Genomic DNA, 72,089 nt, shown 5'->3' on the forward strand with positions numbered 1-72,089 from the left:
AACTCCAATCAAATATGACTCAAGTGTAAAGAGAAACAGCATTCTCTGTATTTAAAAGGTTTTTACAAAACCCGTGCTGACTAGTAACTTTTAATATTTGAGAGAACTTTCTTAGGAAAAAAGCCAAGAAATTTACCCGGAATTGTAAACATTATCAGTATTCTCGTCAATTCTCAGCTTCCTACCTCTAATCTCAGTGATTGAACACGGCCATAACCATAGGATTGCTATTTTTACTAGTACTTCAAGTGACTCTTAAACACTTCTAATCATTTCGCAAGACTATTACTGTGTATTTTAAAGTTTTACCAAAGATAGACAGTTTTCCTACAGGTATATACATGAATCTTCAGGATTTGAACTGTTTCATTCCTAAAACTCCAGTCAAATCTGACTCACCTGTTAAAAATAACAGTATTCTTTTTATTTAAAAGCTTTTTACACAAAAACTGAGCTGACTAAATAGTAAGCTTTAATGTTTGAGAGAACTTTCTTAGGAAAAAAGCCAAGAAAATTAGCCGGAATTGTAAACATTATCACTATTCTCGTCAATTCACAGCTTTCTACCTCTAATCTCAGTAATTGAACATGGCCACAAAGATGGCATGCGTCTATTTACTTGTAATTCAAGTGTTTCCTACAGGTTCCTAATCATTTCCATTTACAAAATTTGTGTATTTTAAGAGTTTTTACAAAATGACACTGTTTTCTTACAAATACATACATGAAACATCACGGTTTAAACTGTTTCATTCAAAATCTCCTGCCAATTCAGCCTCAATTGTAAATAGGAACAGTATTCTCTTCATTTGAAAGCTTTATTTATAAATACTGAACTCTATAAACTGCAATTCTTAATGTTTCAAAGATCTTTCTTCAGAAAAACGCCAAGGTAATTAGCCAGAATTGGAAACATTATTACTGTTCTCATCATTTCACAGCTTATCACCTCTAACCTCAGTGATTGAACACGGCCATAACGATAGTATGGCTATATTTACTAGTACTTCACGTGACTCTTACACACTTCTAATCATTTCGCAAGACTATTACTGTGTATTTTAAAGTTTTACCAAAGATAGACAGTTTTCCTACAGGTATATACATGAATCTTCAGGATTTGAACTGTTTCATTCCTGAAACTCCAGTCAAATATAACTCAAGTGTAAAGAGAAAGGGTATTCTCTGGATTTAAAAGCTTTTTACAAAAACCGTGCTGACTAAATAGTAACTTTTAATATTTGAGAGAACTTTCTAAGGAAAAAAGCCAAGAAAATTAGCCGGAATTGTAAACATTATCACTATTCTCGTCAATTCACAGCTTTCTACCTCTAATCTCAGTAATTGAACACGGCCACAAAGATGGCATGGGTCTATTTACTTGTAGTTTAAATGTTTCCTACAGGTTCCTAATCATTTACATGTACAAAATTGTGTATTTTTAGTGTTTTTACAAAATGAGAGTTTTCTTAGAAATACATACATAAATCATCACGGTTTAAACTGTTTCATTCAAAAAACTCCTGCCAATTCAGCCTCAATTGTAAATAGGAACAGTATTCTCTTCATTTGAAAGCTTTATTTACAAATACTGAACTCTATAAACTGCAATTCTTAATGTTTCAAAGAACTTTCTTCAGAAAAACGCCAAGGTAATTAGCCAGAATTGTAAACATTATTACTGTTCTCGTCATTTCACAGCTTATCACCTCTAATCTCAGCGATTGAACACGGCCATAATGATAGTATGGCTATATTTACTAGTACTTCAAGTGACTCTTACACACTTCTAATCATTTCGCAGGACTATTACTGTGTATTTTAAAGTTTTACGAAAGATAGACAGTTTTCCTACAGGTATGTACATTAATCTTCAGGATTTGAACTGTTTCATTCCTAAAACTCCACCCAAATATGACTCTAGTGTAAAGAGAAACAGTATTCTCTGTATTTAAAAGCTTTTTACACAAAAACTGAGCTGACTAAATAGTAACCTTTAATGTTTGAGAGAACTTTCTTAGGAAAAAAGCCAAGAAAATTAGCCGGAATTGTAAACATTATCACTATTCTCGTCAATTCACAGCTTTCTACCTCTAATCTCAGTAATTGAACATGGCCACAAAGATGGCATGGGTCTATTTACTTGTAGTTCAAGTGTTTCCTACAGGTTCCTAATCATTACCATGTACAAAATTTGTGTATTTTAAGAGTTTTTACAAAATGACAGTTTTCTTACCAATACATACATGAATCATCACGGTTTAAACTGTTTCATTCAAAAAACTCCCGCCAATTCAGCCTCAATAGTAAATAGGAACAGTATTCTCTTCATTTGAAAGCTTTATTTACAAATACTGAACTCTATAAACTGCAATTCTTAATGTTTCAAAGATCTTTCTTCAGAAAAACGCCAAGGTAATTAGCCAGAATTGTAAACATTATTACTCTTCTCGTCATTTCACAGCTTATCAACTCTAATCTCAGTGATTGAACACGGCCATAACGATAGTATGGCTATATTTACTAGTACTTCAAATGACTCTTACACACTGCTAATCATTTCTCAGGACTATTACTGTGTATTTTAAAGTTTTACCAAAGATAGACACTTTTCCTACAGGTATATACATGAATATTCAGGATTTGAACTGTTTCATTCCTGAAACTCCAGTCAAATATGACTCAAGTGTAAAGAGAAAAAGTATACTCTGTATTTAAAAGCTTTTTACACAAAAACAGTGCTGACTAAATAGTAACTTTTAATATTTGAGAGAACTTTCTTAGGAAAAAAGCCAAGAAAATTAGCCGGAATTGTAAACATTATCAGTATTCTCGTCAATAACAGCTTTCTACCTCTAATCTCGGTGACTGAACACGGCCATAATGATAGGATGGCTATGTTTACCTGTACTTCAAGTGACTCTTACACACTTCTAATCATTTCGCAGGACTATTATTGTGTATAAGAAAGTTTTACCAAAGATAGACAGTTTTCCTACTGGTATATACATGAATCTTCAGGATTTGAACTATTTCATTCCTAAAACTCCAGTCAAATATGACTCAACTGTAAAGAGAAACAGTATTCTCTGTATTTAAAAGCTTTTTACACAAAAACTGAGCTGACTAAATAGTAAGCTTTAATGTTTGAGAGAACTTTCTTAGGAAAAAAGCCAAGAAAATTAGCCGGAATTGTAAACATTATCACTATTCTCCTCAATTCACAGCTTTCTACCTCTAATCTCAGTAATTGAACACGGCCACAAAGATGGCATGTGTCTATTTACTTGTAATTCAAGTGTTTCCCACAGGTTCCTAATCATTTCCATGTACAAAATTTGTGTATTTTGAGTTTTTACAATATGAGACTGTTTTCTTAGAAATACATACGTGAATCATCACGGTTTAAACTGTTTCATTCAAAAAACTCCTGCCAATTCAGCCTCAATTGTAAATAGGAACAGTATTCTCTACATTTGGAAGCTTTATTTACAAATACTGAACTCTATAAACTGCAATTCTTAATGTTTCAAAGAACTTTATTCAGAAAAACGCCAAGGTAATTAGCCAGAATTGTAAACATTATTACTGTTCTCGTCATTTCACAGCTTATCACCTCTAACCTCAGTGATTGAACACGGCCATAACGATAGTATGGCTATATTTACTAGTACTTCAAGTGACTCTTACACACTTCTAATCATTTCGCAAGACTATTACTGTGTATTTTAAGTTTTACCAAAGATAGACAGTTTTCCTACAGGTATATACATGAATCTTCAGGATTTGAACTGTTTCATTCCTAAAACACCAGTCAAATCTGACTCAACTGTAAAGAGAAACAGTATTCTCTGTATTTAAAAGCTTTTTACACAGAAACTGAGCTGACTAAATAGTAAGCTTTAATGTTTGAGAGAACTTTCTTAGGAAAAAAGCCAAGAAAATTAGCCGGAATTGTAAACATTATCACTATTCTCGTCAATTCACAGCTTTCTACCTCTAATCTCAGTAATTGAACACGGCCACAAAGATGGCATGGGTCTATTTACTTGTAATTCAAGTGTTTCCTACAGGTTCCTAATCATTTTCATGTACAAAATTTGTGTATTTTAAGAGTTTTTACAAAATGAGACAGTTTTCTTAGAAATACATACATGAATCATCACGGTTTAAACTGTTTCATTCCAAAAACTCCCGCCAATGCAGCCTCAATTGTAAATAGGAACAGTATTCTCTTCATTTGAAAGCTTTATTTACAAATACTGAACTCTATAAACTGCAATTCTTAATGTTTCAAAGAACTTTCCTCAGAAAAAACTCCAAGGAAATTATCCGGAATTGTAAACATTATTACTGTTCTCGTCATTTCACATCTTATCACCTCTAATCTCGGTGATTGAACACAGCCATAACGATGGTATGGCTATATTTACTAGTACTTCAAGTGTCTCTTACAGACTTCTAATCATTTCGCAGGACTATTACTGTGTATTTTAAAGTTTTACCAAAGATAGACAGTTTTCCTACAGGTATATACATGAATCTTCAGGATTTGAACTGTTTCATTCCTGAAACTCCGGTCAAATCTGACTCAACTGTAAAGAGAAACAGTATTCTCTGTATTTAAAAGCTTTTTACACAAAAACTGAGCTGACTAAATAGTAACTGTTAATGTTTGAGAGAACTTTCTTAGGAAAAAAGCCAAGAAATTTAGCCAGAATTGTAAACATTATCAGTATTCTCGTCAATTCACAGCTTTCTACCTCTAATCTCGGTGATTGAACACGGCCATAACGATAGTATGGCTATATTTACTAGTACTTCAAGTGACTCTTACACACTTCTAATCATTTCTCAGGACTATTACCGAGTATTTTAAAGTTTTACCAAAGATAGACTGTTTTCCTACAGGTATATTCATGAATCTTCAGGATTTGAACTGTTTCATTCCTAAAACTCCACCCAAATATGACTCTAGTGTAAAGAGAAACAGTATTCTCTGTATTTAAAAGCTTTTTACACAAAAACTGAGCTGACTAAATAGTAAGCTTTAATGTTTGAGAGAACTTTCTTAGGAAAAAAGCCAAGAAAATTAGCCGGAATTGTAAACATTATCACTATTCTCGTCAATTCACAGCTTTCTACCTCTAATCCCAGTAATTGAACACGGCCACAAAGATGGCATGGGTCTATTTACTTGTAATTCAAGTGTTTCCTACAGGTTCCTAATCATTTCCATGTACAAAATTTGTGTATTTTAAGAGTTTTTAAAAAATGAGACAGTTTTCTTAGAAATACATACATGAATCATCACGGTTTAAACTGTTTCATTCCAAAAACTCCCGCTAATGCAGCCTCAAATGTAAATAGGAACAGTATTCTCTTCATTTGAAAGCTTTATTTACAAAACTGAACTCTACAAACTGCAAATCTTAATGTTTCAAAGAACTTTCTTCAGAAAAACGCCAAGGAAATTATCTGGAATTGTAAACATTATTACTGTTCTCGTCATTTCACAGCTTATCACCTCTAATCTCAGTGATTGAACACGGCCATAACGATAGTATGGCTATATTTACTAGTACTTCACGTGACTCTTACACACTTCTAATCATTTCGCAGGACTATTACTGTGTATTTTAAAGTTTTACCAAAGATAGACAGTTTTCCTACAGGTATATACGTGAATCTTCAGGATTTGAACTGTTTCATTCCTAAAACTCCACCCAAATATGACTCAACTGTAAAGAGAAACAGTATTCTCTGTATTTAAACGCTTTTTACACAAATACTGAGCTGACTAAATAGTAACTGTTAATGTTTGAGAGAACTTTCTTAGGAAAAAAGCCAAGAAATTTAGCCAGAATTGTAAACATTATCAGTATTTTCGTCAATTCACAGCTTTCTACCTCTAATCTCGGTAATTGAATACGGCAATAAGATGGTATGGGCCTATTTACTTCTAAATCAAGTGTTTCCTACAGGTTCCTAATCATTTCCATGTACTGTCATTGTGTATTTTAAGAATTTTCCCAAAATGAGGCAGTTTACTTAGAAATATATACATGAATCATCACTTTAAACTGTTTCATTCAAAAAACTCGGGTCAATTCAGCCTCGATTGTAAATAGGAACAGTATTCTCTTCATTTAAAGGCTTTATATACAAATTCTGAGGTCTATATACTGCAATTCTTAATGTTTCAAAGAACTTTCTTCTGAAAAACGCCAAGGAAATTAGCCAGAATTGTAAATATTAACACTATTCTCGTCATTTCACAGCTTTATACCTCTAATCTCAGTGATTGAACACGTCCATACCGATAGTATGGCTCTATTTACTAGTACTTCAAGTGTTTCTTACACATTTCTAATCATTTCGCTCGACTATTATTGTTTATTTAAAATTTTCACCAAAATTTGACAGTTTTTCTACAGTTTTCACTGCTAGAACTCTGCTGCGTTACAGTAAGGTTGTATTTACATGGAACCCTAGCGTTTCAGATATATTCCCATTCAATTCCAGGTTCTATTTTATTGACTTCTTAGAGATTTAATCTAACTAACATCGTGTTCTGAACTCTACAGGCTTGAATTTTGAAGATTTTTATGCGGGGTTTTTTAAAAACGCCAAGTTTTTTCCCAGAAATACAAATGTTATCAGTATCCTAGTGACTAAACAGCAGTTTCTGTGACGGCTTTCAGTGTTTGAACACGGCCCCATAGAGAGTAAGGCTCTATTTACTTGTTTTCCGAGCTTTTTAGATGCCTTCCTACACAAAACAAGGTTCTATTAATTTGATTTCTTAAAGGTTCTGTCCAACACACATAGTGTTCTAAGGTCTATAGATTGAATTTTAAAGGGTTGTAACCAGGTTTCTTTTAAATATCTAACAGATTGAACAGGAATTATAAATGGCAACCATAATTCGTCATTTCAGAACTGTTTGAAAGTCAGTTTTCACTGTTAGAACACGGCCCCGTTACAGTAAGTCTGTATTTACTTGGAACGCTAGCATTTCAGATATATTCCCATACAATTCCAGGATCTATTTTTTTGAATTCGTAGAGATTAAATCTAACTAACATCGTGTTCTGAACTCTGCAGGCTTGAATTTTGAAGATTTTTATGCTGGGTTTTTTAAAAACGCCAAGATTTTTACCGGAAATACAAATATAATCAGTAACTTCATGACTAAAAAAATGTTTCTATGAGAGCTTTCAGTGTTTGAACACAGCCCCACAGAGAGTAAGGCTCTATTCACTTGTTTTCTGAGCTTTTCAGGGACCTTCCTGTACAAAACCATGTTCTATCATTTTGATTTCTTAAAGTCTCTGTCCAACTCAAATAGTGTTCTAAGGTCTATAGATTGAACTTTAAATGGTTGTAACCAGGTTTCTTTTAAATATCTAACAGATGGAACAGGAATTATAAATGGAAACCGTATATTTGTCATTTCAGAACTGTTTGAAAGTCATTTTTCACTGTTAAAACACGGCCCCTTTACAGTAAGGCTGTATTTACATGGAACCCTAGCGTTTCAGATATATTCTTATACAATTCCAGTATCTATTCTATTGACTTCTTAGAGATTTAATCTAACTAACATCGTTTTCTGAACTCTACAGGCTTTAATTTGGAAGTTTTTTATGCCAGGTTTTTTAAAAACGCCAAGTTTTTTACCGGAAATAAAAATGTAATCAGTATTCTCATGACTAAAACACTGTTTCTATGACGGCTTTCAGTGTTGGAACAGGGCCCCACAGAGAGTAAGGCTCTATTTACTTGTTTTCCGAGCTTTTCAGATACCTTCCTATATAAAAGCAGGTTCTATTATTTTGATTTCTTAAAAGTTCTGGCCGAACCGGTTTGGCTCAGTGGATAGAGCGTTGGCCTGCGGACTGAAGGGTCCAGGTTCGATTCCGGTCAAGGGCATGTACCTTGGTTGCGGGCGCATCCCCAGTGGGGGGCGTGCAGGAGGCAGCTAATTGATCTCTCTCATCGATGTTTCTAACTCTCTATCCCTCTCCCTTCTTTTCTGTAAAAAAAATCAATAAAATATTTTTTTAAAAAAAGTTCTGTCCAACTCACATAGTGTTCTATGGTATGTAGATTCCAATTTTAAAGGGTTGTAACCAGGTTTCCTTTAAATATCTAACAGATTGTACAGGAACCATAAGTGGAAACCGAATATTTGTCATTTTAGAACTGTTTGAAAGTCTCTTTTCACTGTAAGAACAGCCCCATTACAGTAAGGCTGTATTTACATGTAACCCTAGCGTTTCAGATATATTCCCATTCAATTCCACGTTCTATTTTTATGACTTCTTAGAGATTTAATCTAACTAACATCATGTTCTGAACTCTACAGGCTTGAATTTTGAAGTTTTTTTATTCGGGGTTTTATATAAACGCCCTTTTTTACCGGATATACAAATGTAATCAGTATCCTCGTGACTAAACAGCTGTTTCTATGACGGCTTTCAGTGTTTGAACACTGCCCCACAGAGAGTAAGGCTCTATTTCCTTGTTTTCTGAGCTTTTCAGATATTTTCCTATACAAAACCATGTTCTATCATTTTGCTTTCTTAAAGGTTCTGTCCAACTCACTTAGTGTTCTAAGTTCTATAGATTTGAATTTCAAAGAGTTGTAACCATGTTTCTTTTAAATATCTAACAGACTGAACAGGAATTATAAATGGAAACTGTATATTCGTCATTTCAGAACTGTTTGAAAGTCAGTTTTCACTGTTAGACCACAGCCCCGTCGACAGTAAGGCTGTATTTACATGTAACCCTAGCGTTTCAGATATATTCCCATACAATTCCAGGGTCTATTTTTTTGACTTCTTAGAGATTCTATCTAACTAACATCATTTTCTGAAATCTATAGGCTTGAATTTTGAAGATTTTTATGCCGGGTTTTTTAAAAACGCCAAGATTTTATCGGAAATACAAATGTAATCAGTATCCTCATGACTTAAACAGCTGTTTCTATGGGATCTTTCAGTTTTAGACCACGGTCCCACAGAGAGTAAGGCTCTAATTTTTTTTTCTGAGCTTTTCAGATACCTTCCTATACAAAACCAAGTTCTATTATTTTGATTTCTTAAAGGTTCTGTCCAACTTCTATAGTGTTCTGAGGTCTACAGATATGAATTTTAAAGGGTTGTAACCAGGTTTCTTTTAAATATCTAACAGACTGAACAGGAATTATAAATGGAAACCATGTATTCGTCATTTCAGAACTGTTTGAAAGTCAGTTTTCACTGTTAAAACACGGCCCCGTTACAGTAAGGCTGTATTTACATGTAACCCTAGCGTTTCAGATACATTCCCATACAATTCCACGTTCTATTTTGTCGACTTCTTAGAGATTGAATCTAACTAACATCATGTTCTGAACTCTACAGACTTGAATTTTGAACTTTTTTGTGCCGGGATTTTTAAAAACGCCAAGTTTTTGTACTGGAAATACAAATGTAATCAGTATCCTCGTGACTAAACAGCTGTTTCTATGAGAGCTTTCAGTGTTTGAACATGGCTCCACAGAGAGTAAGGCTCTATTTACATGTTTTCCTAGCATTTCAGATACCTTCCTATACAAAACCAGGTTCTATCATTTTGATTTCTTAAAGGTTCAGTCTAACTCACATAGTGTTCTGAGGACTATAGATTTGAATTTTAAAGGGTTGTAACCTGGTTTCTTTTAAATATCTAACAGATTGAACAGGAATTATAAAAGGAAACCGTATATTTGTCATTTCACAGCTGTTTGAAAGTCTTTTTTCAGTGTTAGAACATGGCCCTGTCGACAATAAGTCTATATTTACATGTAATGCTAGCGTTTCAGATACATTCCCATTCAATTCCAGGTTCTATTTTTTGACTTCTTAGAGATTTAATCTAACCAACATCATGTTCTGAACTATATAGACTTGAATTGAAGTTTTTTTGCCGGGTTTTTTAAAAACGCCAAGTTTTTGGACCGGAAATAGAAATGTAATCAGCATCCTCGTGACTATACAGCTGTTTCTATGAGAGCCTTCAGAGTTTGAACTCGGCCCCACAGAGAGTAAGGCTCTATTTAATGTATTCCTGGCGTTTCAGATACCTTCCTGTACAATTCCTCGTTCTATCATTTTGATTTCTAAGAGCTTCAGTCTAAGTTACACTGTTATGATGTCTACAGATTTGATTTTTCAAGGGTTTTAAGTAGTTTTCTTTTAAAAAGCTAACTGTTTCAACCAGAATTGTAAATGTGTACAGTATATTCCTCATTTCATAGCTGTTTAAAGTCATTTTACAGTGTTTGAACATGGCTACACAGAGAATTAGTCTCTATTTACATGTATTCCAAGTGGTGCATGAACATGCCTTCCTAATTTACTATCTATCCTTGTGAATTATAATCATCATAACGACTTTCAGACATTTCTCTGAGCTTATAATCATAAATATTACAAGATTTAACCACCTTCTGAAAACTGCCATTTAACTGATTGGGAATTATGAATGTTAACACTATTCTACTTATTTCACAGCTGTTTGTACGTGAATTTTCCGTGATTTTACACTTTCCTACAGATATTATGGCTCTATTTCTATGTATAACTAGTGTTTCATAAACATTCATACTATTTCACTGGTTTAGTATAGTGAATTTCAAGTTATTTTAACCACACTCTTCCAATAACACCAACTCATTGAGCCAGAATTAGGAATGTAAAACACAATCCTACCCATTACAAAATCGTTTAAAGGCATAATTCTACTGTTTTAACACAAACCTACAGATATCAAGACTCGATTAACATGTATGCTAGAATTTTCAATCACTTTTCTACTCATAACCCTCATCTATGCTTCTCATTTTGGTTGGAAACTTTTGTTTACAGATTTTTGGTATTAAAAACAGATATTTTTGAAATTTGTAAAACACATACTTTCCAAATGCAAACTCATGCAGATGGAATTACAAATGTAAACACTTTCCAACTCTTTCAAAGCTGTTGGAATGCTAATTCTCATTGACTTAATACTGCTCTACACATATGAAGGCTCTATTTACATGTATTCCAAGTGGTTCATACACATTTGTTACTAATTCACTAGTCTACCATGGTGAATTCTACTTCATTTGAAGACTTTAGGGCAGTTCTCTACACTTATAATCATAAATTTCAAAAGATTAAAACACCTTTTTAAAAAATTGGCAATTAAATGTGAAGGAATGATGAATGTTAACACTATTCTACTCATTTCACAGCTGTTTGAACGTGAATTCTCAGTGATTTTACACTTTCCTCCAGATAGTAAGGCTCTGCATATATGTATACCAAGTGGTTCATACACATTCATACTATTTCATTGGTTTATTATAGTGAATTTCAAGTTATTTTCACCACACTCTTGCAAAAACGTCAACTCGTTGAGCAGGGATTAGGAATTTAAAACACTATCGTACCCATTGCACAACCATTTCAAGGCAAAACCCTAATGTTTTAACACTCCCTTCCTGACATTAAGGCTCTATTTACATTTATGCTAGGTTTTTCAATCACTTTTCTAATCATTTTCCTCGTCTATCCTGGTAAAATCTGTTGGAATCACTTCTTTACAGTTTATTTAGTTTTAAGAACAGGAAATTGTAAATTTTTAAAACACCTTCTTCCCAAAACGCTAACTCATTCAGGGTCAATTCCGCATGTAAACACTCTCCAACCCATTTCAAAGCTGTTGGAACGCTAATTCTCATTGATTTAATACTGCCCTGCACATATGAAGGCTCTATTTACATGTATTACAAGTGGTTCATACACATTCGTTACTAATTCCCTGGTCTATCATGGTGAATCCTAATTGACTTAAAGATTTTCGGACAGTTCTCTGAACTTATAATCATAAATTTTAAAAGATAAACTCCCATTAAATGTGCGGGAATGATGAATATTAACACTATTCTGCTTATTTCACAGCTGTTTGAACGTGAATTCTCAGTGATTTTACACTTTCCTCCAGATAGTAAGGCTCTATTTATATGTATAACAAGTGCTTCATAAACATTCATACTATTTCACTGGTTTATTATAGTGAATTTCAAGTTATTTTCACCTCATTCTTCCAAAAACGTCAACTCAATGAGCAGGAATTAGGAATTTAAAACACAATCCTACCCATTGCACAACCGTTTATAGGCAAAATCCTAATGTTTTATCACTTCCTTCCAGACATTAAGTCTCCATTTACAGTTATGCTAGGTTTTTCAATCAATTTTCTAATCATTTCCCTGGTCTATCCTTGTGTTCTGTTGGAAAGACTTCTTTACAGTTTTCTTGGTTTTATAAACAGGAAATTTTAAACGCTAACTTACTCAGGTGGAATTACGAAAGTAAATACTCTGCAACCCATTTCATAGCTGTTGCAACGCTATTCTCATTGATTTAATACTGCCCTGCACATATGAAGGCTTTAATTACATGTATAACAAGTGGTTCATACACATTCATTATTAATTCACTGTATATCCTTCTGAATTCTAATTATTTTAATGACTTTAAGGCAATTCTTTGAGCTTATATTCAGAAATTTTAAGGAAAGAAACCACGTTTTTTAAAAAAAAAAAAAAAAAAAAAAAAAAAAGCCAAGTAACTGAGCGGGAATTAGGAATGTTAACACTATTCTACTCATTTCACAGCTGTTTGAACCTGAATTCTCAGTGATTTTACACTTTCCCACAGATATTAAGGCTCTATTTATAGGTACACCAAGTGGTTCATACACATTCATACTATTTCACTGGTTTATTATAGTGAATTTCAAGTTATTTTAACCAAACTCTTCAAAAAACGCCAAATCTTTGAGCAGGAATTAGGTATGTAAAACATTATCCTACCCATTGCACAAATTTTTGATGGCAAAATCCTAATATTTTAACATAACCTTACACATGTGAAGGCTCTATTGACATTTACGCAGCGTTTTTCAATCACTTTTCTAATCATTTCCCTTATATATCCTTGTGAATTCTGTTGGAAACACTTCTTTGATGTATTATTGCTTTTACAAACAGGATATTTTAAATTTTTAAAACACATTCTTCCCAAAACGCTAACTCATTCAGGGTCAATTCCGCATGTAAACACTCTCCAACCCATTTCAAAGCTGTTGGAACGCTAATTCTCATTGATTTAATACAGCCCTGCACATATGAAGGCTCTATTTACATGTATTACAAGTGGTTCATACACATTCGTTACTAATTCCCTGGCCTATCATGGTGAATCCTAATTGACTTAAAGACTTTCGGGCAGTTCTCTGAACTTATAATCATAAATTTTAAAAGATAAACTACCTTTTTAAAAAATTGCCCATTAAATGTGCGGGGATGATGAATATTAACACTATTCTGCTCATTTCACAGCTGTTTGAACGTGAATTCTCAGTGATTTTACACTTTCCTCCAGATAGTAAGGCTCTATTTATATGTATAACAAGTGCTTCATAAACATTCATACTATTTCACTGGTTTATTATAGTGAATTTCAAGTTATTTTCACCTCATTCTTCCAAAAACGTCAACTCATTGAGCAGGAATTAGGAATTTAAAACACAATCCTACCCATTGCACAACCGTTTATAGGCAAAATCCTAATGTTTTATCACTTCCTTCCAGACATTAAGTCACCATTTATAGTTATGCTAGGTTTTTCAATCAATTTTCTAATCATTTCCCTGGTCTATCCTTGTGTTCTGTTGGAAAGACTTCTTTACAGTTTTCTTGGTTTTATAAACAGGAAATTTTAAATTTGTAAAACACATTCTTCCCAAAACGCTAACTTACTCAGGTGGAATTACAAAAGTAAACACTCTGCAACCCATTTCATAGCTGTTGCAACGCTATTCTCATTTATTTAATACTACCCTGCACATATAAGGCTTTAATTACATGTATACCAAGTGGTCCATACACATTCATTATTAATTCACTGTATATCCTTGTGAATTCTAATCATTTTAATGACGTTAAGGCAAGTCTTTGAGCTTATATTCATAAATAGTAAAAAATGAATACACGTTGCTGTGTTATTTTTTTAAAGCCAATTAACTGAGCTGGAATTATGAATGTTAACATTATTCTACTCATTTCACAGCTGTTTGAACCTGAATTCTCAGTGATTTTACACTTTCCCACAAATATTAAGGCTCTATTTATATGTACACCAAGTGGTTCATACACATTCATACTATTTCACTGGTTTATTATAGTGAATTTCAAGTTATTTTAACCAAACTCTTCAAAAAACGCCAAATCTTTGAGCAGGAATTAGGTATGTAAAACATTATCCTACCCATTGCACAAATTTTTGATGGCAAAATCCTAATATTTTAACATAACCTTACACATGTGAAGGCTCTATTGACATTTATGCAGCGGTTTTCAATCACTTTTCTCATCATTTTCCTTATATAATCTTGTGAATTCAGTTGGAAACACTTCTTTGATGTATTATTGCTTTTACAAACAGGATATTTTAAATTTTTAAAACACATTCGTCCCAAAACGCTAACTCATTCATGTGGAATTATGAGTGTAAACACACTCCAACCCATTCCAAAGATTTTGGAACCCTAATTCTCATTTATTAATACCGCCATGCACATACGAAGGCTCTATTTACATGTATTTCAAGTGGTTTATAAACATTCCTTACTAATTCACTGGTCTATCATTATGAATTCTAATAGACTGAAGGACTTTCCCGCAGTTCTCTTAGATTATAAACATAAATTTTAAAAGATTAGCCCCAGCTAGTTTGTCTCAATGGATAGAGCATCAGTCTGTGGACTAGAGGGTCAAGGGTTCGATTCTGGCCAAGGGCACATGCCTGGGTTGTGGACTCAATCCCCAGTGGGGGACGTGCAGGAGGCAGCCAATCAATGATTCTCATCATTGTTGTTTCTATCTCTCTGTCCCTCTCCCTTCCTCTCTAAAATCAATGAAATATATTTTTTAGAAAAAGATTAAACCACTTTTTTCAAAAATGCCATTTAACTGAGTGGAAATTGTGAGTGGTAACACTATTCTACTCATTTCACAGCTGTTTAAACGTGAATTCTCAGTGATTTTACACTTTTCTACAGATATTAAGGTCTATTTATATTTATAACAAGTGTTTCATAAACATTCATACAATTTGACTGGTTTATTATAGTGAATTTCAAGTTATTTTCACCACACTCTTGCAAAAACGTCAACTCATTAAGCAGGGATTAGGAATTTAAAACACTATCCTACCCATTGCACAACCATTTCAAGGCAAAATCCTAATGTTTTAACACTCCCTTCCAGACACTAAGGCTGTATTTACATTTATGCTAGGTTTTTCAATCACTTTTCTAATCATTTTTCTCATCTATCCTTGTAAAATCTGTTGGAAACACTTCTTTACAGTTTATTTAGTTTTAAGAATAGGAAATTTTAAATATCTAAAACACCTTCTTCCCAAAACGCTAACTCATTCAGGTGCAATTCTGCAGGTAAACACTCTCCAACCCATTTCAAAGCTTTTGGAACACTAATTCTCATTGATTTAATACTGCCCTGCACATATGAAGGCTCTATTTACATGTATTACAAGTGGTTCATACACATTCGTTACTAATTCACTGGTCTATCATGGTGAATCCTAATTGACTTAAAGACTTTCGGGCAGTTCTCTGAACTTATAATCATAAATTTTAAAAGATAAACTCCCTTTTTAAAAAATTGCCCATTAAATGTGCGGGGATGATGAATATTAACACTATTCTGCTCATTTCACAGCTGTTTGAACGTGAATTCTCAGTGATTTTACACTTTCCTACAGATACTAAGGTTCTATTTATATGTATAACAAGTGCTTCATAAACATTCATACTATTTCACTGGTTTATTATAGTGAATTTCAAGTTCTTTTCACCTCATTCTTCCAAAAACGTCAACTCATTGAGCATGAATTGGGAAATTTTAAATTTGTAAAACACATTCTTCCCAAAATGTTAACTCATTCAGGTGCAATTATGCATATAAACACTCTCCAACCCATTTCAAATCTGTTGGAACGCTAATTTTCATGGATTTAATACTGCCCTGCACATATGTAGGCTCTATTTACATGTATTCCAACTGGTTAATACACATGCCTTACTAATTTACTGTATATCCTTTTGAATTCTAATCAATTTAATGACTTTCAGACAATTCTCTGAGCTTATAATCATAAATTTTAAAAGATTTAAAAACCTTTTTAAGAATGCCTATTAACTGAGTGGGAATTATGAATGTTAACACTATTCTAATCATTTCACAGCTGTTTGAACCTGAATTCTTAGTGATTTTACACTTTTCTACAGATATTAAGGCTCTATTTATATGTATAAAAAGTGGTTCATACACATTCATACTATTTCACTCTTCTATTATAGTGAACTTAAACTTATTTTTTCCACATTCTTCCATAAGCGCCAACTAATTCAGCCAGAATTAGGAATGTAAAATACTATCCTACCCATTTCACAACCGTTTGAAGGCAAAATCCTAATGTTTTAACACGACCTTACAGATATACAGGCTATATTGACATTTATGCTGGGTTTTTCCATCTCTTTTCTAAACATTTCTCTCATCTATCCTTGTGGATTTTGTTGGAAACACTTCTTCACACTTTTCTTGGTTTTAAAAACAGGATTTTTTGAAATTTATAAAACACATTCTTCCCAAAACGCTAACTCATTCTGGTGGAAATACGAATGTAAGCACTCTCCAATCCATTTCAAAGCTGTTGGAATGCTAATTCCCATTGATTGAATAATGCCCTGCACATATGAAGGCTCTATATACAAGTATTCCAAGTGGTTCATACACATTCATTACTAATTCACTGGTCTATCCTTGTTAATTCTCATCGATTTAATGGCTTTCAGGCAGTTTTCTGCACTTATAATCATAAATTTAAAAGATTAAACCAACTTTTTTAAAAAATGCCAATTAACTGAGCGGGAATTATGAATGTTAACACTATTCTACTCATTTCACAGCAGTTTGAACGTGAATTCTAAGTGACTTTACACTGTACTTCAGATATTAAGGCTCTATTTATATGTATTCCAAATGGTTCACACAATCATACCATTTTACTGGTTATTATACTGAATTTCAAGTTATTTTAACCACATTTTTCCACAAATGCCCACTCATTGAGTCTGAATTATGTATGTCAAACAATATCCTACCCATTGCACCACGGATTGAAGGCAAAATCCTAATGTTTTAACACGACCTTACTGATATTAAGGCTCTATTTGCGTTTAGGCTAGGGTTTTCAATCACGTTTTTAATCATTTCCTTCCTATCATTGTGAATTCTGTTGGAAACACTTCTGTAATGTATTATTTGTTTTAAAAAGATTATTTTAAATTATTAAAACACATTCTTACCAAAACGCTAACTCGTTCATGTGGAATTCCTAGTGTAAACACTCTCCAACCCATTCCAAAGATTTTGGAACGCTAATTCTCATTTATTAATACTGTCCTGCACATATGAAGGCTCTATTTACATGTATTTCAAGTGGTTTATAAAAATTCCTTACTAATTCACTACTCTATCCTTATGAATTTTAATAGATTTAATGAATTTCCCACAGATTTCTTAGCTTATAATCATAAATTTTAAAAGATTAGCCCTAGCTTTTTGGCTCAATGGATAGAGCTTCGGTCTGTAGACTAAAGGGTCAAGGGTTCGATTCCAGCCTAGGGCACATGCCTGGGTTGCAGAATCGATCCCCTATAAGGGGCATGCAGGAGGCATCCAATCAATGATTCTCATCATTGTTGATTCTATCTCTCTCTCCCTCTCTAAAATCAATGAAATATATTTTTTTAAAAAAGATTAAACCACCTTTATTCAAAAATGCCAATTAACTGACTGGGAATTATGAATGGTAACACTATTCTACTCATTTCACAGCTGTTTGAACGTGAATTCTCAGTGATTTTACACTTTCCTTCAGATATTAAGGCTCTATTTATATGTATAACAAGTGCTTCATGAACATTCATACAATTTGACTGGTTTATTATAGTGAATTTCAAGTTATATTCACCACACTCTTCCAAAAACGTCAACTCATTGAGCAGGGATTAGGAATTTAAAACACTATCCTACCCATTACACCACCGTTTGAAGGCAAAACCCTAATGTTTTAACACTCCCTTCCCGACATTAAGGCTCTATTTACATTTATGCTAGGTTTTTCCATAACTTTTCTAATCATTTTTCTCATCTATCCTTGTAAAATCTGTTGGAAACACTTCTTTACAGTTTTCTTGATCTTAAGAACAGGAAATTTTAAATTTGTAAAACACGGTCTTCTCCAAATGCTAACTCATTCAGGTGCAATTACACATGTAAACACTCTGCAACCCATTTCATAGCTGTTGGAACGCTAATTCTCATTGCTTTAATACTGCCCTGCACATATGAAGGCTCTATTTACATGTATTCCAAGTGGTTCATACACATGCCTTACTAATTTACTGTCTACCCTTGTGAATTCTAATCAATTTAATGACTTTCAGAGAGTATTCAATGCTTATAATCATAAATTTTAAGCAATTTAACCACCTTTTTAAAAAATGCCAATTAACTGAGAGGGAATTATGAATGTTATCACTATTCTACTCACTTCACAGCAGTTTGTACCTGAATTCTCAGTGATTTAACACTTTCCTACAGATATTAAAGCTCTATTTATATGTATAACAAGTGGTTCATACACATTCATACTATTTCACTGGTCTATTATAGTGAATTTCAAGTTATTTTAACCACACTCTTCAAAAAACGCCAACTCCTTGAGGAGGAATTAGTCATGTAAAACACTGTTCTATTTATTGCACAACCTTTTGAAGGCAAAATCCTAAAGTTTTAACATAACCTTACACATGTGAAAGCTCTATTGACATTTATGCTAGGTTTTTCAATCACTTTTCTAATCATTACAATTGTCCATTTTTGTGAATTTTGTTGGAAACACTTCTCTACAATTTTCTTATTTTTAAGAATAGGGATTTTTGAAATTTATATTACACATTCTTCCCAAACGCTAACTCATTCAGGTGGAATTACGAATGTAAACTGTCTGCAACCCATTTCCAAGCTGTTGGATAGCTAATTGTCATTGATTGAATAATGTCCTGACATATGAAGGCTCTATTTACATGTACTCCAAGTGGCTCATACACATTCCTTAGTAATTCACTGGTCTATCATTATGAATTCTAATTGATTTAATGACTTTCAGGCAGTTCTCTGAACTTATAATCATAAATTTTAAAAGATTAAACTACCTGCCAAAACCAGTTTGGCTCCGTGGATGGAATGTTGGCCTGTGGACTGATAGGTTCCTGGTTTGCTTCTGGTTAACGGCATATACCTTGGTTACAGGCACATCCCCAGCAGGAGATATGCAGGAGGCTACTGATCGATGTTTTTCTCACATCAATGTTTCTAACTCTGTATCTCTCACCCTTCTTCTCTGCAAAAGATCAATAAAATATATTTTAAAAAATAAAACATTAAACTGCCTTTTTAAAAAAAATGCCAATTAACTGAGTGGGAATTATGAATGGTAACACTATTATACTCATTTCACAGCTGTTTGAACATGAATTCTCAGTGATTGTACACTGCCCTACAGATATTAAGGCCCTATTTATATGTATTCCAAGTGTTTTATACACATTCATACTATTTCCTGGTCTATAATAGTGAATTTCAAGTTATATTAACCACACTATTCCAAAATCGCCAACTAATTGAGCCAGAATTAAGAAGGTAAAACACTATCTTACCAATTGCACAACCGTTTGAAGGCAAAATCATAATGTTTTAACATGACCTTAAAGATATTAAGGCTCTATTGACATTTATGCTAGGTTTTTCCATCACTTTTCTAATCATTTGCCTCTTATTTCCTTGTGAATTCTGTTGGAAACACTTCTTTACACTTTTCTTGGTTTTAAAAACAGGAATTTTTGAAATTTGTAAAACACATTCTTCTCAAAACGCTAACTCACTCAAGTGGAATTATGCATGTAAACACTCTCCTACCAATTTCAAAGCTGTTGGAACGCTAATTCTCATTGATTTAATACTGCTCTGCACATATGAAGATTCTATTTACATGTATTCCAAGTGGTTCATACACATTCGTTACTAATTCACTGGTCTATACTTGTGAATAGTAATCAATTTAACGACTTTCAGACAGTTATCTGAGCGTATAATCATAAATTTTAAAAGATTAAACCTCCATTTAAAAAAAAATGCCAGTTAACTCAGTGTGAATTTTGAATGTTAATACTATTCTACTCATTTCGCAGCTGTTTAAACGTGAATTCTCAGTGATTTTGCACTTTCCTACAGATATTAACGCTCTATTTATATGTATATCAAGATTTTCATACACATTCATACTATTTCACTGGTTTATTATAGTGAATTTCATGTTATTTTAACCACACTCTTCAAAAAACGTCAACTCATTGAGCAGGGATTAGGAATTTAAAACACTATCCTACCCATTGCACAACCGTTTCAAGGCAAAATCCTAATGTTTTAACACTCCCTTCCAGACACTAAGGCTGTATTTACATTTATGCTAGGTTTTTCCATCACTTTTCTAATCATTTGTCTCATCTATCCTTGTGAATTTTGTTGGAAACACTTCATTACACTTTTCTTTGTTTTAAAACAGGAATTTTTGAAATTTATATAACACATTCTTCCCAAAATGCTAACTCATTCTGATGGAATTACGAATGTAAACACTCTCCAACCCATTTCAAAGCTGTTGGAAAGCTAATTCTCATTGATTGAATAATGCCCTGCACATATGAAGGCTCTTTTTACATGTACTCGAAGTGGTTCATACACATTCCTTAGTAATTCACTGGTCTATCATTATGAATTCTAATCTATTTAACAATTTTAGGCAGTTCTCTGAGCTTATAATCATAAATTTTAATAGATTAAACCACCAGCCAAAACCGGTTTGACTCAGTTGTTAGAATGTCGGCCTGCGGACTGAAAGGTTCCTGGTTCGATTCCACTTAATGGCATATACCTTGGTTGGGGCCACATCCCGAGTAGGAGATGTGCTGGAGGCTGCGGATCGATGTTTCTCTCTCATCGATGTTTCTAACTCTCTATCTTTCACCCTTCCTCTCTGCAAAAGATCAATAAAATATATTTTAAAAAATAAAACTTTAAACCGCCTTTTTTCAAAAATGCCAATTAACTGAGTGGAATTATGAATGGTAACACTATTCTACTTATTTTACAACTGTTTGAACGTGAATTCTCAGTGATTGTACACTGCCCTACAGATATTAAGGCTCTATTTATATCTATTCCAAGTATTTTATACACATTCATACTATTTCCTCATCTATTATAGTGAATTTCAAGTTATTTTAACCACAGTCTTCCAAAAACGCCAACTCATGGAGCCAGAATTAGGAATGTAAAACACTATTTTACCCATTGCACAACCGCTTGAAGGCAAAATCATAATGTTTTAAAATGACCTAAAAGATATTAAGGCTCTATTGACATTTATGCTAGGTTTTTCAATCACCTTTCTATTCATTTCCCTCATCTATCCTTGTGAATTCTGTTGAAAACACTTCTTTATAGTTTTCTTGGTTTTAAAAACAGGAATTTTTGAAATTTGTAAACCACATACTTCCCAAAACGCTAACGCATTCAGTTGGAATTACGAATGTAAACACTCTCCTACCCATTTCAAAGCTGTTGGAATGCTAATTCTCATTTATTTAATACTGCCCTGCACATATGAAGGCATAAATTACATGTATCCCTAATTTTTCATACATATTCCTTACTATTGCACTGGTGTATCATAGAGTATTTCAAATTATTTTCACCGCATTCTTCCAAATACGCCAACTCATTGAGCCAGAATTGGGTATGTAAAATACTATCCTACCCATTGCACAAGCATTTGAAGGCAAAATCCTAATGTTTTAACACTACCTTACAGGTATCAATGCTCTATTTTCATTTATGCTAGGTTTTTCAATCACTTTTCTAATCATGTCCCTCATCTATCTTTGTGAATTCTTTTGGAAACACTTCTTTAATATTTTCGTGGCTTTAAAAACAGGAAATTTTAAATTTTTAAAAAACATTCTTCCCCAAACGTAACTCATTCACATGGAATTACGAATGTAAACACTCTCAAACTCAATTCAAAGATTTGGAACACTAATTCTCATTGATTTAATACTGCCCTGCACATATGAAGGCTCTATTTACATGTATTCCAAGTAGTTCATATGCATTCAGTACTAATTCACTGGTCTATCCCTGTGAATTCTAATAGATTTAAAAACTTTAGGGCAGTTCTCTGAACTTATAATCATAAATTTTAAAAGATTACACCACCTTTCTCAAAAAATGCCAATTCACTGAGCAGGAATTATGAATGTTAACACTATTCTACTCATTTCACAGCTGTTTGACCTGAATTCTCAGTGATTTTACACTTTCCTGCAGATATTAAGGCTCTATTTATATGTATAACAAGTAGTTCATACACATTCATACTATTTCACTGGTTTATTATAATGAACTTAAAGTTATTTTACCCACATTATTCTAAAAATTCCAAATCATTGAGCCAGAATTATGTATGTAAAACACTATCCTACCCATTGCAGCACCATTTGAAGGCAAAATCCTAAATGTTTTAACATGATCTTACAGATATGCAGGCTGTATTGACATTTATGCTATGTTTTTCAATCACTTTTCTAATCATTTCTCTCGTCTATCCTTGTGAATTCTGTTGGAAAACAATTCTTTACATTTTTCTTGGTTTTAAAAACAGGAATATTTGAAATTTTTAAAACACATACTTCCCAAAACTCTAACTTATTCATGTGGAATTACGAATGTAAACACTCTGCAACCCATTTCAAAGCTGTTGGAACGCTAATTCTCATTGATTTAATACTGCCCTGCACATATGAAGATTCTATTTACATGTATTCCAAGTGGTTCATACACATTCATTACTAATTCACTGGTCTATCATTGTGAATTCTAATCAATTTAAAGACCTTCGGGCAGTTCTCTGCGCTTATAATCATAAATTTTAAAAGATTAAACCACGTTTTTTAAAAAATGCCCATTACTTGTGTGGGAATTATGAATGTTAACATTATTCTACTCATTTCACAGCTGTTTTAAGGTGAATTCTCAGGTATTGTACACTGCCCTTCAGATATTGAGGCTCTATTTGTATGTATTCCAGTGGTTCATACACATTCATACTATTTCAGTGGTCTGTTATAGTGAATTTCAAGTTATTTTTACCACATTCTTCCAAAAACGCCAACTCATTGAGCCAGAATTATGTATATAGAACACTATCCTACCCATTGCACCACTGTTTGAAGGCAAAATCCTAATGTTTTAACATGACCTTACAGATATTAAGGGTCTATTTACATTCATGCTAGGTTTTTCAATCACTTTTCTAATCATTTCTCTAATTTATCCTTGTGAATTCTGTTGGAAACACTTTACAGTTTTCTTAGTTTTAAAAACAGGAATATTTGAAATTTATAAAACACATCCTTCCCAAATGCTAACTCCTTCAGTTGGAATTAGGAATGTAAACACTCTCCAACCCATTTTAAAGCTGTGGGAATGCTAATTCTCATTGATTTAACACTACGGTGTCGGGTGAATTTCCCGCCAAAATATAAGATGGCGCGGGCAATTATTTAGGTTTCCCGCACAAAATCAGAGTTAGTTTAAAATGCCTATATCTTTTGAAGTATGGGTTCGATTGAAATGAAATTTTCGGTTTCTTGTGTAAAAAATGAAAATTTATTCAATCACAGACATTTTTTTATCTATTCAGTACATAAATAATTCGATATATATAAACTAAATACGAAAAACCCAAAAAATACTTATTACCTAAAAATATACACATATTTTTAAAGTTTAAAATAAAATTTTCATAATAAATCAAAACAAATAGAAATTAATAGTTTTTTAGCGTATGATATTTTTCAAAACACGCCCCTTTATGTAGAGGTATATTGCAAAATTTGCACATGTAGCGTGTCTCACTGCGCAATTTATGAACGGAACATACGCGACACCTTCTCAAAATGTTTTTCTTTTTTCCACTTCCGACAATTGCCTGTAACGTATGCTTTCTCATGTCCATCGATAGCCTGCATGGTGGATCAGATGTAGGTGGTTTAGCCCGCATTCCAGAAGTAGACGGTACTGGTTGAAGGTCTGGAACAATGTCCATGTCCTCTGGAATATCATCCGTCAACCAGTGGATAGCTGTTTGTTTCAAAAACATTTTAAAACCCATTTTTCTTTGCCTCACTGATTTGTAAACTGCATAAGAATTAAATAATGCGCAATTTATCATATACATTGCCAACCTTTTTGTCCATTTGACCGTCCTCCGCAATATCGAATAATATGAAAGGTATTGGTCGGCCCGGTCAACACCTTTCATATGTTTATTGTAGTCAATGAATGCATTCGGTTTGACAATTTTCTTTTTTGATGTTCTGTCAATATTCTGACTTTCTTCCATCTCCGCAGAATGAATCGAAGAAATCAGGTATACAGGCTTTTTTGATTGCCACACTTGTAACAATATATCATTTTTCCTTATAAATTTTGTTTCACCTTTTTTCAAAGAAATTGTTTGAAAATCTTTAGGTATACCTCGATTTTTCTGGATTGTTCCACATATTCTGAATTTGTTTTTCATAAGTGCTTCACAATTTGCGACGCTATTATAATAATTGTCCATATATATATGGTACCACGAATCAGTGTATGGAGACACTACTGTTTGTATCGTTTCCAATAATCGCTTTCCTTCGCCGCAATAAATTTCCATGTTACAGATATATCCTGTATCACTTTCGCACAACAAACGAACCAATATTCCATATTTAACGATCTTGCCAGCATTATATACCCTAAAGAATAATCTTCCCCTCCAAGGTACGATCCCTTCATCTAGTGATAATTGCTGATGAGATTTGTAAATATTTATAAATTTAGGCACAAAATAATCTAGTACTGGTCTCACTTTGCAAAGTCTATCTGATTCATTTACGATATCCGCATTATTATTGAAGTGCCAAGCTTTCCATATCTGTCGGAACCTGTCTCTCGTCATCGTTTTACCAAAATATGGCGTCTCCGTCCATGGCTCCGTGGTCCAATAGTCATCTCTTCTATCTTTGCGCACCTGTCCCATGAGAACAATTAACCCTAAAAACTTCTTCATCTCTTGAGGGGTTATATCTTTCCACTTTAGGCTTTTTTTTGAAAGTTTGAAATTATTCCTATTTTGATTATAATACCTGTTTGACTCCTCTACAAGAAATTCAAAAAAATCATCTCCGATAAATAATTTCACGGCATCTTCTATATTATTTATAACAGCATCTGTGTTTAATCCTTGATGCCCTAAAAAATCTTCTAAGACCGGTGGATTATCAACATGCGACCATTCTTCTCTCCCACCTTCTATATCTGACTCTGAGTCAGAGCTGGAGCTCGAAATTCTTCGTCGCTTCAATGTCCTGGGACGCACCATTACTTCATCATCACTAGAATCTTCATCACTTGTACTCGCATTTTCAAGATCGCTATCACAAGAATAATTGGACAACTTGTCTGCACAAAACTCATCATCACTATAGTCTGAATGCTGCGACATTCTAGGTTAAAGCAAATAAAAATAATACTAACTGAAAATAGCGGTACTCCGATAGATATCTGATATAAAAAAATAATTATTATGCGAACACTTTGTGGAACGATTTTATTTTATTTGGTTAAAAAATTCTATATGAATGTCTTTATCACAACATATTTAAATATTTAAACACGTAATAATATTCACAAAACTCAAAACTAAAGACGTCCGGACACAAGAAGTATTTCTCAATAACTATTCTCTTTGCATGGTGAGATATCCAGGGATATCGGTTATAAAATGAGAAAACAATACATTGGTACCCTAACGGTATTGTACTCGACCAGCGCCATAAAGTGTTCTCTACTTACAAGGGATTTTTATGATACCTATTACCCCAATGGGTATGAAACGGTTCGCATACGCAGGTAGGTATCTTTGTGAACGGCAAACAAAAAAATATTTGGTAATACGCAGTTACAATCGGCCTGAGTTTACACGTTTCCCGCACTCCACCGCAAATCTATATGAACCGAGTTAAGACGGCTCCCGCGGAGTACGCGCAATTCACGAGAGCCGACTTAACTCGTTTCCCGCAATCCAAGTGTTAATATTGCCCTGCATATATGAATGCTCTATTTACATGTATTCCAAATGGTTCAGACACATTCCTTACTATTTCACTCGTGTACCATAGTGTATTTGAAGTTATTTTCCCCACATTCTTCCAAAACTCTCAACTCATTGATCCGGAATTAGGAACGTAAAATACTATCCCAGCCATTGCACAACCATTTGAAGGCAAAATCCTAATGTTTTAACAGTACTTTACAGATATCAAGGCTCTATTTTCATTTATGCTAGGTTTTTAAACCACTTTTCTTATTATTTCCCTCATCTATCTTTGTGAATTCTGTTGGAAACACTTCTTTAATATATTATTGGTTTTAAACACAGGAAATTTTTAATTTTTAGAACACATTCTTCCCAAAACGCTAACTCATTCAGGTGGAATTATGAATTTAAACACTTACCAACCCATTTCAAAGCTGTTGGAACGCCAATTCTCATTGATTTAATATTGCCCTGAACCTATGAAGGCTCTATTTACATGTATTCCAAGTGTTTCATACACATTCCTTACTATTTCACTGGTCTATCATTGTGAATTCTAATTGTTTTAACGACTTTTGGAGAGTTTTCTGAGCTCTATAATCATAAATTCTAAAAGATTATACCACCTTTTTTCAAAAATGCCAGTTAATTGAGTGGGAATTTTGAATGTTAACACTATTCTACTCATTTCACAGCTGTTTGTATGTGAATTCTCAGTGATCTTACACTCCTTACAGATATTATGGCTCTATTTATATGTATCTCAAGTGGTTCATGTACATTCCTTACTATTTCACTGGTCTATCATAGTGAATTTCAACTTAGTTAACCACATTCTTTTCATGCTAAAGGGAGCAATTCAACAAGAGTCTATAACTCTGGTAAACATATATGTATCCAATACAGGAGCACCCAAATACTTAAAACAAGTTTTGGAATATATCAAAGGAGAGTTTGATAGGAATGCAGTCATAGTAGGGAACTTTAATACCCCACTAACACTACTGGATACATACTCTAAACAAAAAATCAGCAAAGAAACAGCAATCCTAAATGACTCATTAGATCAGATGGACTTAATTGACATCTTTAGAACATTTCATCCCCAAACTACAAAATATACATTCTTCTCAAGAGCACAACAGGAAATTTTCAAAGATAGACCACATATTTGGACACAGGCAAAGTCTCTTCAAATTCAAGAAAATAGAAATCATAACAAGCATCTTCTCAGATCACAGTGGCATATAACTAGAAATCAACTACAATAAAAACAATGAAAAAAATCAAACACTTGGAGGTTAAATAGCTTGCTATTAAACAATGATTGGGTTACCAAAAAGATCAAAGAAGAAAAAAAAGCATCCTGAAACAAATGACAATGAAAACACAACAATCCAAAATCTATGGTACACAATCAAAGCAGTCCTGTGAGGGAAGTTCATAGCTCTACAGGCCTACCTCAAAAAAAATGATAATAAGTTATCTAACCTTGCAACTTAAAGAATTAGAAAGAGAGCAACAGGAAAAACCCACAGTAACCAGAGGGAAGGAGACAATAAAGATCAGAGCAGAAATAAATGACACAAACACCAAAACAAACAAACAAACAAACAAAAACAGTACAAAAGATTCATGAAACCAAGAGCTGGTTCTTTGAAAGGATAAATAAGATTGATAAACCTCTAGCCAGGCTCACCAAGAAATAAAAAGAGAGGACACAAATAAACAAAAATCAGAAATGAAAGAGGTGAAGTAACAACTGACCGCACAGATATACAAAGGATTGTGAAAAAATACTATGAACAATTCTACTCCAACAAACTGGACAACGTCGATGAAATGGACACATTCCTAGAAAAATACAAGCTTCCAAAACTCAATAAGGAAGAACAAGAAAACCTGAATAGGCCTATAACTACTGATGATATTGAAACAGTAATCAAAAAGCTTCCAGCAAACAAAAGCCCTGGACCAGATGGCTTCACAGGAAAGTTTTACCGAACATTCAAAGAAGAACTAAAACCAATCTTCCTCAGACTATTCCAAAAAATTCAAGAGGAAGGCATACGTCCAAGCTCTTTCTATGAAGCCAGCATTACCCTAATCCCAAACCCAAATAAAGACACCACAAAGAAAGAGAATTACAGGCCAATATCCCTAATGAATATAGATGCTAAAATCCTCAACAAAATTCTAGCAAACTGGATCTAGCATTACATTAGAAAGATCATACACCATGACCAAGTGGGATTTATTCCAGGGATGCAAGGATGGTACAATCTCCACAAATCAGTAAACGTGATACATCAATTTGTTTATAAATTGAGAGACAAAAAATCACATAATCATATCAATTGATGCAAAAAAGGCATTTGACAAAGTCCAACACACTTTTCTGATAAAAATGCTCAAGTGGGAGTAGAAGGATCATACCTCAACATAATAAAAGCCTTATATGACAAACCTACAGACAACATCACACTCAATGGGCAAAAACTAAAACCATTTTCTCTAAGAACAGGAACAAGACAGGGATGCCCACTTTCACCACTCCTGTTCGACATAGTACTGGAAGTGCTAGCCACAGCGATCAGACAAGAAGAAGTAAATAGCATTCAAATTGGAAAACCAGAAGTAAAATTGTCATTATTTGCAGATGGCATGATACTGTACATAGAAAACCTAAAGACTCCATCAAAAAATTATTAGACCAGCCGAAACCGGTTTGGCTCAGTGGATAGAGCGTCAGCCTGCGGACTGAAAGGTCCCAGGTTCGATTCCGGTCAAGGGCATGTACCTGGGTTGCGGGCACTTCCCCAGTAGAAGATGTGCAGGAGGCAGCTGATCGGTGTTTCTCTCTCATCGATGTTTCTAACTCTCTATCTCTCTCCCTTCCTCTCTGTAAAAAAAAAAAATCAATAAAATATATTTTAAAAAAAATTATTAGACTTAATAAATGAATTCAGCAATGTAGTAGGATACAAAATTAATGCCAGGAAATCTATGGCATTTTTGTACACATTTAGTTTTATTGTAACAAAGCAACCTGTAAACTTTTTAAAAATATATTTTATTGATTTTTTACAGAGAGAAAGGGAGGATAGCGAGTTAGACATGTGGATGAGAAAGAAACATCAATCAGCTGCCTCCTGCACACCTCCTACTGGGATGTGCTCACAACCAAGGTACATGCCCTTGATGGGAATTGAACCTGGAAGCTTTCAGTCCACAGACCAATGCTCTTTCCACTGAGCCAAACCAGTTAGGGCCAACTTTTAATGTTTAAAATTGAGCATTATCTTTCCTTTCCAGTGAAACAAAAAGAAAATTTAAAAATAAACAGGAATAGCCCTGACTGGTTTGGCTCAGTGGATAGAGCATTGGCCTGCAGACTAAAGGGTACCGGGTTCGATTCTGGCCAAGGGCACATACCTTGGTTGCGGCTACGTCCCCAGTGGGGGGTGTGCAGGAGGCAGCTGATTCGATGTTTCTCTCTCATCGATGTTTCTGACTCTCTATCCCTCTCCCTTCTTCTCTGTGGAAAGTCAATAAAATATATTAAAAATAAATAAATAAACAGGAACAAAATTACAATAGAGAAGTGTCAATTCCGAATAAGATCCTACAGGTTCTGCTTATTCTCCCATTGAGTGGCAGGGTTCAAGTAATCATTAGAAGAGAATTCTATTTTAAAAGTGTCATCTTAGACTGCAATGATGCCTGTTTGACATCACAATTAAACATGCCAAAGTAGAAGCCATGTTTTCAAAATGCCCACTTAACCCACCCAAACATCTCAAATCCCCCATTGCTGAACTCCCCCCCCCCCTTTTAAAGTTTTTTCTCTTTTTTTAAACAAGAGAAAGTAGACAGATACATGTTGGTAAATGCTAACTGTCCATATTTAGAGACACAGTGTAATCTCTGAGTCCAATATACAGAGAAGGGAGGGAAAAAAGCTAGAATTCTATGCAATACTACACAGGGGCCTAGCAACCTCCAGCTCCCAGCAGAGCTAAGGGAGCGAAGGTTTTCCTTTTTTCCCACAGAGCACGGTGGTGTTGATTCCATTAAGTTTTTCTTGAGACAGGAAGGGATAAAAATGAATTTGGAACAGAAAGGGGCAAAGATTCTTTTCCCACTGTATTCTGCTCAAGGTACACCCTCCCCCCAAAGAAGGTGAGAACCATGGTGTAAAGATGGTCTAAAGGAGAGAAAAGAGACCTCAAAAACAGGGCGACTGAGCACAAGGGGCAGGAGAAGGAAAAGAATAAATAGACTGCGACTTGCTCCCAGGGACTGGAAAAAATTTAAAAAGGTTGGGACCCCTCAGTGTTCATTAGTCATCTTCTCCTTCATCTTCCTCTCCTTCTTCCCCCTCATCATCAGCATCATCTTCTTCCCCTTCCCCTCCTTCATCATCTATGTCAGGAACCAAGTAGTACTGTAATGGATTTGGCCAAATGTCATCTTTGATGATTTCTCCTAACTCATCTGCACCTGCATCAGAATGGTCAGTAACCAGGTAAAGAAGCTTTCTGGTTCCTCATCCTGTCTCTTCCTGCTGGCTTTATTCTGTGTTTGACTTGAATGTTTCATCAAATCCTTTCCAGATTTCCATTTGATTTCAGTGAACTTTGAAGGTGGATCACCACTCTCACTCAGATGAAACTCTTTGGAGCAAACTTTATTTTCAAAGTAAGGATTATCATCAAAATAAAAATCTATTCTGTAACCTGATTTAATATCTTCAAATTCTGTCACTTCAACTCTTGTCAAATAATGCAGTGCCTCTTCATCCTCTTCCCCAAGCAGTGCAGACACTTGTGGATGGTTGACAAATGTTGTTATCCCAAAATGTGGGATTTTGACAATCAATTCTGACCTCTTCTGAAAAAATGGTTGGCAGAGTTGTTATATTTCTGTTCTACTTTCAAAATCTCCTCACTGGCTTATTCATTAAGTCTGTCTATTTCATTTTATACTTCATCAATATGTTCAATCGCGTCTTGCTGTTCGTTTTCTCTCTGGCACATCCTAAGGGTCGGCTTCTTCTCTGGCTTGGGGGCTGGAGGCAGTTTTGGTTTCTTCATTTGAGATGGGAGTGAGGGACTGATGTTTGGGGGCTATGCTGTGAGGAAAGTCCGAGGATCTGAATGCTGGGAAGTCACCGGGCTCGAAGGCATGCTGAGCACTATTCTATGGCATTTCTATACACCAATAGTGAACTTACAGAAAGAGAGATTAAAAAAACAATCCCATTTACTATTGCACACAAAAAAATTAAGATACTTAGGAATAAACTTAACTAAGGAGGTAAAAGAACTCTACTCATAAAACTACAGAATGTTGAAAAAAGAGATAGAGAGATAAAGAAAGACATAAACAGATGAGAGAACATACCATGTTCATGGATTGGTAGAATCAACATCATTAAAATGTCCATACTACCCAAAGCAATCTATAGATTCAATGCACTCCCCATTAAAATACCAACAGTATATTTCAAAGACCTAGAACAAACACTCCAAAAATTTATCTGGAATAAAAAAAGATCCCAAATAGCTGTGGCAATCCTGAGAAAGAAGAACAAAGTAGAAGAGATCTCAATACCAGATATCAAGCTGTATTACAAAGCCACTGTTCTCAAAACTGCCTAGTATTGGCACAAGAACAGACATATCAATTAATGGAATAGAATAGAGAACCCAGAAATTGACCCAAACCACTATGCTTAATTAATATTTGACAAAGGAGGCAAGAGCAAACAATGAAGTCAAGAAAGTCTCTTCAATAAATGTGTTGGGAAAATTAGACAGATACATGAAAAAAAAAATGAAACTAGACCACCAACTTACACCATACACAAAAATAAACTGAAAATGGATAAAGGACTTAAATGGGAGACTGGAAACTATAAAAATCTTAGAAGAATCCATAGGTAGCAAAATTTCAGACATGTGCCGAAGCAATATTTTCACTGATACAGCTCCTAGGGCAATGGAAACTAAAGAGAAAATAGACAAATGGGACTACATCAAAATAAAAAGCTTCTGCACAGCAAAAGAAACCATCAACAAAACAACAAGAAAGCCCACTGCATGGAAGAACATATTCGCCAATGTTACATCCGATAAGGGACTAATCTCCAACATTTATAGGGAACTCATACAACTTAACAAAAGGAAGATAAACAACCCAATCAAAAAATGGGCACAGGACCTAAATAGATACTTTTTGAAAGAGAACATGAGGAAGGCCAAGAGACATATGAAACATGCTCAAAGTCACTATTATCTGAGAGATGCAAATCAAAACAACAATGTGGTACCATCTCACACCTGTCAGAATGGCTATCAACAAATCAACAAATGACAAGTGCTGGAGAGGATGCGGAGAAAAAGGAACCCTCGTGCATTGCTGGTGGGAATGCAGACTGGTGCAGCCACTGTAAAGAACAGTATGGAGTTTTCTCAAAAAACTAAATATGGAACTCCCATTTGACCCAGTAATCCCACTTCTAGGAATATATCCCAAGAAACTAGAAACACTAATCAGAAAGGATGTATGCAACCCTATGTTCATAGTAGCACAATTTACAATAGCTAAGAATTGGAAACAGCCTAAATGCCCATCAGCAGATGAGTGGATTAAAAAACTGTGGCACATCTACACAATGGTACATCTACACTGCTGTAAAAAGTAACTCCTACCATTCGCAACAGCATGGATGGTCTTGAAGAGCATTATGCTAAGCGAAATAAGTCAGTTAGAGAAAGATAAATATCACATGATCTAACTCATTTGTGGAATATAATGAACAACATAAACTGATGAATAAAAATAGATCCAGAGACTTAAAAGCATTGAACAGACCATCCAACCTCAGAGGGAAGGCAGGGGAGGGTGTGAGGGTGGGGTAAGAGATCAACCAAAGAACTTGTATGTATGCATATAAGCATAACCAATGAACACAGACAGTAGGGAGTGAGGGCATGTGCTTGGTGGTGGGAGCAGCCAGGGAGAGTTCAATGGGGGAAAAAGAAGACATATGTAATACTTTAAACAATAAAGAATTTTTAAAAATTAGAGAAACTCCTGGTAAAGTTCTCTTCCTACACCAGTTTTTTTCCAACTAAATCTTTTAGAAAGGAATTGGAGACAACTGTAGGGTCTTTCTCATTTTTATTTCTTAACGATGAGCTCAAAATCAGTATGTCCAATGCAAAATTTTGGTACTCTTCATTCCCACCTTTTAAACTTTATATATTTATTTCCTCTTGATACACATGAATTTAGTTTTTGGGTTTTGTCATTAATTGCTAAGGAATTTTAAGATAAAAATGCGGTCATTAACATCACGAGATACAAGGGCACTTTGGATTTCAAAATATCTTTATAGTGGGGGAGTAAGAGAAGCCTCACGTGTCACTTGCTTATTTTTTAAACTATTACTCTTTCAACTCTAATCTTTGAATAATATATTTTTTCTACAATATAAAATGACTTTTTAAATAAAATCAGCACCGTAACATTATCTATTTTACAATAAATCTGAAAGAAAAATTTGGAAAAGAATATTCTTACAACAAATGGAATAACTTGTTTTTTAACTTAAAATTTTTTTGGTTAATTGCCTAAACACCTAAATCAGTGAATAAGAATTCTCAGCATCCAATCCATGAATATAGAATACAATATAATTTATTCTACTTTTTACTTCAAAGCCACAGAGATGACATCCATATAATTATAAAGCCTACTCTACATTTTCAAGTTCTCAATCCAAACATATGGATTAGAACAGGTGACTTTATTCCTGGCAACATTCATGGAAGGGCCAGATTCCTCATAAAAAGACAAAATAAGTTTGATTGGGAGCTGGCCATTGTCGTACAAACCCATCAACAGAATTATGGAAGTCAAGAGGCAATCTTTTTTTCCTTTTTAAAATAGCAAAGGAACAAAAGAAGATTGGCTGACTGTTGAGTGGGCCGCATGTTAGAGTGCATAGCTCATCAGGATCAGGGCCAGCACCTGTGAGCAGTTATGTCATCTGCACTACAGCTTTTACCCCGGAAGGTATTTGAAAATACTTTACGCTCAAAATATATGTATCCATTCCTTGTCCGTGAGGTCCCAAGTATAAATCTAAAGTGATAATGGGCTTCTTCAGTCCAAAGGCAGGACTTCTTTGCAGTAGGGTGTCTCCAGAGTTTCACAAAAATAAATAAAAGCAGCAGCTAACGTCTTTTCAGCTTCTTGACCTTTCTGCATTTCGTTGCTTCTTCCTCCTGTCTCATTCCCTCAAAGTCCTCTTGCATACCAGGTCTTAAACTCTTTGCTTCTTCCTTCTGCAGTTCTCTCCAACTACTCTCTATGTAACATAAGGCATAATCGCTTTCATCTTTGTATTTTTTTCGGTCATAGCCAAAGAATGTGCTTGGATATTTTTTTCCTGAGATTCTCCTTCATCTTTGATAAAATCTTCCATTTCGGAGTCATAGTCCTCATGTTCCTCCTCTTCACATTCTCAGGGTCTTTTGTAACCTCTAGGGAAGGGAAACTTTTCAGGACCTTGGGCAGATCTGCAGCCAGCTAAGGAAGGCTTCATTCCATTCATCTGTTCATTGCTGGGCTGGTAATGATATTCTTAGAAGATACTGTTTCTGAGACAAAAGTGCATTTGGGCTTATGGGGATGATCTGAGCTACTAATTCTTCACCCAGGTCCCAAGCTGCTCACTGGTCTTCTAGGGCCTGAACTGCTGATAGGCCATCCAGCTGGAACTGAGCCACTTACTGATCCCCCAGGGCCACTGACTGACCTCCTGGGGGGGGGGGGCGGCATTGAGCCACTCACTGGTCATTGGTCATGTGGACTGTGCACAGGCCACCCAGGGCCACCAGAACTGACCTCTGAATTCCCAGAACCACCTGAGCCACTGATGGGTCGTCCAGAGCCCCCTGTACTATTGACTGTCCTTCCAGGAGGATTTGAGTCACTGGCTGGCCTCTTGGTCCCACTGATTGATCGCTCAGGTCCTGAGCTGGGGCTGCCATTCTGGCACCTGGGCATGGAGCCAGAACTAACTGTAGGCCAAACACTCTCTGTGCTGGGCTGCCCAGGAACTGGGCTGGAGCTGCCTGGCTGCCTGACACCTGGACTCTTAGCCTTATGTGGGGTGACCATGGGTCCAGGTATGGAATGGCTAGGAAGGGGAGGAGATTTTTGGCTTTGTGCTCAGTAACAGATTTCTGAGTCCTTTTAGCAGAAGCCTTTGGAACACTTGGTGAATAGGTGCTCGAGTGGGTCTTTCCAGGCCCATTGAAAACAGGCCTGTCATGGTCCTTCCGAAACGAGGGTTGGGAGCAGTTGCTAGATCCTACTTTGGGCCTCTCTCCTGGCATAGATTTGGATGAAAACAAACCTAAATGTTTCTTATTAGCTGTGCTGGGTCTAGATTTCTTTTCAGCGTGAGGAAGGGCAGTGCCCCTGGGAGAAGGATGCTTGTCCCCAGAAACTCTGCTAGGTTTCATGCCCATACTTTTTGTCTGAGAGGGCACCTTTTTGGTCAGAGGCAGTCCTGCATCTGCCTCAGGTTCCTTTTTCATATGTCTTCCTTCCCTCCCTAAGTTCTTGTGCAGTCATAGGCCACTTTTCTGGTTTTTTTCACTACCTTGGTTTCCACTGGTTCGTACTGCTTTTTCTCAGCCAGCCTGAGTAAGTCAGTGAAGTCATGATGGTGGGGCACTTTTAAGGGGGACCTTTGGTTTATTTTCAACTTTGGGAGGAGGTTCTTGCTCTTCTTCATACTCCTGCTCTGATGCTGCCTGATTGTGTTCTAAGAATTCTTCCTCTTCTTCCATCTCATACTCTTGGTCTGTTCCCTGACTAGTGTGGCTTTCCATTGCCTGTCTTTTCTTTGACTTTTCCTCAACAGGAATCCCATTTAACCATGGAAATTGTCCTTTGTCCTCTTGGCCATAGCTCTTGCTTTCTTGTCATGTTTTAGCTCAATTCGCTTTTTGAGTAGTTCTTCTTTTCTCCTTTTCCTGTATGGCTTTTCTTCTGAGCTCCTCCTCTTTTCTTTTGAGAAAAGCTTGCACACTGCTGATTGGACACCCTTAACTTTTGGGTCTTTTTGTCAGGACCCACTGCCAAACTATACCTTTTCAGTGTGCTGTTGGTTCCTTGTCCTTTAGAAGCTATCATGAGAATTTCCCTGAAATCCATGTTGACCGAACTGGATAGAATGGGCCGCCTCTCAGAGAGGGATGAGAACGCATCTTACCCGACGGCCAGCTGCAGCCAAATGAACTAGCTGGCCGCCTCTTTCCTACCTCTACTCAGCACCACCACTTTTGGCGCTGTCCAAGGTGTTCTGCCCACCCCCTTCCTCAAACGGCTTATATCCTTACAGGTCCAACGCTGCGCTCCCACCTTTGAAACTTTAAATAAAAGTTTTACATCCACAGATAAATTAGTAGATTGTTCCACATTCATTGACATAATCATTCAGTTGAGAATAAGTTACTTTAGTTTAATTGTTAAATCTTAGTTCAGCCTGGTTGGTGTGGCTCAGTGGATTTAGTATTCTCTCAGGCACCAAGAGGTCGCTGGTTCGATTCCTGGTCAGGGCACATGCCAGGGTTGTGGGCTCAATTCCCAGAAGGGGGCATGCAGGAGACTGCCAATTGAAGTGATAGCTCTACCTCATCAATGTTTTAGTCTCTCTCTCCCTTTCCCTTCCTCTCTCTCTGAAAATCAATATTACCATATATTTTTTAAAATCTTAGTTCAGAAAATGGTGATGGACACATACTTCCAAAATGTCTGAATACTTGCTTATATGGTGAAGAAACAAAAGTTCATATCGATTTTTTTTACTAACAATCAATAATCTTATTTATTTAATATCTTTTTTATTTATTTCAGAAAGGAAGGGAGAGATAACATGCATATAAATACATATCCTTTAAAACAGTACATAAAATATATAATCAAAGAAAATGTACAATGGCAACAAAACACATAAGATGCCTAGGAATGACCCACAATCTGTATAAATAAAACTTTAAAATGCTACCCAATAACAGAGCTTGAACAACTGGACAGTAACATCATATTCTTAGGAAGTACAATCATAATGATGTCAATCTCCCAATGTTGATTATAAATTTATTATGATTTGATTAAAATATCAGCAAGATTTTTAAGACCAAAACAAGCTCATTTAAGTTCACATGTTAAAATGAAAAATGTAAAAGAAAATTCTGGCGTAGCCAGCATGGCTCAGTGGTTGACCCATGTATCAGGAGGTTACAGTTCGATTCCTGGTCAGGGCACATGCCCTGGTTGCAGGCTTGATCTCCCCAGTGGGGAGTGTACAAGAGACAGCTCTCTCATCATTGATGTTTCTGTCTCCCTCTCCCTTCCTCTCTGAAATTAATAAACATATTTTTAAATAGAATTCTGAGAAAAACAAATAAATGAATAAAAGCTACCCCAACCAGATAGAACAATGTATTGTGTTATAAACTACAGTAATTTAAAAACTTGGGCAATGTCCTGTAAATAGATAAACTGATGGAACAGAAAACAAAGTCCAGTGATAGACTCAAATACATATGGAAATTTGGTAAAATAAAAATATCTCCTTAGATCAGTGGGAAAATATGCATTATATAATAAAGAATGTTAGAAAAACTGAATGGAGAAAAATACTGAACCAAAATCAACTCATTTTACTCATAACTAATATAAAAACTGAAAGCTACTGAAAACCCAAGGGTACAAAGATATCAAAAGTGAAAGAATGGAAAAAATATATTAAGCAAACATAAGCCAAATAAAAAGTATATGATAACACAGAACACTTGAAGGAAAAAAGCATTACTATAAATAAAGAGCACTTCATATCAATAATTTCATTTTACCAGAAATATCCAAATTCACAAGCACTTCATAACATGAAATCAAAGTACATACAAGAGAGCTACAAGGGAAACTAGATACATCTATAATCATAATAAATTTAATACACCTCTCTCCTTCGGAGACAGAGCATACCTCTTTCAGAACCAATAGCCTCACACAAAGACTTCAGTGAGGATGTAAAACACTTCAACAACCTGAGCAGCAAACTGCATTCAACATTCAGATAACCCACTGCACCCAACAACCTTTCCTGCTAAAGGCATGAAGATGTTATTCCCAAGCTGCACATGCATACAAGTCCTTTGGTTGATCTCTCCCTTGCCCCCACCCTCCCTTGTCTTCCCTCTGAGGTTTGACGGTCTGTTTGATGCTTCTCTGTCTCTGGATTTATTTTTGTTCATCAATTTATTTTGTTCATTAGATTCCACAAATGAGTGAGATCATGTGATATTTATCTTACTCTGACTGGCCTATTTAGCTCAGCATAATACTCTTCAGGTCCCTCTGCTGGGGTCCAGCCCCATGGGGTCCAGGGGTTCCCAAAGGTGTGGACGGAGTCGGCGAAGAATGTTTTACACAGAGACAGCATTCAGAACTCTCTAGCTTTCCTCAGTCTCCGTGGATCTTCCCTGTGCCTGGCTGAGGCCACAGAGAGAGGATCCCAAGGCAAGCTGAACCTTTATTTTATAGTGAGCGGTAAACAAGGTAATGGCTTCTATAGTTACACAGTTCTTGTAAGTTTCACTTGTTTACACTGTTGTAAGTTTCACTTGTTTTTGTTCTTGTAAGTTTCACTTGTTTACACTGCTCTTGTAAGTTTCACTTGTTTTTGTTCTTGTAAGTTTCACTTGTTTTTGTTCTTGTTGCACTTCCCTCAGCCCATTAGCTTCCTGAGTAAGATCTAGGGAGCTTTATACAAGGTCAAGCCTAATTATGCTAAGAGGACTGTGCTCTCTAAGCTGGGAATTGTTTATGACTTTGCCCACAGGTCAGTCCGAGGCTTAACCCTATATCAGCTCCCCACACATTTGTATGCAAATTAACTGAACAGAATAGAAGGTTTAGTAAGTTACCGAAATCCATCCATAAATTTTTTAAGATAAAGATGTCTCCTTAGATCAGTTGTGAAAATGTGCCTTATAAAATAAACTAGAGGCCTGGTGCACAAAAATTTGTGCACCCAGGGGGATCCCTCAGCCTGGCCTGTGCCCTCTTGCAGTCTGGGACCCCTCGGGGGATGACCACCTGCTGGCTTAGGTCCGCTCCCGCCTAAGCTGGCAGTAAGACATCCCTCTGGCAGCCTGGGAGCCCTCAGGGGATGTCCACTTGCAAGCGGGGAGCAGGCCTAAGCTGCAGTCGGACATCCTTAGCGCTGCTGAGGAGGTGGGAGAGGCTCCCACCACCACCGCTGTACTGGCAGCTGTCAGCCTGGCTTGTGGCTGAGAAGAGTTCCCCCTGTGGGAGCGCACTGACCACCAGGGGCAGCTCCTGCATTGAGCACCTGCCCCCTGGTGATCAGTATGTGTCATAGTGACCAGTCATTCTGCTGTTAGGGCCAATTTGCATATTATCCTTTTATTATATAGGAGTGCCTGGCCAGCCTGGGTGAGGGGCTGATGGCTGTTTGCAGCCTGGCCAAGCCCCCCAGCAGGGACCCTCACCCCTTGAGGGTCTGGCCAGCCTGGGTGAGGGGCTGATGGCTGTCTGCAGGCTGGCCACAGCCCCTTCAGGTTGGGAGTCCCCCATGGGGTGCCTGGCCAGCCTGGGGAGGGGCTGAGGGCCGTTTGCAGGCTGGCCATGGCCCCCAGCCACCCAAGCTTCCAGTGGAGGCTTGCTGGAAGCAGGTATCTGGGATTTATTTAGCTTCTATAATTGAAACTTTGTTGCCTTTTGCAGAGGCCACAGCCAGCTCAGGGCATTCGGGAAGCTTGGCTTCCTCCTTTGCCCGGGCAACCAAGCCTCCTGCTTGCTCCAGCTTCGTGGCTGCTGGCTACCATCTTGGTTGGGTTAATTTGCATATAGTCGCTCTGATTGGCTGGTGGGGGTGGCTTATGGCTTAGCAAAGGTACTGTCAATGAGCATCTTTGTCTTTTATTAGTGTAGATGGTGTTGGGACATGGGGCAAACAGTAGGTCACAGATACAGGACGACTAGCAGGATTTTTCCTGATTCGAGAGGCAGGTGGACATTGGTGAACATTTCCTGTGGGACCACTTTTCATGAGCATGTCCTGCAGCTGACCACCAGCATCTGGAGTGCACTGCTTCCCTGTCAGTCTAGTGAGCTGTGTGGTCCCATCTTATAGTCTCTCTGGAGGCAGAGGGAAGGCACTGAGACTCAGTCTGTCAGCAATAAATGTTCTAAGCTGTAACACAGGAGAATTTGGCCTGGCTGGTATTGTTCAGTGGTTAGAGGGTCAGCCCCCATGGGAAGAGTTGCAGGTTTGATTCCCAGTCAAGGGCATATACCTGAGTTGTAGGTTTGATCCCCCATGAGTACAGGAGGCAAATAATCGATGTGTCTCCCTCACATTGACTTTTCTCTCTTTTTCCTGCTCCCTTCCTCCCTTCCACTCTTTAAAAGATTAATGGAGAAAATATTCTCAGGTGAGGACTAACCAAAAAGAGAAAAAAGGATTTTTTTCCAAGTTACAAAATGAAAACCCTGAGAAATCTGTTCTGTGTTCAAAAGAACATTGCTTATAAATGTTAGAACCAGGCTCAGGTAGATTCCAGAGGCTCCAAGCTTTAGGGGTTCCCTTTCTCAGAACTGCTGGGATTGCACATGAAGAGCTGCAGATTATGAAAGGAGCCACTTTGGGCTAAACAATTAGGAAGAATTTTTATTCTCTTTAGACTAAGAGACCAGGCTTGGTGAGCAATGAAAAAACTTGTGTTGCCATCCCAACAGTCTAGCTTATCATTTATAAACTAGAGGTCCATGCATGGAATTTGTGCACTGGGGGGGGGGGGGGTGTCCCCTCAGCCCAGCCTGCTCCCTCTTGCAGTCTGGGAACCCTCCGGGGATGTCCTACTGAGGAGCCTAAGCTGTCAGTTGGACATCCTTAGCACTACTGTGGAGGTGGGAGAGGCTCCCGCCACCACTGCTGCACTCAGTGGTGAGCCCATCTTCTGGTTGAGCAGCATGCCCCTGTTGGAGCACAATGACCACCAGGGGGCAGCTCCTTCATTGAGCATCTGTCCCCTGGTGGTCAGTGCATATCATAGCGACCAGTTGTTCTGCCATTTGGTCAGTTTGCATATTAGCCTTTTATTATAGGACTAGAAGCCCATTGCACAAAGATTCGCACAATAGGCCTTCCTTCCCCTGGCTGCCAGCACCGGTTTTCCTCCGGCACCCAGGACCCAGGACCCAGGCCTTTGGTCCGGCTGCAGATAGGCTTAGCTTCTCTGCTGCGGCTGCAGCGGAGAAGCCAAGCCTCTTCAGTCTTCAGTCTTTGCTCCACACCTGCGTATGCAAATTAACTGCCATCTTTGTTGGTTTAATTTGCATAGTTGCTCTGATTGGTGGGTGGGTGTAGCGGAGTGACACCAATTTGCATGTTTCTCTTTTATAAGTGTAGATTATCCCATGTTTTCCTCTAGAACATTTTTCCTAAAATGAAAATAGCTTTGTGTGTGCAGTTTACTTAAGCAATAAAATATAGAGTTAATTCAAAATTCTACCCTAAGAGTTAAAAAAACTGCTATCATTTTAAGTATATCCCCCTTCAGACATCTCTACTTGTGCACATTTTCTTTCTTCTCTTTTCTCTCTATTTAACTTACTATTTTAGATTTTAATATGGCTGCAAAAAATGTAAATTTTCAACTTTTATTCCTAATATATGCATTTATGAGTGCACATTTTTTCATAAGTTTTGGTATGTGGTATTATCATTCAGTTCGACTTATTTTTTAACTTGAATTGTGATGTATTTTTTGGGTTAGACGTGTATTTCACAACCTTTAAATATAAGGAGTTTCTAGGTACCTCTGTTCCTGATTTCTGGATTAACTACAATGACAACAAGAAACATATTGTATATAATTTCAATTCTTTGAAGTTAGTTGAAACCTGCTTCATAGTCCAGCAGGTTCACGTAAAAAATAATTGAAGTGCTCTCCGCTGCCATCTCACGTGCGTCTTGGGAGCAGCACCTCAGAGCAGGTCAGCAGGACAGGGGCGGCTACAGTGGAGCATCTCTAAGTGCTGAATGAAATGCTATTTAGGAGTGTGTTTCAGAACTTTTAAAACTAAGAACCTTCCTATCATCACCAAATGACAAGTGCTGGCATGGATGTGGAGAAAAAGGAACCCTTGTGCACTGCTGGTGGGAAGGCAGCCACTGTGGAAAACAGTATGGAGTTTCCTCAAAAACTTAAATATGGAACTCCCATTTGACCCAGTAATCTCACTTCTAGGACTATATCCCAATAAATCAGAAACACCAAGCAGAAAAATTATATGCACCCAGCACAATTTACAACAGCTAAGATTTGGCAACAGCTAAGTGCCCATTAGCAGATGAATGGATTAAAAAACTATGGTACATTTACATAATGGAATACTATGCAGCTGTAAAAAAGAAATAACTCTTACTATTCACAATAGCATGGAGGGATGTGGGGAGCTGATATAGGGTTAAGCCTCGGACTGACCTGTGGGCAAAGTCATAAACAATTCCCAGCTTAGAGAGCACAGTCCTCTTAGCATAATTAGGCTTGACCTTGTATAAAGCTCCCTAGATCTTACTCGGGAAGCTAATGGGCTGAGGGAAGTGCAACAAGAACAAAAACAAGTGAAACTTACAAGAACAAAAACAAGTGAAACTTACAACAGTGTAAACAAGTGAAACTTACAAGAACTGTGTAACTATAGAAGCCATTACCTTGTTTACCGCTCACTATAAAATAAAGGTTCAGCTTGCCTTGGGATCCTCTCTCTGTGGCCTCAGCCAGGCACAGGGAAGATCCACGGAGACTGAGGAAAGCTAGAGAGTTCTGAACGCTGTCTCTGTGTAAAACATTCTTCGCCGACTCCGTCCACACCTTTGGGAACCCCTGGACCCCATGGGGCTGGACCCCAGCACAAATGAATGTGAAGAACAATGAGGTAATATTTGGTATATAACACTTTGGGAAATGGTGGAGCAGGGTGATATTTAGGAAAAGCGCAGCACACTTGGCAGGTTATGTTTCTAAGACAACCCCAAAACAACAGGACATGTACAGGTGGGGGTGGTCAACAGGCTCCTGTTTGGAGCCTTAAGGCCTAAAGCTGAGGCAAATAGGCTGATGTTCCCTCCTGGAACCAGGTATCATCATGGAAACCTCTTAGGAAGAAATGGGGGAGAACTACAGGTTCTTTCTGAACTTACCTGACAATTTAAAATCAACATGCACAATGCAAGGCTGTGTCCTCTTTATTCCCACCTTTGGACGGTAAATGAAAGTTTTACATCCAGAAACTAAATTAGTAGATTGTTCCGAATTTCATTGATAAATTCATCCAGTCCCAAAAATGTTTCTTTTTTCTTTTTTTTTTAAATATATTTTATTGATTTTTTACAGAGAGGAAGGGAGAGAGATAGAGAGCCAGAAACATCGATGAGAGAGAAACATCGATCAGCTGCCTCCTGCACATCTCCCACCGGGGATGTGCCCGCAACCCAGGTACATGCCCTTGACCGGAATCGAACCTGGGACCTTTCAGTCCAAAGGCCGACGCTCTATCCACTGAGCTAAACCGGTTTCGGCCCAAAAATGTTTCTTTAGATAACTTGATAAATCTTAGTTCAGGACAGAGTGAAGTAGATGTACTTCCAAAGTTTAGACTCTATGAAATATCAGGTTACTGGCTTATGTGGGGGAGAAACAAACTTCCCTCTAAACTCAAGGTTCTTTTCTGGTCTAATAATCAAATAGATATGACACAGATTAGCAACAGAAAATAACCACCTGTAAGACACACGTATGGATAGGCCCCTCACATACATGAGGGAGTCAGGGACCCTGCCTGCAGGAGAGGCTGAATCAAAAAGAAAACATGGGTACACAAGGCATTCGGAGCTTGGGGCCTTCCAGTCCTTGCAAAATGATATGAGCAGATGCTTTAGGAGATGCTATCCCTAATATGTACACTAGGGGGCAGCAGAGAAGAGCATTTCCTTGGGCAGGAAAAGGGGCGGGGCCACAGGTTCTGAGTCCTGCTCCTCCACAAACAGCTTAAGATCAAGATTCCAAGTATTGGCATCAGGGTGGCAGAATTTTGATCCCTTCATAAGCAATGTGAATTGTTTGTGACACCAGTATTCTTTAAATTGGTAAATGCATGAACAAACTCCTTTCTAGAAATAAACTTTCTCATAGTACAATTTTTTATGTTCCACAGGACATGTTTGCTAATACAGTGGGGCCTTGACTTATGAGTGTCCCGACTAACGAGTTTTTCGAGATACAAGCCGTCTCTCAGCCGATTTTTTGCTTTGAGTTGCGAGCTAAAATTCGGGTTACGAGCCAGCTTCAGATACCTCACCACTAGTTGGCGCAGCGAACGTCACAGTGAACACCACAACATCAGCCCAGCATCACGTGTTTCACTCATTCACTGTTGATTTGACATACGAGTAATTTGAGTTATGAGCTCCGTCACAGAACGAATTAAACTCGTAAGTTAAGGCTCCACTGAAGTCCCGATGTCTTTAGTGCCTCTATATGATGAAGCTGTTATATTGTACCCCGTGAAGGACACCTCAAGAAGTCGAATTAAAGAGTCATATTTATTGCAAATCTGGGACTACAAGGGGGCATTTCACTCTCCCAAATCTCGCAGTGTCCTCCCAGCTGCAACACCAGATTTATATAGGCAAAAATCACAAAGGTATTGATTACATCCCAGGGTTTGGAATGAGGAACCTGGTTCGCAAAAAAGCAGTTTACAGAAGCAGAATTAAGCATGTTAATTATAGCTTTGGGTCTCCAGATCACTGAGTTGACAGGAACACATTATCTAGAGCCCTCGGGTCTTGGGACCACTGAGTTGACAGGGAAACATTATCTGGAACCCTCAGGTCTTGGGATAATTGTGCTGTCCTGGTTCCCAGGTACAGAGGAATTTGCTTTCTAAAACCAGTAAGATCACAATCAATGGGATATTCACATTATAATCAATAAGGCATTCAATCAAATGGGATGATTTATATAATTCAGAAAATCAAAATAACTTTTCTATTGTTAAGCCAAACAGCAGGGTTAGAGTTAAACTACAGTTTCTACCTGCGATGATTGCTACCATACTTCAAAGCAAAGCATGAATAAATCTATGTTCAGTAACCCCACTCCTCACCCAAACTCTCACTATATCACAGCACACAATACACTAACACACACACCGTTTCCCACACCAGCCACCCCCTGCTGGCCCTCTGTAGGTGACACTCTTCCTGCCTCATCTTTCCTCAGGTTTGTGGAGACGCCCCCGGGCCTATGGAGATGCCTCTACATGTCTGCAGAGGCTCAGCAACATGGCGCCACCTGAGGCAGGAGAAGTGTCTCGGGCTCGCTTCCTGGCCTGGCCGAGCTGCAGGACAGTCATTGGACGCCAGCACCACAGGCTGACGGCACAAGCGCCATGTGGGTCAGAGAGGAAACTCAGGTGCTCCCTGCCAAGAACATGACCCCCTGGGAGAAACTGCAGGCACCTGGATATTGTTGCTGTTCTTTTCAAATGCTCACTCTTTAAGGACCATTCTACACTGTAGCTAAGAATCAATGAGCTTGATTTTTTAGTTTCCAGAATTTGCCATCAAAAGCTTTTCTCTTTGAAATTGTAGCATTTGTCATATTGTGACGTTCTCAGATTACCTACAGGGGACACAATTTCATTTACATAAACTTCTGGTTTCTAGAATACCATGCGTCCAGACCCTGATCTCATTTTAAATTCAAAGAAAGTTGTTCCTACTTTATTTAATCATTAAAAAACTCAAAAATAAGAAAGAGAATTTTTCTACCTCCTCACATGATATTTCTTCATGTTTTTTTCCCCAAGCTTAAACTGCCTATATATGTGTGTGTCTGCACTTAATCATCACTAATTAGAGAGAGAGAGAAAGGGGAGACAGACAGAGAAACATCCATGTGACAGAAACATGGGTTGGTTGCTGGGATCCCAGCCTCACCCTTTGATGTGCACAGGAGGACAGTCCAGCCGACCGGCAGCTCTACACAGGTTTCTCCGTAGCTAACACACATCATTGCTTTTGTAAAGCTGGGGAGAGCAAAACAAAAGTAGCTTAGCACAGAAGAAGGAACAGGAGAGAGCCAGGAGGGCACATTGCTCTCTAGACAGGAGCCTAGGGGTGCTGTGTCTCCCGGAGAAACAAAACTCCAAGTGACAAAAGTGAGCAGAGAAAGCTGGCCTCACTGTGGCACCAGCTCTCATCCGGACCACAACCCCATAGCCAGCCCCGCCCCCACCCCCCACCCCCACCCCCACCCCCCCACCCCACCCCCACCCCCCGACCACCCTCAGCTCCTCCCCCTGCTCCCCTCTCCCCTCAGGTCCCAGCCATGCTGCTTCCTTCTCTTCCTTCTTCAGGCAGTTTCTGCACTTTGGGAATGTCAGGGAATTTGGACAGTTTTTCTAAGTTGTGGCGTCTAGTATTAGGAAACTATTTATGTCACTTACTTCAAACCTAAATTGGTAACTTGTGTTTTCTCTTTTTCTTTCTGATTAGTCTAGTTAGGGTTGGATAACATTTATTGATTTTTTTCCAATAAACAATATTTGGTTTCAGTACATTTGTATAGTGTTTGTTTATTTACTCTTTCACAAGTACTCATGTCTTTGTTTAACTTTTTCAGCTATATACCTTGGGCCTAGTTTGCTCGTTTTTCTAGCTTAAGGTGGCAGTTAGGGCTACTGACTTTATGCTTTTCTTTGCATCTAATATAACCACATTTTTCTTAGTTACCTAATTTCATTCCACAAATTTTAATGGGTTGTGTTTATATTCAGTTCCAAATATAGTCTAATTTTTCTTGTGATTTTTTATCTTTGACCCTTTTATACCGAGGGCCATTAGGATATTTTTAACTTACAAAGTTATGAACTTAAAAACTAGCCTGTTATATTTGGTCACACATTTAATTAGCCTCCCCTAATGCCATGGCAGGGGCAGACCCAGTGATTTCTCAGGCCTTAAAAAGGCCCACAGGCCAGACCTTCCCCAACCCTGATGTAGAATATTGTAGTTTTATTCCCAGCTATTTTTGTGACTGAATTCTAATTCTAAACTTTCATATTTTGTATGAAAGAACGTACAATTCTTTTCCAATGAGACATTTTTGTGGCCTAGAATGTAGTCTATGTTGGTGAATATTCCCAATACATTTGGGTGGAAAATGCTCTCTACTGTTGTTGGATAGAGGTTTCTATAAATGACAATAAACTTAAATCAAGTAATAAACCATAACTCTCAGGTTCAGATATTCTATATCCTTGTTGAGTTTTTTCCCTAATTTGTTCTATCAAATTCTAACACTCTTGAGAGGAGAGTGTTAAAATCTCAAGGTTTTCTAGAATTGTCTATTGCTTCTTTCAATTTTGTCAGTTTTGAGTATTTTGAAGTTATATTATTTAATCATACATATTTAGGAGTATCTTCTTGTTGAAATGATCTTTTTCATTATTATGGAATAGCCCTTTTTAACACTGATGATTTTCATTGTTCTAAGATTTCTTTAATGTTAATTCATATAACCACTTCACTTTTCTTATATTAATGTAGTCACCACAGCTTTCTTATAAGAATTTTTATGTCATTTTAAAGAAATCATTTTACTTGCAAACCTCTTGGTCCCTTTATAACTTTACAATTAAAATTTGGGGAGCAGGGTGTGGGGAGCTGATATAGGTTTAAGCCTCGGACTGACCTGTTGGCAGACACAAACAAGTCCCAGCTTAGAGGGCACAGTCCTCTTAGCATAATTAGGCTTGACCTTATGACACTCCCTAGATCTTATCTGGGAAGCTAATGGGCTGAGGGAAGTGCAGGAAGTGTAACTATGGTCAAAACAAGTGAAACTCACAAGAACAGTGTAACTATGATAACCACTACCTTGTTTACCTCTGACTATAAAATGGTTGGTGCAGCTTGAGCACCAGTAGAACTCCTTCCTCTTGAGTTGGACTTACCTGCCTGGCCCCCAATATTCCCAAATTATCTCTTGTCTTTTCTCTTTTATTTGTGTCTGGCTCCTCTTCCAGATCCTGAACCCTGAACCACGTGGGATGTGGAGGGAAACATTTACAACATCTGGCACCCGACGGGAAATCTGGAAGTGAAGGCTTCACCTAGAGCAAAAAAACGAAGAATTCACCATAAAGGTGGGGAGATATTTCACCGCACGCAAAGCCCACGATCAGCTGCAGAAGTCGAGATCTGTAAGTAGGGTGGGAACGTTTTCTTAGCCAGACTAATGGGGAAGGATTCAGCGTAAAAAGTAAGAAACTTTATTATAGATTTTTGATTTGCATGCTTAAGAATTTAAAGCTTCAGAAAGTAATCTCTTATAATTTTTGCTTGATGTTATAGAACATAACCCTTGGTTCTTGAAGAAGGTACATTAGATCTTGAATGTTTGGCAAAAAGTTACTCAGAACTTGCTCATCAGCAGGAAAAAACTTGCCTCCAAAAACTGTTTTCCCTTGTGGACCACGGTATTTCATTTGCTAGAGCCTTTAAGAGAGGCCAAGGAGGATAAATCTCCTCTCCTTGCACCCTCCACTCCTAAAGAGGAGCAGAAAGAAAAGAAAAAATAGGAGGAATGGCCTTCATGGCTCCCTCCACCTCTATGTCCTAATCCTGAAATGTTCAATTCTCCGTTAATAGAATCACCTGTGCAAAAAGGCCAAATTATAAAGAAATTGGAATATTAAAAGGTACTCTCTTAAATCAGGCTGAAAAAAAGAGTGCCATGGTCATCTTAATATGGTTTCTTGTCCAAATTAAAATCTTAATACTTATTTGGAATCTAAAATCTGTAATAAGAAATGAAACCCCGCTGCTGAATCTACCTCTGGTGCGGAGAGATTCAAAGGTGGCAGGAGAGGGCAGAGCTATCGGCTCGCCTGCAAAAAGACTAGCTTTATTTAAAAATTACCGGAGAACATCTTATGATGACTAAATTTTGGCTAAGATAACCTTGGGTGCTAGCTATTACTTTGGAAAGCGAAATAGGAAAAAATTTAAAATGTCTTTTTCTATTAAGCATGACTTTGGGGGAAAAAAATACGACATCTGAGTCATTTGCTAAAACTTCCCCCAAAGCAGGAGGTGGGGAAGGGAAGAAGGGTGCACACGGCGATCCAATATGGACACCCCCTCCCCAAGTATTCTAATTTAGTCTCCTTCTCGTAATCGAAAAGTTTTACAAAATTTAAAAATGCGTCTGGGATTTCTGTGCAGGTGTAAAGAGAAAAGCAGGTTTAAAACTAATGCGCACAACTGTCCTGTTTTTGGACATTTGGATAGAGTTTTGAGCTGAAATCTCTTTGCAAATGTACAAAATAAAACCCAAGACTGATTATTTCCTAAGAAAAATGGCAAATTTGACCCAAGGAAGAAGTGCAGGCAGGTTCTAGCGGCGGGATTGGGTTTTCTATAATAAAGAGTAGTTTTGGGATGCTAGTGAACCACGTTTAAAACATCCATAATATATTAATTATGAAGGTCCAGTGGCCCAGGGAGAAACTAGCTTAGCTCTGACACTTAAATGGACCAGGTTAGAACAAACTTGTTTTGCCAGCAGAACACAGTTTCCGTGGCTGCAATCTCGTGGCCAATTTTTAAATTTCTCACCAGCAAGCAACCAGCAGGAAACAATGTAGCTACAAGTTTGCTTCTTGACTTTCCCCAGAGAAAAAATTATGGTCGTTTTAAAGTCAAGGGCTGGGCCAGGCCTGTTTGCCAGCCTCAAGCGTGGTTTTCCAGAACCGCTGGGAACTTTGGACCTTGGAGTTTACAGAATCAAATGACAAAAACTTATACCTAGGTATTTTGAAGTGAAATAATGCTGAAATATTGATCTGAGTGTGCCTCGTACGAAATCTAGAGGACAGAATTGAATATAATCTTTAAATCTTATATACACATATATATTTGATGATCTTTCAAGTTGGATTTCAAAACTATAACCAAGGAATGACTTTGGGTCATTTCACAGGCCCTGAAATGTTTTCAAAAGTTTATTCTCTCTTTTTAAAAGATTTTTTAATTCAACCAAATTTAATGACTTTGACTTGAAATACATGACCTTGCGGCACTATCAGTCAACATCCAAGAAGTAACCCTGTAGGTTACTTGGTGTAAAAGAAAAAGATTTTTCTTTTTTAAATTGAAATTCTCCAAGTGTAACCCAGCTGTGAGAGGACGAGGATACTGATTGGAAATTACTCTGCAAGAAAATAATAGAAAGATGTTTTTCCTTCAAACATCTGGAGGACTGTAATTAAATGTACTAGGTTTAATATAGAAAGGTAAATAATTTGGGTTTTTGCCTTCCTGAATGTAGCTAGTGTAAAGTTACTGAAAGACTAATTGAAGAAATTTAATTAATGTCATTTCCAGTTTAAAATTGAATTGCCATGGCCTAGAGAAAAGAATATCCTTACATGATATTATTCTACAATTTCATTAATAATTTTTGAGATTTTACAACAGCATATTGTACATTTATCCCAAACAAACAAACAAACTAATTCTCTGAATGTTTGGCAGCAATTTAATAAGGACATGAAAGGATTTAATCCCTTCCACTGTGTGGAAGGCCCCCTGGGAACGCACTTGAGCATTCTGTATTGACCTCTTTTGCCCTTTTTGCCAAGAGGGTCCCTCTTCTTACAATCCAATTGCCCACAGCTGTTGCCTGAGCTCTCTGTTCATGCTGAGATTGAAGCCTCATGGTGGCTGGTACCATGGATCTGTCTCTCGCCCAATGGCATGAGCTGGTCCCTCCCTGGAGAAGAAACCTGGGTTCCCCAAGATATGTGATCAATGCCGGGGCCCCGCCAGCAGGCGAGGGGATCCCAAGGCAGTTGCTGGGCATGGAGGCCACAGGGGCATAGGCTACCAAGGAGACAGAACTGAACCTTACATCACCCTGCTTGGCCCCGGAGGATGGCTGGCTAGCCAGAGATGGGTTAGATTCCTCCAGGAAGGAACAACCTAAGACAGGCACAGTTGCAGAGGGGCCATCAGGAGAGAACTTGGGGGTCAATAGAGGTGGGGCACAGATCCTCACCCCCCCAACTATGCAGGGGCTTGAACACTTGCCCCTTCTGAGGGAGGTCTCCTGTCCCCATGGCTGCTTCCCGCTTCCCATGCCCAGCTCAGATCCAGACCCAGATAACAGAGACTTGGCCCAGCTCAGATCAGGACTGAAACAACAAAGACTTGGCTGATAGCAGCTACCCTATATCTAAATCCAGCCTAACACCAGGAATGCTCAGGGCCTTCTCAAGGATGCAAAATAATCCTTTCCATTAATATTTACAGTGTAACTAAGATTCTTGTTAGAGAATTAAATTTGACAGTAACGAGTTTAATTGAAATAAGTAGTATTAACCAAAATTTTCATTTCATGGTAAAATTGCTTAACATGCAATGAACCTAAAGGAGTCATATTTTTGTGCAAAAAAAAAATTTAAAGTTATCTAGACTACATTATAAAAATTTTCCAAAAGCCTCCAATAATTAAATAAAAAAGGGGGGAGTGGATAGTGGAAAAATACCATGTAAGGAAATATATCCTGTAACTAAATCACATCTAGAAAAAAATTTTTCATTTGTAATGCTAACAGCAAGACACCCATGAAAAACATACACGGTGTCAAAATAAGCCAAAGGAAAATTATTTGGGCAAATATAAAAAGGATCCCAAGTAAAATTTCCTTTATTAACTTTTGGTCGAGAATATGTTTGTATATTTTCAGAAAACAACTCCAAGACCATGTGGATTCCTGCAACAGGGAGGAATTATCAGGAATGCTCCAGCCATGAAGACAAGAGGAAAAACAATCCAGAGATGGAAGACACTGACAACGCTTTGTCATGCTAGCAGTCAGCAGCTGTGCATCGCTGCAGGTTGCCCAGGATCAAACCAGAGAGGGTCGGACCTGCATTGCCACCATTTGTCCACCATCCAGAACTGAAAAATCATTGCTGACATGTACACATAAGGAACTGTCTGACATTGAAACTTGGACTCAGAACTGTTGGATATCGAAATTGGGACTTAAACATTTTTGTTCTTGATGCTTAAGTTTTACTTTTATTATGGTAGCTTTTTGTTCTTGATGTTTAAGTTTTATTTTCATTATAGTAGCTTAATAATAAAAGAAGGGTGAGATGTGGGGAGCCGATACAGGATTAAGCCTCGGACTGACCTGTTGGCAAAGTCACAAACAAGTCCCAGCTTAGAGGGCACAGTCCTCTTAGCATAATTAGGCTTGACCTTATAACACTCCCTAGATCTTATCTGGGAAGCTAATGGGCTGAGGGAAGTGCAGGAAGTGTAACTATGGTCAAAACAAGTGAAACTCACAAGAACAGTGTAACTATGGTAACCACTACCTTGTTTACCTCTGACTATAAAATGGTTGGTGCGGCTTGAGCACCAGTGGAAGTCCTTCCTCTTGAGTTGGACTTACCTGCCTGGCCCCCAATATTCCCTAATTATCTCTTGTCTTTTCTCTTTTATTTGTGTGCGGCTCCTCTTCCAGATCCTGAACCCTGAACCACGCGGGACATGGAGGGAAACATTTACAACAGCAGGGGCCAGCTGGCATGGCTCGGTGATTGAACGTTGTTGATCTATGAACCAGGAGGTCCTAGGTTTGATTTCCAGTCGGGGAACATGCCCTGGTTGCGGGCTCGATACTCAGCGTGGGGCGTGCAGGAGGCAGACAATCAATGATTTTCTCTCATCATTGATGTTTCTATCTCTCTCTCCCTCTCCCTTCCTCTCTGAAATCAATAAAAACATATATATATAAAAGTGAGGTGGGGAGAAGGGGGACATCTGTAATACTCGGAACAATAAAGATTAAAGAAAGAAAAAGGGGGGCTATTTATGAAGAATTAATCCACTTAATATATTCAGAACTATCCTTTAAAAAACTAAAATAAAATTAGATGGTTGGTTGCCTTTTTTTGGTACTAAGCATCTCAATAAGTCTTTTAATCCAGTCATACATTGTCTGCCTTTTTTATTTGACGATTTAGTCCACTTCTTATTTCATTTCATTTGTTTTTTTAATATCCTCACCCGAGGATATGTTTACTGATTTTATTTATTTATTTATTTATTTATTTATCTATTTATTAGCAAGAGAGGGAGAAAGAGAGAGACAGAAACATTAGTGTGAGGGAGAAATATGAAAATATCGAACCCACAACCTAGAAATATGCCCTGACTTGAAATCAAACACTCAGCCTTATGGTGTATCAGGCGGTGCTCCATCCACCTGAGCCACTGGCCAGGGTTAGCCCATTTATTTTTGATGAAATATTTGCCCGTCTGAGGTTTAATTCTACCATCATTTTACAATTTGTTTTTATTGGCTCACTCATTTAATTTTTTTCTCTCTCAAACTTTTTCCTTTGGGCTCATGGATTATCTTTGAGCTCCATTTCATGTCCTCTGCTGACCTGTCAGCAATGGCTTTATTGGTAGTGTTATTGTTTTTATGACTGTTATTGTTTCAGTCATGGTCTAAGATTTATCTATTTGTCTTTAACTTATCGAAGTCTAGCTTCATATCATAGCATACCACTTCCATGCACTATTAAAATCTTACAGTACTGACTTTGTTTTCTCTTGCATGATCCTTTTATTTTTAATTTACTCAGCTGATTTGCATTTAAAAATAATAATTTTTAGTTTCCACATTTTACTATTCTAGTGATTCACAATTTATCATTTCTGCCACTTTTATTTTTAACTTTTTCCAGTTTATCCTTGTTGTGAGACTATCATAGGGAATGTGCACTCCCCATGTGTCATGTCAAGAGGGATCCAGAGAGAGAAGAAACCTGCCGGCGCCTCGCCCAGGGCCAGGCTGGAGCCACCACTACCTTGGAGAACATTCCCTGGAATTTCCAGCTGTGGTCCAGCTGAGGAGGTGACATAACCAGGAAGGAAGAAGGCAGCTGGAGACAAGTAGGAAGGGCGAGATCGCAAGAGGGGTTGCTCAGAGCGAACACACACACACACACACACACACACACACACACACACACACGCCGCCTGTGGCGTCCGTGGGGCGGGGCGACCCGCATCGTCCATGCAGCAGCAAAAAGGCGGGTGGCTGCTGGCGGCGGTGGAGTCCACACCCGCAGAAGGAGCCAGTGAGGAGAGGGCCACAGTTTTGATTCCTTCCCCCCCCGCCACTCCCCCCCCCCCCCCCCCGGTTTTTCTTTCTTTTATCTCTAAACCCAGAGCACAGGCGTCTTCAATTGCAGGTACACACCCAGGCAGTGGCGCAGGGAGGGAGGCACTGACTGAGGTGTGTGAGGGAGGCAGGGAAGGAAGCAGGGCCGGGAGACCTGGAAAAGCAGGAGCCGAAAGAGGGGCCATCTGCCCACTGTTCTAGGAACCAACTGATAAAAGCTCCAGGGCCCATCTGACCCCATTGGTCTCCATGCAAGGACCTCTGGCCAACCAAGGCCAGAGTCACATTTTGGGCCACTGGCGGCGGAGGAGTAGGTCTGACACAGGAAAAACACCCATCATAGTCCCTGAAATTGAAACAGCACCAACCCCTCCTAAAGCCCAGTCAGAACAGACTCTGGAGTGATGAAGACTGACAGCTGGCGGACAGGCAAGCCTGCTGGCAGCCAAGGCCTGTGGAGAGGGACACAGCGGTGGAGTGAGGATCGCTGGGAGCTCCAAGCAGGTGCTAAAGGCCACAGACAGTGCCTGGCAGTGGCCAGCACCTAGGTCCTCACAGGAAGCACAGCATCCGCAGACAGAACAGAGGGTGAGGTCCTGAACCAGCCCCCGTGGGGCAGTAAAACATGGCTGAAGCGAACGACACTTCACTTCATTTATTTATTTTTTATTTTATCCCCATTATATTTTGCAACTTTTTCTTCCTCTCTTCTCTTTTTTCCTCCAATTTTTCTTCTCCTTTCTCCTTTTTGTTTTTTTCTGTTTCCTTTATTTTTCCCCCTTTACAATTGAACTATCTGTTTTATTGATTTGTTATTATTCTGTCTCTGTTGTTTTGTTCATATATTAATTTTTTTCCCTTTAGTTGATCTCTTATCCCCCTCTCCCCCATCCCACTCTCCCTTGCCTACCCCCTGAGGTTTAACAGTCTGTTCAATGCTTCTAAGTCTATGGGTCTATTTTTGTTCATCAGTTTATGTTGTTCATTATATTCCACAAATGAGTGAGATAATGTGATATTTATCTTTCTCCAATTGGCTTATTTTGCTTAGCATAATGCTATCCAGGTCCATCCATGCTGTTGTGAATGGTAAGAGTTCCTTCTTTTTTACAGCAGTGTGGCATTCCATTGTGTAGATGTATCACAGTTTTTTAATCCACTCATCTGCTGATGGGCACTTAGGCTGTTTCCAAATCTTAGCTATTATAAATTGTGCTGCTATGAACATAGGGGTGCATATATCCTTTCTGATTGGTGTTTCTGATTTCTTAGGATATATTCCTAGAAGTAGGATTACTGGGTCAAACGGGAGTTCCATACACTATTTAAGTTTTCGAGGAAATTCCATGCTGTTTTCCAGTGTCTGCACTAGTCTGCATTCCCACCAGCAGTGCAGAAGGGTTCCTTTTCCTCCACATCCTCACCAGCACTTGTTTGTCGATTTGTTGATGATAGCCATTCTGATAGGTGTGAGATGGTACCACATTGTCATTTAGATTTGCATCTCTCAGATGATTAGTGACTTTGAGCATGTTTTCATGTCCTTTGGCCTTTTGTATGTCCACTTTCAAAAAGTGTCTATTTACTAGTAGGTCCTTTGCCCATTTTTAAATTGGATTGTTTATCTTTCTTTTGTTAAGGTGTATAAATTTTGAAAAGTAGACTCTTATCTGATATAAAATTGGCAAATGTTCTCCCATGCAGTGGGCTTTCTTGTTTGATGTAGTCCCATTTGTTTATTTTCTCCTTAGTTTCCTTTGCCCTAGGACAGTGATGGCGAACCTTTTGAGCTCGGCGTGTCAGCATTTTGAAAAACCCTAACTCTGGTGCCATGTCACATATAGAAATTTTTTTATCTTTGCAACCATAGTAAAACAAAGATTTATATTTTTGATATTTATTTTATATATTTAAATGCCATTTAACAAAGAAAAATCAACCAAAAAAATGAGTTCGCATGTCACCTCTGACACTCGTGTCATAGGTTCGCCATCACTGCCTTAGGAGCTGTCTCAGTGAAGATATTGCTACGACAAATGTCTGATATTTTGCTGCCTATGTATTATTCTAAGATTTTTATGGTTCCTGTCTTACATTCAAGTCCCTTATCCATTTTGACTTTATTTTTGTGTGACTTTATTTTTGTGTATGGTGTACGTTGGTGGTCTAGTTTCTTTCTTTTTTTTCTTTTTTTTTCTTTTTTGCATGTATCTGTCCCATTTTCCCATCACCATTTTTTAAAGATATTTTTATTTATATCAGAGAGGAAGGGAGAGAGAGAGAGATAAAAACATCAATGATGGGAGAGAATCATTGATTGGCTGCCTCCTGCACACCGCCCCCCCCTCCCCAAACTGGGGATCAAGCCTGCAACCCGGGCATGTACCCTTGACCAGAATTGAACCCATGACCCTTCAATCCGCAGGCCGACACTCTATCCGCAGAGCCAAGCCCACTAGGGCCCCAACACCATTTATTGAAGAGTCTTGACTCATTGTATGCTCTTGCCTCCCTTGTCAAATATTAATTGAGCATAATGGCTAGTGTTGATTTCTGGGTCCTCTGTTCTGTTCGTTCTTGTGCCAGTACCAAGCAGTTGTGAGAACAGTGGCTTTGAAATACAGCTTGATATCCGGTATTGTGATCCCTCCAACTTTGTTCCTCTTTCTCAGGATTGCTGCAGCTATTCTGGGTCCTTTTTATTCCATATGGATTTTTGGAGACTTTGTTCTAGGTCTATAAAATATGTCGGTATTTTAATGGAGATTGCATTGAATCTATATATTGCTTTGGGTAGTATGGACATTTTAATGATGTTGGGTCTACCAATCCATGAACACAGTATATTCTTCCATTTGTTTACATATTCCTCTATTTCTTTTTTCAATGTCCTGTAATTTTCCAAGTATAGGTCTTTTACCTCCTTAGTTAAGTTTATTTCTAGGAATATTAGTTTTTTTGTTGCAATGGTAAATTGGATTTTTTTTTTCCTCTTTCTGTGAGTTCATTATTGGTATATTAAAAAGCCATACATTTCTGGGTGTTAATTTGTATCCTGCTACATTGCCAAATTCATTTATTAAGTCTAGTAGGTTTTTGATGGAGTCTTTAGGGTTTTCTATATACAATATCATGTCATCTGTGAATAATGACAGTTTTACTTCTTTGGCAACTTAGATGCCTTTTATTTTTTCTTCTTGTCTGATCACTATGGATAGCATTTGCACTACCATGTCGAACAGGAGTGGTAAAGTAGTTATCCCTGTCTTATTCCTGTTCTCAGGGGAAATGATATTAGTTTTTGCCCAATGAGTATGCTGTTGGCTGTAGGTTTGACATATGGCCTTTATTATGTTGAGGTATGATCCTTCTATTCCCATTTTGCTGAGAGTTTTTATCAAGAAAGGGTGTTGAATTTTGTTAAATGCTTTTTCTGCATCAATTGATATGACTGTGATTTTTGACTCTCAATTTGTTTATGTGATGTATCATGTTGATTGATTTGTGGATATTATACCAGCATTGCATCCCTGGAATAAATCCCACTTGGTCATGGTGTATGATCTTTTGAGTGTAATGCTGGATTGGATTTGTGAGATTTTTTTAAAATAAATCTTTATTGTTCAGATTATTACATTTTTTCCTCTTTTTCCCCCCATAGCTCCCTTCCACCCAGTTCACACCCCACCCTATGCCCCTACCCGCCCCCCACTGTCCTCATCCATAGGTGTACGATTTTTGTCCAGTCTCTTCCCACACCCCCCACACCCCTTTTCCCCTGGAGAATTGTCAGTCCATTCCCTTTCTATGCCCCTGATTCTATTATATTCACCAGTTTACCCTGTTCATCAGATTTTTTATTCACTTGATTTTTAGATTCACTTGTTGATAGATATGTATTTGTTGTTCATAATTTTTATCTTTACCTTTTTCTCCTTCCTCTTCTTAAAGGATACCGTTCAGCATTTTGTCTAATACTGGTTTAGTGGTGATGAACTCCTTTAGCTTTTTCTTATCTGTGAAGCTCTTTATCTGACCTTCAATTCTGAATGATAGCTTTGCTGGGTAGAGTAATCTTGGTTGCAGGTTCTTGCAATTCATCACTTTGAATATTTCTTGCCACTCCCTTCTGGCCTACATAGTTTCTGTTGAGAAATCAGCTGACAGTCGCATGGGTACTCCCTTGTAGGTAACTAACTGTTTTTCTCTTGCTGCTTTTAAGATTTTCTCTTTGTCTTTTGCCCTTGGCATTTTAATTATGATGTGTCTTGGTGTGGTCCTCTTTGGATTCCTTTTTTGGGGGGTTCTCTGTGCTTCCTGGACTTATAAGTCTATTTCTTTCACCAGTTAGGGGAAGTTTTCTGTCATTGTTTCTTCAAATAGATTTTCAATATCTTGCCCTCTCTCTTCTTCTGGCACCCCTATAATTCGGATGTCAGTATGCTTGAAGTTGTCCCAGAGGCACCTTACACTATCTTCATATTTTTGGATTTTTTTTTCTTTTTGCTTTTCTGGTTGAGTATTTTTTGTTTCTTTGTATTTCAAATCTTTGACTTGATTATTGTGATCCTCTTGTCTGCTGTTGGATCTCTGTATATTATTCTTTATGTCAGTCAGTGTATCCTTAATTTCTGTTGGTCCTTTTTTATATCCTTCAGGGTCTCACTAAATTTATCGGTGGTTTCTAGAAAATTCTTGAAAAACCTTATAACCATGGTTTTGAACTCTATATCCAGTAGTTTGCTTTCCTCCATTTCTGTCATTTGTGACCTGTTTCTTTGTCTCCGCATTTTGGCTGCTTCCCTGTGTTGATAGAGTGGCTTTGTGTGCTAGGTGTCCTATAGGGCCCAGTGGCTCAGCCTCCCCAATTACCTGAGGTTAACACTCTTGGTGCACCCCTTTGTGGGCTGTATGCACAGTCTTGTTGTAGTTAAGCCTTGATTGTAGTTGGTATCACTGGGAGGAATTGACCTCCAGGCCAATTGGCTGTGAGAATCAGCTGTGTCTATGGTGGGAGAACTTCTGTGCTGGAGACACCCTTCTGGGGCAAGACTTGCTTCAGTGGGGCTTTGGTGCTCATTGAGTCTGCCCCTTGAGTGTGTCCCTTATGGATCTGAGGAGTTGAAATCTGGTTGGTCCCACTCTGACCACTGGGTACACTGGCTCTTGGATCTCTAAGGAGGTGCTAATTTAGCCTCTCCCTGAGGCTACCCAGCAGGAGCTATGGAAAGATATGCAGTTTCCTCTTCCTTGTTTGGGGTTTGGAGGTGCCCAGATGAGGCCCAGCTGTGAAGCAATGCAAGCTTCTGTGGGGCCTTGAGCCTTCTTTTGGATGTTCTGGGTCTTTCTGACCCAGCTGCAGTTTGTTAGGTAATTTTAGATCTCAAAGGGCCAGCCCATTCATAAGCAAAAGCCTCTGCTTGCAGCTTGGGTGGGGTGGGGTCTCAGGGAATCAACAGGGTGGAGCAAGCAGCTATGGCTTCTCCTCAGTCCTACCTTAAGAGGCCCCGTGTCTCAGTGTCCCGGTAATCGCTGCAAGCACCTCTGAGAGAAAGCCACCCTCGTGTTCTAACCGATGCCAGACAGTCCAGTTTCTCCCTGTATGAGTCTGGGTCCCCAGAGACTCGCCCACAACTGGAGTTCAGAGAAGTTGGGAGCTTGTGTCTCCTCCTGATTGAAAAAGACACTGGCGTCCTCCATTGCCAGCCCTGTCTGCGTGAGCCTCGGTACCTCTGCACTTTACTTCTACACCTCCTCTGAGTCTCAGTGTGCTTTTCTCTTTCCTTATAGTTGTAGAATTTCCACTCAGCCAGCCTTCTTGTGGTTCTGGGTGATGTCCGTTTTTTCTTTTCATTGTATTTTTGAAGTTGTTGTGGGAGGCAGCAATTTCCGGTGTTTACCTATGCCGCCATCTTGGTTTCTTCGGATTTGAGAGAATTTTGTTGAGTATATTAGCACCTATGTTCATCAGGATTATTAGCCTGTAATTCTCTTTCTTTGGGGTGTCTTTCTCTGCTTTTGGGATTAGGGTAATGCTGGCTACTTAGAAAAAACTTGAAAATGTTCCTTCCTCTTCAATTTTTTGTAATAGTTTGAGGAGGGTAGGTTTTAGTTCTTTGAATGTTGGTAAAACTCCCCTGTGAAGCTGTCCAGCTCAAGGCTTTTGTTTGCTGGAAGGTTTATTTTTTTTCAGCTTCAATTTCCTCCATAGTTATCGGCCTATTCAGATTTTTTAATTCTTCCTGATTGAGTTTTGGAAGATTGTATTTTTCTAGGAATATGTACATTTCTTTGAGGTTGACCAGTTTGTTGGAATAGAGTTGTTCATAGTATTTTTTTTTTATAATCCTTTGGATTTCTGTGGGGTCTGTTGTTATTTCGACTCTTTCTTTTCTGATTTTGTTTATTGTGGTCCTCTCTCTTTGATCCTAGGTGACAGATTCATCAATCTTGTTTATCCTGTCAAAGAACCAGTTCTTGGTTTTGTTAATCTTTTGTATTGTTTTTTGGTCTCTATGTCATTTATTTCCACTCTGATCTTTATTTTCTCCTTCCATCTACTCACACTGGGCTTTCCTTGTTGCTCTCTTTCTAATTCTTTAAGATAATTTATTACCTGTTTTTCTTGATTTTTGAGGTAGATCTGTAGTGCTATGAACTTTCCTCTCATGACTGCTTTCACTGTGTCCCATTGTTTTTGGATTGTTGTGTTTTCATTGTCATTTGTCTCCAGGATATTTTTTTTTATTTCTTCTTTGATCTCATTGGTAACCTAATCATTGTTTAATAACATGCTATTTAGTCTCCAAGTGTTTAATTTTTTTATTGTTTTTATTGTAATTGATTTCTAATTTTATGCCATTGTGATCTGAGAAGATGCTTGATATGATTTCAATCTTCGTGAATCTGAGACTTTGCCTGTGTCCCAATATGTGGTCTATCTTTGAAAATGTCCCATGTGCACTTCAGAAGAATGTATATTCCATAGCTTTGGGGTAAAATGTTCTGAAGATATCCATGAAGTTCACCTGATCTAGTGAGTCATTTCAGATTGCTGTTTCTTTGTTGATTTTTTTTGTCTAGAGGATTTATCTAGTGATGTCAGTGGGGTATTACAGTCCCCTATTATGACTGTATTGCTGTTGATCTCTCCCTTGATATCTTCCACAAGTTTTGTATATATTTGGATGCTCCTACATTGGGTACATATATGATTACCAGAGTTATAGCCTCTTGTTGTATCACTCCCTTTATTATTATGAAGTGGCTTTCCTTATCTCCTATTATGGCCTTCACTTTCAGATCTATTATGTCAGATATAAGTATTGCTACCACAGCTTTTTTTTTTCCCCATTTGCCTGAAAATTTTTTTCCATCCCTTCACTTTCAGTCTGTGTGAGTCTCTTGTTCTGAGGTGGGTCTCTTGTAGACAGCAGATATTTGGGTCATGTTTTCTTATCCATTCAGCCACTGGATATCTTTAGATTGGAGCATTTAATCCATTTAACATTTAATGTTCTTATTGATAGGTACTGATTTGTTGCCATTTTTAATCTTTATGCCTGTTATTTTCTCTTTTTGCAACAGTCCCTTTAGCATTTCTTACACTGCTGGCTTGGTAGTAATAAACTCCTTTAGCCTTTTTTTGTCTGTGAAGCTCCTGATTTCACCTTCAATTTTGAATGATAGCCTTGCTGGATAGAGTATCCTTGGATTCATTCCCTTGCTTTGCATCACTTTGTATACTTCATTCCATTCCCTTGTGGCCTGATGTGTTTCTGCTGAGAAATAAGTTGATAGTCTAGTACGGGGGTGGGCAAACTTTTTGACTCGAGGGCCACAATGGGTTCTTAAACTGGACCGGAGGGCCGGAACAAAAGCATGGATGAAGTGTTTGTGTGAACTAATATAAATTCAAAGTAAACATCATTACATAAAAGGGTACGGTCTTTTTTTTTTTTTTTTTAGTTTTATTCATTTCAGTCTGTGGATCTGGCCCGCGGGCCGTAGTTTGCCCACGGCTGGTCTAGTAGGAGATCCCCTGTAGGTAACTCTCTGTCTCTCTCTCTTGCAGTCTTAAGATTCTCTCTTTGTCGTTAAGGATTGTATTGTAATTACGACGTGTCTTGGTGTGGGCTTTTTTGGATCCATCTTATTTTGGACTCTCTGTGCTTATGTGACTTTTTTCTACCCCAAATCAGGAAAGTTTTCTGTCATTATTTGTTCAAATAGGTTTTCTTATCTTTGCTCCTCTTCTTGCCCTTCTGGCACCCCTATTATACAGATGTTATTTCATTTCATTTTGTCCCAAAACTCCCTTAGGGGCTCCTGCTTTCTAATATTTTTCTCCAATTGCTATTCAGATTGGGAGTGTTTTCCAACTTGTCTCCCAACTCGCTAATTGGGTCTTCTACTTCTTCTAGTATACAGTTGAAACCTTCCATTGTGTTTTTTTGTAGCTATATCATTCTTGATTTCCTCTTGATTCTTACATAAGTTGTTGATTTCTCATCCAGCTGGTTTAGGAACTATATGACCCTTATTCTGAAATCTTTTTCTGACATGTCGCATGCCTCATTTTTATTTAGTTCCTTTTCTGCCACATCTTCCATTTCTTTCTTTTGGGGGTTGTTTGTCTCCCCATTTTTGCTCTCATCTTAGGGTCCAGGTGTTAAGTTGCACAGGGCCTGTGGCTAAAGCAGTGGACTTGGTGGGAGGGTTGAACACCCTGAGTCTTGCCGGAGGGCCCAGGCACTGGGTCATGCAGGGCCTGCAGTTGAAGAGTCAAGCTTGGTCAGAGAGTTGGGCACTCCAGGACTCACAGGAGCCTGCAGCTGAGCAGGCTGGAGTCCCGGAGTCTGTGGATCTGCAGATAAGGTAGCATGTCTTTGGCCAGAGTGGCTTTAGGGTCTGGTATTGTGTCTGAGGCCAGTCTAGGTGGTGGTGAGGCTAGGCTCGTAGTCACAGCAGCTCTACCCTTCAAGATGGTGTGGTTTCTGTGCCTGAGCCAGCTGCCCTGAGAGTGGTTGCATTGGTAACAAGGGCTCCCCATCTAGCAGAGCCCGATCTGTCTGCCCCCAAGACTCCTGTAGGATCTAACTGTCCCTCACTCACACACACACACACACACACACCACATACTCCACTTTCGCTCCCTCACTCACACTCTCTTCCTCACTGCCATCCTACCGGCCACCATCTTTACTCCCCTGTTCATATATTAATTTTGTCTTCTGTGCTCCTAATCAATTTCCCTTTCTCTTTTTTTTCACTACTCAATTTTTTAAATTCTTTTCTCTCTTCTCTTTCGCTTTTCTTTTCCTAATTTCTTGACTTCTTTCACTTCCTAAATTTAGGACTATCTGCTCTCTCCTTTACTCTTCTTTCAATTATTTTTCTTTCTTGTCTTCTGATTTCTTCTCTTCCTCCTTTATTTTAAACCATGGTTCTTCCCCTATCCTCTAATTCTTTAACATTATTTTCTTTACTTAAGCTCTGCATCTACAAATTCAGACCCCCATTTTTTTTCTTGGTGTTTTTTGTTTGTGCTTTGTGGTTTATTTGTTTGTTTTATTGATTTTTCTTCCCATATTTTTCTTTTATTTTTTCTTTCACCATTCTTGCTCTCTTTTCTCTTCTCTCATTCTCTTTTCTCTGGTGGTCACTGTTGTTGGGGTTATAGGCATCTTGTGTATATTCCTGTTCTGTTCCTTCTGTGTTGTACCTTATCATGTTGAATTTTGTGTTTTTTGCTCAGTATCTCCAAAACGGCTATCACAGTGTGGCAGGGAGTGAGCCACATAATTAGACACCCTGAGAGGAGACTCCATCCATAAATGGGACAATAACATTCAAGGACCAACTACATGAGGAGAACCCAAATATCTCAAGTAGGGGGCCACCTTAGAACAACCAGCCCAGGAACCTTAGAGACTGCATCATTGGGTCCCACAAAACATCTAGTACATAAGATCAATTCAAAAAATCTGGGTGGCATAGCAGTTTGATCCAATACATAGAAACAATGACAGCTGCGTCAGCCGGGGAGGAGGCGGAGGCCCGAGCGGTGGGGCAAGGCCGGGCGGGGCCGGGCCAACGTGAGCGAGCGGGGTGGAAAAGCTCCTAAGGACTCGCTCTCATCGCCCTCCGGTGGGAAGGCCACACAGCCTCAGCTGGGGCGGCGGCTGCTTCCTCTGCCTGGACCGCAACCTGCGGCCCCAGCCCCGCCCCGCCTCCCCAGTCGCCCCGCTGGGGTTTTCCTCCTCCTTCCACAGGGAAAGGGGTGAGGATGGGCGACCTTCCTCTTGCTGCCGAAACCCGAGTCCACCCATGGGCCGTTCGCTAGTCGTGACCGGCTCCCGAGCCAGGCCCGACGTGCTGCCTCCCTTGGAGGCTTGAGGCCGGGGGAGCCGGGGCCCTGACAGCATTTGGTTTCCTGGGTCCAATTCGGGAAATGCTCGGGAAGCTCACCGACTGCCCTCCCAGGGGCAGACTGAGCAGCTTTCTCCAGCTCCACCGCCACCTGCTCACAGGAAATAACAAGGAGGGAGACATGGGAGCCGTTGCCAGCCCCTCTGCACCCCAGAATGGCCTCTGGTTAAGGAACACGATTTGGACGCCCTGGAGCACACATTTCCTGGACCTCACTTGGTCGGTTCTTTCTCCTTCAATTCGATCCTCCTTCTGCTTCGTTGGCCATAGTCATATCTTTAGTCTTGAATTGGTGTGACCCACTCAGCTATGGATTCTTCCTGGACATTCCTTCCCAGCCCACACACCTGTACTTCATGTCACCCTCAGACCAGGACCCCTTTTTGTATCTCTAACCTTGCAGAGGTGTAACTCAAATCGCTCCTAAATCTTGGATTGGCTTATTTATTTATAAATTTTTTAAAAAAGAAACAATGACAAAGGAACAGCAATAGTGGTGCAACAAAGAAACAACCCTCAAATGAAGTAAAAAGAGGAATCACCAGAAAAGGAACTAAATGAAATGGAGGCAAGTAATTTGCCAGAGAAAAATTCATAGTCATGGCTATAAGGATGCTCAAACATCTGGATGAGAAATACATGCAAATCAATGAGAACTACAAGGAGCTGAATAAGAAATGCACCAACCTGAGTAAATGAAGAATGGCATAGCTGCAATGAAGAACACAATGGAAGGTTTCAACAGGAGACTAGAAGAAGTGGAGAACCGAATTAGTGAGTTGAAAACCAAGGTATTAAAAAACAAAAAACAAAAAACACCCAAACAGAATAGCAACTGGAAAAAAATTAAAAATCAGGAGATTCAAAGGGAGTTTTGGGACAAAATATAAAACGAGGCAACATCCATATAATAGGGGTGCCATAAGGAGAGGAAGCTGAGCAAGGAATAGAAACCATATTTGAAGAAATAATGACAGAAAACTTCCCTGACTTAGGGAAGAAAAAACTCACACAATTCCAAGAAAGACAGAGAATCCCAATCAAGATGAATCCAAAAAGACCTACACCAAGAAACATCATAATTAAATTGACAACCAAAAGACAAAGAAAGAATCTTAAAGGCTGCAAGAGAGAGATAGAGAGTTACCTACAAGGGATCTCTCATTATACTATCAACTGATTTCCCAACAGAAACACATCAGGCCACAAAGGAATGGAATGAAGTATATTAAGTGATGCAAAGCAAGGGAATGAATCCATGAATACTCTATCCAGTGAGGCTGTCATTCAAAATTGAAGGGGAAATCAGGAGCTTTGCAGACAAGAAAAGGCTAAGGGAGTTTATTGCCACCAAAATAGCAATGCAAGAAATGCTAAAGGGACTGTTGTAAAAAGAAGAAACAGAAAGGAAAGAAGGAACCCAGGAATAATGAATAAAAATGGCAACAAACTGGTACCTATCAATAAGAACCTTACATGTAAATGAATTAAATGGTCCAATCAAAAGATAGGGTAGCTGAGTGGATAAGAAAACATGGCCCATAAATATATGCTGTCTACAAGAGACCCACCTCAGAATAAGACTCACAGACTGAAAGTGAAGGGATGTAAAAAAAATTTTCAGGCACATGGAAATAAAAAAAATGTTGGGGTAGCAATACTTATATGACAAAATAGACATCAAAGTGAAGGCCATAAGAAGAGGTATGGGAGGCCATTTCATAAAACTAAAGGGATCAATACAATAAGAGAATATAACTCTGGTAAACATATATGGACCCAATGCAGGAGCATCCAAATATATTTTTAAAATTCTGGAGGATATCAAGGGAGAAATAAACAGCAATACAATCATAGTAGGGGACTTTAATACCCCAACGACTAACTGAATAAATCTTCTAGACAAAAAATCAATAAGGAAACAGCAATCCTAAATGACACCCTAGAACCAATGGAACTAATTGACATCTTCAGAACATTTCACCCTACAGCTATGGAATATACATTCTTCTCAAATTCACATGTGTCATTTTTAAAGATATACCAGAAGTGAAGTCTCTACAAAGTCAAGAAGACTGAAATCATATCAAGCATCTTCTCAGACCACAATGGAAATTAGAAATCAGCTACAATAAAAATACTTAAACACATGGAGGCTAAATAGCATGCTATTAAACAATGAATGGGTTACCAAAGAGATAAAAGGAGATATAAAAAACATCCTGGAGAAAAATGAGAATGAATACACAACAACTGAAAATCTATGGGAGAGAGGGAAAACCAAGATGGCGGCATAGGTAAACACCGGAAATTGCTGCCTCCCACAACAACTTCAAAAATACAATGAAAAGACAAAACAGACTTCATCCAGACCTACAGGAAGGCTGGTTGAGTGGAAATTCTACAACTATAAGGAAAGAGAAAAGCACACTGAGACTCAGAGGAGCTTCAGAAGTAAAGTGCAGAGGTACGGAGGCGCACGCGTCAAGGGGCTGGCACCTGAGGACGCGGCTGTCTTTTTGAATCCGGAGGGAGTCACAAGCTCCCGACTGCTCTGAACTCCACTTCTGGGAAGTCTCTGGGGACCCAGGACTCATACGGGGAGAAACTGGACTGTCTGGCAGCAGGCAGAACTCGAACTTGAGGGTGGCTTTCCCTCAGAGGTGCTTGCAGCAATTACTGGGACACTGAGATGCAGGGCCCTTTAGGGCAGGGCTGAGGATCAGCCATAGCTACTTGCTCCACCCTGTTGATTCCCTGAGACCCCGCCCCACCCAGGCTGCGGCAGAGGCTTTTGCATATGAATGCCCTGGCCCTTTGCAATCTGAAAATTACCTAAAAAATTGCACCTGGGCCAGACAGACCCAGAACTTCCAAGAGAAGGCCCAAGGCCCCACAGCATCTTTCATTGCTTCACAGCTGGGCCTCATCTGGGCACCTCCAAACCCCAAAAAAGGAAGGGGAATCTGCAGATCTCTTCATAGCTCCTGCTGGGTAGCCTCAGGCAGAGGCTAAATTAGCACCTCCTTATATCCAAGAGCCAGTGTACCCAGTGGTCAGAGTGGGACCAACCAGATTACGATTCCTCCAATCCATAAGGTACACACTCAGGGGGCAGACTCAGTGAGCACCAAAGCCCCACTGATGCAAGTCTTGCCCCAGAAGGGTGTCTTCAGCACAAAAGTTCTCCCAGCTGATTCTCACAGCCAATTGGCCTGGAGGTCAATTCCTCCCAGTGGTAACTACAACAATCAAGGCTTAACTACAACAAGACTACAACAAGACTGTGCACAAAGCCCACAAAGGGGTGCACCAAGAGTGACCACCACAGGTAATTGGGAAGGCTGAGCCACTGGGCCCTATAGGACACCTAGCACACAAAGCCACTCTACCAACACAGGGAAGCATAAAAAATGCAGAGACAAAGAAACAGGTCACAAATGACAGGAATGAAGGAAAGCAAATGACTGGATATAAAGTTCAAAACCATGGTTATAAGATTTTTCAAGAATTTTCTGGAAACCGCCAATAAATTTAGTGAGACCCTGGAGGATATGAAAGAGGACCAACTAGAAATTAAGCATACACTGACTGAAATAAAGAATAGTATACAGAGATCCAACAGCAGACAAAAAGATCCCAAGAATCAAGTCAAAAATCTGAAACATGAAGAAACAAAAAATACCCAACTGGAAAAGCAAAAAGAAAAAAGAATCCAAAAATATGAAGATAGTGTAAGGAGCCTCTGGGACAACTTCAAGCATACCAACATCCAAATTATAGGGGTGCCAGAAGAAGAGAGAGGGCAAGATATTGAAAACCTATTTGAAGAAATAATGACAGAAAACTTCCCCTACCTGGTGAAAGAAATAGACTTACAAGTCCAGGAAGCACAGAGAACCCCCAAAAAAGGAATCCAAAGAGGACCACACCAAGACACATCATAATTAAAATGCCAAGGGCAAAAGACAAAGAGAAAATCTTAAAAGCAGCAAGAGAAAAACAGTTAGTTACCTACAAGGGAGTACCCATGCGACTGTCAGCTGATTTCTCAACAGAAACTATGTAGGCCAGAAGGGAGTGGCAAGAAATATTCAAAGTGATGAATTGCAAGAACCTGCAACCAAGATTACTCTACCCAGCAAAGCTATCATTCAGAATTGAAGGTCAGATAAAGAGCTTCACAGATAAGAAAAAGGTAAAGGAGTTCATCACCACCAAACCAGTATTCTGTGAAATGCTGAACGGTATCCTTTAAGAAGAGGAAGGAGAAAAAGGTAAAGATAAAAATTATGAACAGCAAATACATATCTATCAACAAGTGAATCTAAAAATCAAGTGAATAAAAAATCTGATGAACAGAGTAAACTGGTGAATATAATAGAACCAGGGGCATAGAAAGGGAGTGGACTGACAGTTCTTGGGGGGAAAGGAGTATGGGGGTGCCAGAAGAGACTGGACAAAAATCGTACACCTATGGATGAGGACAGTGGGAAGAGAGCTGGGGGGGGGGGGGGGAGAGGAACAAATGTAATAATCTGAATAATAAAGATTTCATTTAAAAAAAAAGAAAATCTATGGGAAACAGTGAATGCAGTCCTGAGGGAAGGTCATAGCATTACAGGCCTACCTCAAAAAAATAAGAAAAACTTTTAGTATGCTCTCTAACCCTACAATTTAAAGAATTAGGAAAAGAACAACACAAAAATGCCAGAGTAAGTAGAAGGTAGTAATTAATAAAGATCAGAGTGAAAATAAATTACATAGCAACTAAAAAGTACAAAAGTCAATGAAACCAAGAGCTGGTTCTTGAAAGAATAAAAAATATTGATGAACCTCTAGCCAGACTCATCAAGAAGCAAAGAGAGAGGACCCAAATAAATAAAATCAGGAATGAAAGAGGTGAAGTAACAACTGACCCCACAGAAATACAAAGGATAGTAAAAAAATAAAAAATAATAATAATTAAAAAATATATATATATATACTATCAATGACTTTATTCTAACAAATGAGACAACTTGGACAAAATACACATATTTCTAGGAAAATGCAACTTTCCAAAACTCAATCAGGAAGAATCAAAAAACCTGAATAGGCCAATAACTATGGAAGAAATTGAAGCCATAATAAAAAAAACTTCCAGCAAACAAAAGCTCTAGACCAGATGGCTTCACAGGGAAGTTTTACCATACATTCAAAGAAGAACTAAAACCTATTCTCCTCAAACTATTCCAAAAAATTCAAGAGGAAGGAATACTTCCAAGCTCTTTCTATAAAGCCAGCATTACCCTAATCCCAAAATCAGATAAAGACATGACAAAGAAAGCGAACATCAGGCCAATATCCCTGATGAACACAGACACTAAAATCCTCCACAAAATTTTAGCAAATCGGATCTAGCAATATATTTAAAAAGATCATACACCATGACCAAGTGAGATATATTCTCAGGATGCAAGGCTGGTACAATATTCCCAAATCAATAAATGTGACACATCACATAAACAGATTGCAAGACAAAATCACATGATTATATCAATTGATGCATAAAAAGCATTTGACAAAATCCAATACACTTTCTTGATAAAAACTCTCAGCAAAGTGGGAATAGAGGGATCATACCTCAACATAATAAAGACCATATATGAAAAACCTACAGTCAACATCATACTCAATCGTCAAAAACTAAAACAACTTCTCCTAAGAACAGAAACAAGACAGGGATGTCCTCTTTCACCACTCTTATTCAACATAGTACTGGAAGTCCTGGCCATAGGTCTCAGACAATAAGAAAAAATAAAAGGCATCTAGGTTAGAAAGTATGAAATAAAACATTCATTATTCACAGATGACATGATACTGTACATATAAAAACCAAAATACTCCATTAAAAAAACTACTAGATTTAATAAATGAATTTGGAAACATATCAGTGTACAAAATTAACACCCAGAAATCCATCACATTTTTATACACCAATAGTGAATGCTCAGAAAGATAAACTAAAACAACAATTCCATTTACTATTATAACAAAAATTAAGATACTGAGGAATAAACTTAATCAGGGAGGTAAAAAAGCTGTACTCTGAAAACTACAGGACATTTTTTAAAAAGTGATAAGAGAAAGATATAAACAAGTGGAAGAATATCCGTGTTCATGGGTTGGTCGGATCAACATCATTACAATGTCCATATGATCCAAAACAATCTATAGATTCAATGCAATCCCCATTAAAATGTCAACATGTTTCAAAATTCTAGAACACTCCAAAAATTTACAAGGAACCAAAAAAAAAAAAAAAAAAAGACCCTGAATAGCTGCAGCAATCTTGAGAAAGAACAAATTTGGAGGAATCACAATACCAGATATCAAGTTACATTACAAAGCCACTGTAATCCCAGAAATCAACCCAGGCCACTCTGCTCAATTAATATTTGACAAAGGAGGCAAGAGCATACATTGGAGCAGAGACAATCTCTTCAATAAATGGTGCTGGGAAAATTGGACAGCTACATTCAAAAAAATGAAACTATACCACCAACATACACCATACACAAGAATAAACTCAAAATGGATAAAAAACTTAAATGTAAGACATGAAACCATAAAAGCCCTAGAAGAAGCCATAGGCACCAAAATCTCAGACATCTCTCATAGCAATATGTTTACCGATACATCTTCTAGGACAATGGAAACTAAGGAGAAAATAAATCAATGGGACTTAATCAAAACAAAAAGCTTCTGCACAGCAAAAGAAATCATCAGCAAAATAACAAGAAACCCCATTACATGGGAGAACATATTTGCTAATGT

The 72,089-nt window shown here is 38.1% G+C and overlaps 2 pseudogenes; both read right to left on the reverse strand.

Moving 5' to 3' along the window:
- Positions 1-30,776: 30,776 nt before the first annotated feature.
- Positions 30,777-34,563, reverse strand: LOC138994545 (protein SET-like; annotated as a pseudogene).
- A 121-nt stretch (positions 34,564-34,684) lies between these two features.
- On the reverse strand, positions 34,685-36,677 carry LOC138994800 (protein SPT2 homolog pseudogene; annotated as a pseudogene).
- Between the last annotated feature and the right edge of the window lie 35,412 nt (positions 36,678-72,089).

Source organism: Myotis yumanensis, unplaced genomic scaffold, assembly GCF_028538775.1.
Source record: "Myotis yumanensis isolate MYYU_CA2020_CCGP unplaced genomic scaffold, mMyoYum1.0.hap1 SCAF_16, whole genome shotgun sequence".
Lineage (NCBI taxonomy): Eukaryota > Metazoa > Chordata > Mammalia > Chiroptera > Vespertilionidae > Myotis > Myotis yumanensis.